At 37.2% G+C, this 72,089-nt stretch overlaps 1 protein-coding gene across 2 annotated transcripts; it reads left to right on the top strand.

Annotated features, from left to right (window-relative positions):
* The first annotated feature begins 37,628 nt into the window (after nt 1-37,628).
* Nucleotides 37,629-71,541, top strand: HSF2 (heat shock transcription factor 2). Of its 2 annotated transcripts, XM_058566371.1 has the most exons (13): nt 37,629-37,790; nt 51,213-51,321; nt 51,484-51,611; nt 52,463-52,587; nt 54,532-54,607; nt 57,757-57,818; nt 58,742-58,829; nt 60,603-60,751; nt 61,171-61,410; nt 62,065-62,170; nt 66,699-66,752; nt 70,005-70,089; nt 70,532-71,541. In XM_058566371.1, exons 1-13 carry the CDS (start codon nt 37,698-37,700, stop codon nt 70,822-70,824), a joined length of 1,608 nt encoding a protein of 535 aa, XP_058422354.1. In that variant the 5' UTR covers nt 37,629-37,697; the 3' UTR covers nt 70,825-71,541. The 2 variants fall into 2 exon arrangements, with proteins under 2 accessions (XP_058422354.1, XP_058422355.1); XM_058566372.1 differs by lacking the exon at nt 66,699-66,752.
* The last annotated feature ends 548 nt before the right edge of the window (nt 71,542-72,089 follow it).

Here is a 72,089-nt window from a genome sequence, read left to right as displayed (position 1 = left end):
CATAATTAGATTATTTCAGCTATTCTCCACCCGACTCTTATTAAGTCACGGTTTGTTATCTGAAAAATATTATTCTAACATGCATAGAGCTCAGATCTCCTCCACCCCCACCCTTGCAAAAGTCTGTGCAAGACCTATGCTGTCATTTGAAGTGCTAAGGACCAATGGGGAACTAAAACTAGATTTCAACCCAGCATTACATCAACCCATCTTTATTACTGGATATCCTGAGTGTCACCCCTGAATATTCAACTCAGAGAGAATCACTCATGCACCAGGACCCAGCTCGACCATAAAATCTGTATGCAGGGGGCCGGCCCGGTGGCACAAGCGGTTAAGTGCGCGCGCTCCGCTGCGGCGGCCCGGGGTTCGCTGGTTCGGATCCCAGGCGCGCACCGACGCACTGCTTGGTAAGCGATGCTGTGGCGGCGTCCCATATAAAGTGGAGGAAGATAGGCACCGATGTTAGCCCAGGGCCGTCTTCCTCAGCAAAAAAAAAAAAAAGAGGAGGATTGGCGGATGTTAGCTCAGGGCTGATCTCCTCACAAAAAAAAAAAAAAAAAAAAAAATCTGTATGCAAAGACAAGTAGATGTTCTAGGACAGTGCTTCCAAAGGAATCTCCTAGGGATCTTGTTACCATGGAGATTCTGACTCGGCAGGTCTAGAGTGGGGCCTGAGGATCTGCATTTCTAATAAGCTCCCAGGTGATGCCAATGCTGTTGGACCATGAACCATTTTGAATAACACATTTCCAGGGCTAGATAATGTTCAGAATTCTGCTGCTGTCCTTCCTCCCAACTTCTCCCATGATTTGTTCCCAACCTACTTATTCTCTTCTCCATGGCCCACTTTTCATGAGACCCCATGCCAACTCCCCTTCTCTTCACTATTGGTGCATCCATGAAGTTTGTAGCTTTGTCTCCCTCTCCAGCCTCCACGTTTCCCATCTCAGCTGAAGATTTTCTCTTCCAGTCTCCGGCCTCTGAAATCTCTTCCTTCATTTTGACATCACCTCTAAAACTCCTTGTAGGGTAACCAGTGTCTAGACAATAAGAGTAGGGGGAAAGGGTGAAAGAAGACCCTAAAGTACCAAAAGGAAGTATGAGATAGGAAAGGTGCCTTTGAGGAATCTGAATTCCATTTGAGTGATATCAGATGATTAAACCTAAAAATTTGCTATCAGTGCAAGATTAAATGTATGGTCCAAGTGATCAACCAGTGGTTAGGAGTTCAGAAAGGAGAGTAATTAATCACAGTAGACTAAACTAGGGAAGCTTTATGGGAAATAGGTGGGATAAACTCTACTTTAAAAGTGTGTAGGGCTTAGATAGGTACAGTGGTGTGGGAATGACATTCCAAGGAGAGAGAATAGTATGAGCAAATGTGCAAGGGTAGAAAAGTTTTAAGCAAAGGATGTGAGGGGATCAGTGAGTACACTCATCAGAGAGACACAAAGAGTAAATGTGAAGTTCCTGAACGCCAAGCTAAAAAAAATTATTTCTATTCACAGGTGGTAGAAGACACTGAGGTTATAGAAGGGAGTGACATGACTGGGATGATCCAACCTCCCGTTTTGCCTGGGACAGTTCCAGATTACACCACTGTCCAGGCATAATTATAATAATTATTAATATCTTCCCTTTCATCATTCAAAGTGATCCAGTTTGACCAATAAATTATATAGTCTCTCTAGACATAGACTATAGACTAGAATTAGTATTTCACTCAAGTGGATTGGAACAGTGGTATGCAGCCTGCAGCCCCAAAATGCCTGGTTCACAAATGGAGGATTGTACGGGCTGCTAAAACAGTATATTTGCCTGGTGTGGTTATGCTGATTATCACATGTGGGTCAAACTTTCTTTGTAGTTACACATTATATATATTGAATTTATATAATATAGATGAGTTAACTAAGTACCATGCCAGCTTATAAATGCAGTTTATTTTATGGTTAGAATTTTTCAAAACATAAAGTTCAGAGTGAGAAAATTCATAAAGGAATGTGTGGAAGTGACCACTGAATTACAATGTATTGAGAATAAGTTAAGAAGGCAATGGCAGCTTGGGCAGTGTGGGTAGGGAGATGATTAGGATGGCAACAGGCGTGAAAAAATAAGTTAGATGTTAGATGCTGAATCAACAGGGTTTAGAACCTGCCTGGCTACCCAAGACCAGAGAGAGGAAAATGTAAAGGATGATTTTTGAGTTTTAAGCTTGAATGCTTGAAAGAAATAAGAAATACAAAAGGGATTGCAGAGTAGGAGAGAAGAGAGTTCAGAAGATAAGCTGATTGCATGATTTTCAAGGGAACGTATCCAATGAGTATTTCAATTTATCTTTTTGCCTTGGAACTGGATACTTCTCTTTCATTTTTTATTTATAAAAGTCATATCTATAGTATGTGTAGTGTTTATTATCTCTTATATACCTTTACATCCAGAGAAAAGAAAATTTAATGAAAAGAATCTTGCCATTTTGTGGCTATGTCAGATTTCTAGTTTATATTCCCAGTTTCAGAGACATGGAGGTTCAAAACATGTATGTGATTAACTTGACTGTATTTTTTAAAAATTAAGTGATCATCACCAGAAAAATTATCTATTATCAGTATGGTTCACATTATGTGACCTTAGATATCAAGCCATGCCCAAATTCAATGACATATGAGAAAGAAATTTTTATTAAAAATTGTAAATGAAAGAGACAACTGGTTTGATTTACATATGTAAGGATTAGTCTGCCTTCTTTACCAAATTCAGTTTACATCAGCAATGTATTCCTGCTTTACTTTCTTGTCTTTCAATTCCTAAACCAGACATAATTGGGATTTGTTATTGCCTGAACAAGAAATGTATAAGGGATTGGAGGAGGCAAAGAAAACTATTAAAGTTTTCTTGGAGCTAGTGCTTTAAATCTATCCTCTTATTCACTTGCCCTACACATGGCTCTTGTCGGTCCCCTAAGCCCAGACTGCCCAGACTTTGAACCTTCTGGGCCTACCTTGTCCTTGGTCATATGTTCCCACCTGAGTCCTACGAGGGTATCTGACATCCGTACTCAAGTACACCCTGACTCTTGTTTTCCATCCCAGTTTCTAACAACATTTCAAACTAAACCTTTTCTACTCAGAGATACTTCTGGGCGTCTTACCACCAAGTAGTTTGATGATATTTGTATCCAACCCAAATCATATTTTTAGAGTGGGGAAAAATCTTGTGGAACACATAGTAATTTTATAGATGAGGAAACTGAGCCCAGATTAGTCAGAATCATATAGAAAATTTGTGCCAGATTAAGACTAGAAGCAAAATGTTATGTCTTATAGTTCAAGGCTTTGATTACCACAAAAGCTTCTTTATTCCTTGGCTGTGGTCCTAGCACTGAGACCAAATTTAATGATAAATGTATTTTGATCTTTAGCATATACATCATCCTATCACTTGTATCCTCTTACCAAGCATCCTGTCCTCTTACTAAGTTTCATTTACAAGATATAGGTAATTCATTTTCACTTGTAAAATTGAGATACTCCCAGGGTGAAATATAATAGCTACTGAAGCAATACACTAAAAACAAATTAAATTCAAGCAACAGAGAAATAACATTATCAATTTGAAAGGACATGGGGAATCTAAATGATGTTGAGCAACTATCAAAATGAAAATGTAGATACAGCTCAAATACACTGTCACCTTAGTAATGTTCTTGGAGAACTACTGCCATCAAGGAGAAGTTTCATGGGTTTTTATAATAAGTCAGAACTTTAAGATTTCCCAGGAGCACAGAACTAATTAGATTGTAAAAGTACTATTTCTAAAGAATAATTCCACATCCTAAATCACCAACACGATGATCTAACAAGCTGAAAACTCATTTTGTGTACAGACTTCAATTCTTTTTAAAGATAAATTAAACAAACAACGACACAAATGCATTATCCCAACCCTGATAGTTGCTACAAAAAAGCAAAAAAAAAAAAAGCATAAAAATCATAGTAGAATTCCAGAGTCTCAAATGCACATCTTGTTCCAGCAACAGACCACATGAATTTTGTCTTTCCTCATTGAAAACCAAAACACTAATTTAAGTGCTTCAAAGCTAGCATGGTTTTTGTGCAAAGCACTTATTGGATGCTTCACATGGAAATAAATCAAGAGATGATGAAAAAAATGTTTTTCACAAAAGAGTGAGGATTCAGAATCCAGGTCAACGTATTCTTTTCTTCTCCTTTTTCTACTTTCCATAGCAAGTCCCAGAGGAGAAGAATAGGCATAAAAAATGAGACACGAAGAATAAAAATGTAAACATCTAACCTGCCAAGTCCTCAAAAGAAATATATCAATAGAAAATAAAGATAAAAGGTGAGGTTTGTTTGATCTCCCAAGTATACTGAGTGGGTGCCCTTTTTTGCTTAAAACCCTTTTGTGTGTGCATCTTTAAATAAAGTAAATAGAGGTAAAAATAACAAGGTTTCTTATAAAATGCCTTTTTAAGAAAATTAACAAAATTAACTTCGATCAGAAGTCTTATTAGCTTTTTTTTTTTTTTTTGCTTTGAGGAAATAGATACAGACTTCTGAGCTAATGAAAAGTAAGAAGATATTTCACATTTGTGTCCAACATTAGAAAACACTATGTCTCTTGGGCCGGCCCCGTGGCTTAGCGGTTAAGTGTGCGTGCTCCGCTGCCAGCGGCCCGGGTTCGGATCCCGGGCGCGCACCGAGGCACCGCTTCTCCAGCCATGCTGAGGCCGCGTCCCACGTACAGCAACTAGAAGGATGTGAAGCTATGACATACAACTATCTACTGGGGCTTTGGGGGAAAAAAATAAATAAATAAAATTAAAAAAAAAAAGAAAACACTATGTCTCTATTGGATGATTTCGCCATCAGTAAGTGATAGTGGTATGGATGATCATTTTTCTTACAGTTTTAGTCTTTCAAATATTCATGGTATGGCAAAAACCCCAGGCATAGGTCAATCCCTCTTGCTACACTTTTGAAAAATATCTGGAGGAAAAGTAACCCAAGTCATTGAACAACTGCTGTGTTCCTAATTTGATGCTGAAGGCGTTAAATACAATATTTACAGCAACCTTAGGAAATAGATATTATTGACCTTCTATTAGTAAAAGGATTATATGGCTGAGATAGTGAGCAAATGGAGAAATGAGAATTCTAAGCTAAATTTTTCTGACTCTAAAACCCATTCTCTCTCTACAGCACTGTGCTGCCACTAGTAACTGCAGATGATCAACCAAACACGTGAATTAGACAATGATTTATTGCAGTTACGAAAAAGACCTCATAAACTCATTTAATTGCATTTACTGATAGCTAGAGAGAAAATATATAATTATTTTGACAGGCTATCCTGTGAAAACACCATGATTACTTTTCTATTAAAATATCACTGATGTATATGCAACTAATACACTCTTCTAAGTAATTTAGAAAAATCCCTAAACTATTCAGTGCATCAAATTTCTGAATATGTATTTAATTGCTCTCATTTTCACCCATATTTCCCTACTAGAAGAGATAGTTTGTGATAAGATGATTTCACATATGAAATTCCAAAGAACTGTCACAAGATGCAACTTCAATTGATTTCTAATAATAGATGTGTTTGCTGCAACCTTCCATTTTGAACAAGTACATAAGGAATGGCTAACCAGAGACTTGAATACAGCCTGTGGCCAAGGAAGAGTGTGTGTTTCTGTGTGACACTAACTAGTACATAGAGAAAGCTAAGTCATGTTGACCTCATTGAAATCAATCTGTCATCCAGTGAACTATTTGGCTTGAATAATCTATGGATTCTTGATGCCTCCTCCAAAAACCCAAGAGTTAGCTGTATGTATTGGTTCCAAATATAGTCATTTATTTAGTTACCAAAAACATCAGTCAAACATGAAAATGTTACAAAAATCCTTCAAGTCTTTCAGCCCAGAATCACTTTCTGATTTGTAGTAAGAGAATGGGAATGTTGGTTGCTCCTTTATCGTACTGAGACAGCAATAAGCCACATAACATTTAATGATCAGCAGCCTCTTAAAATGGGATATCCACTCCTTTAAGACTCTGAACTTTGCTTTACTTTGGAAAGGAGTGTTTGGCATTGGAGTCCTCTCCCTTAAAACCGCATTGCTGCTGGGTGGAATAACAGAACTAGATTATCGAAGCATGGCAGCCCGCTAAGCAGCACATTCCTGAGTGGTTACCATAGACCGTACCTCAGATGGCTGTTGTAAGGCCCCAGGCCAAAAGCAAAGCGATTCACAAGAACTACATAAGTCAACTAGAAATTATTGTGTTTGGCTTTCATATCACTATTGCGAAATGAAATTAATATAGACTAATAAAGAAAAATCGGCTACGTGCTAAACTCTTTCTTTGCCTTTTCCTCATGTTCACAGCAGCCTTTGGTTTGAAATGTACTGTGGGGGATCAGAATTTGCCACCCCAAAATGCATTTCTTTGGCTTGATTATTTTTAAGAACAAAAGACTCAGAAAATACTTTGACCTTCCCCCTAACTGCCTAAAAGAATTTAAGATAGAAGGCTTGTCCCAGGAAGGATGTATCACCTATAGATAACTCTGTGTGTGGTAGACGGGAAGGCACCTTGCAGGGTCACAGCCCAGCAAACATTTGTCCTAGCAAGGCCATGGCCCAGCAAGCATTTGTTTACCAAACATTTGTTTGTCCATCTCCTTGTGAATTGCCTTCCTCCCCTTTGAAGTCCCAAACCACTACCCCCAGCTTCCTCCTTTGTCTTTAGCTGAAGATGGTATTTAAGGTGGTGGCTTCAGCCATTTTGGTGAGTTACTCAGTTTTCCCATATATACAGTTTATTAAATTTGTCTGACTTTCTCCTGTTATTCTGTCTCATGTCAATTTAATTCTTAGACCAGTTAGAAGAATGTAAAAAGTAGAGGAATAGTTCTCCCTTCCCTACAGTACCATAGGATAGAAACTATGTATAAAATTTTCTGGCTTAAAACAGAAATTCTGTAGCTTGTACCTGGTTTCTGGCTACTCTACCAAGTAAATTATCTTATGGACACCAGGAACATTCTCAAAGTCAACCATGTGACAAAGGAGGCAAAAAGACCACGTATGCAGTGAGGTAAAGAAAGAGAAAGGTGTTTTTCATACATTCAGAAGAAAAATGTCAGCCTCAAAGAATTTGTAGAGAAGGCTAATCACCAGTTTTCAACAGGGAAAACTGAGTTATCTGCTTGGGTAGGTCAAGAGAGCTACTAATGAGCAGTATACAATTCACGTGTTGCCAGGGAAACTCAGACTTCTGCCCACCCTAATTGGAATTTAGTAAATTTCAAAAAATTGGAAAAGTTTAGTTATAGACCAAAAAGAATATAGTAATAATAATAATAGTTACCATTTCATGAGTAAGTATGATGTGCCAGGAACTTAGCATTCATTACGTCATTAAGTCACAACACTGCTATTTTAGGAAAACTCCATTTAAGAGATGAGGAAACCGGAGTTCAGAGATCAAGTAATGTCTTCATTCACTTGAATGTTACTTCCCTGAGGGAAGACTTGGTATAATTCACTAATGTACCCTCAGCTCCTAAAACAGTGCCGCATACACAGTAGATGTTCAATAAATAATCATTGGTGGATGGTCTGAACAATTCCAAAGTTGAAGGCACTTTTCCCTGTGCTGTGCTACTTCTCCAGAGATGTGGGAAGACAAGTTTAAAAAAGGAAAAAAGAAGAGGAAGGAAGGAAGGAAGGAAGGAAGGAAGGAAGGAAGGAAGGAAGGAAGGAAGGAAGAGAAAGAAAGAGAGAGAGAGAGAGAGAGAGAGAAAGAAGGAAGGAAGGAAGGAAGGAAGGAAGGAAGGAAGGAAAGGAAGGAAGGAAGGAAGGAAGGAAGGAAGGAAGGAAGGAAGGAAGGAAGAAGAAAGAAAGAAAGAAAGAAAGAAAGAAAGAAAGAAAGAAAGAAAGAAAGAAAGAAAGAAAGAAAGAAAGAAAGAAAGAAAGAAAGAAAGAAAGAAAGAGAGGGAAAGAAAGAAAGGGAAAGAAGGAAGGAAGGAAGAAAGAAAGAAAGAAAAGGAGGGAGGGAGGAAGGAAGAAAAAAAGAATATCATTTTCTTAGTGGGGAAAAAAATCTTCTATATTTTCAACTGTTTAAAACCAATGGGCAATTATTTTTATATGCCATCCCTGTCTTGCTAATGAACAACTATATGCCTGTAAATTCAACATGTTAGATGAAATGGATAAATTCCTCAAAAAATATAAACTACCAAATCTCACTCAAGAAGAATAGATAACCCGAATAGCTCTTTATCTATTAAAGAAATCAAAATTAACTTTCTCACGAAGAAAACTGGATCCCATTGTCACTATCTTCCTCCCTTCATACCTAATCAACAACCCACGCTTATTGATTTTTCTTTAAAATTTCACCTGTGTCAATCTCTATCTTCTACCATCACCTGGACAAATCCTTTTTCAACTTTTGCCTAAATTAGTATAATAGCTTCTAAGATGTTACTCTGCTTTCTTTCTTTCCTGGCAAAATCTCTATATTATTTACAGCACTTCTCTTATTCGCCTGCGAAAATTACTGAAGACAATTTTAGGATTCCCCTTTGTCTGCAGAAGCAGTCTCAACTCTATTGGGAGTCAATTTTCCACAAATCTATCACATTTTGCCCCTCTTGTGAAACAAAGCACTGACTGGCCTCTGTTTCAGATTATCTTTCCAAGGATCTTTGTATAGAAGATAGAATGTCTCTCCTTCTGGAGCACAGGGTAGGCGTGCTACTTTCCATATACAATATTCATGTCCCCTAAACTCATGGATCTTTGCCTGTAATGAAACCTACTATGTGTCTACATATGTCTACATGTCATCTGGCTACAAATGTCTGTCTACAACTACAAATGTCATCTGGCCTTCTTTGTATCACCACATGGGAATTAGAACTCAGCACAAAAAATTATGATACTCGGCCTACTGATATTTCTTTGAGTGATAAACAGTCTTTCATCTCTGACTAAGAAATCTCATGTCTTATACCAGCATCCTTGAAACTGTGGTTAGTAAATGGAATAAAATTTTATATCTTCTACAGTTCTTGAGAATAAGAATTACCTGGGGAGACATTTAAACACACCAATGTCCAGTCGTCATCATATCAATTAACTCAGAATCTCTATAAGTGAACCCCGGGCATTGGCTTTTTTAAAGCTCCCAGGTAATTCTAATACACAGCCACATTAGAGTGCACATTAGGCCCTCTAAAATCTGACTCAAATTTGCCTTTTCAAACTCATTTTCCAGGTAGAAAAATGGACACAAATAAAGGAAGAGACTAAGCTGAAGGAAGAGAGAGATCTTCACGAGAGAAAACTGAAACTGAGAAGGATAGACAGATACAATGGAGAAAATGAGATTCTGAAAGCCAGAATAGAAACATAACAAGAAGAAAGAGATGCATCCTGCCATTTGCAACAATATGGATAGACACTGAGGGTATTATGTTAAGCGAAATGTCAGATGGAGAAAGCCAAATACCATATGATTTCCCTCATATGTGGAAGATAAAACAACAACAAACAACCTCATAGATATTTGGTGGCTACCAGAGGGGAAAGGGAGTGGGGGAGGTGACAGAGGTAAAGGGGCACATTTATATGGTAACAGATGGAAACTAGACTTTTGGTGGTGAACATAATGTAGTCTATACTGAAGTCAAAATATAATGATGTACACCTGAAATTTATATAATGTTATAAACCAATCTTACCTCAATAAAAAAAGAGAAGACATTAGGAAAGGAAAAAATATCTAAAGGCTACTAGGACCCGACAAAATCTGAGAAAGGAAGAGAGAAGAAAAACCTCAGGAAACAGAAATGAACGATTCCTCCAAGGAAGCCAGGATCTTGGAAACTATGAATAGGTGGCTTCCTAAGATGCAAATACAGAATCCATTGTAAAAGTGGTTGGAGAACAACCCCTTAAGGATAGGATAGCAACACTAAGTTGTTAAAGAAAATAAAAATCTGCATAGAGTTGAGAGGACAAAGTCAGGATCACCACAGTAAAATATTTCAAAAATTATTAAGTGAATTTCAAAGTGATACACTGCCCTGAAGGTACATGCCAGAAATGCAGGTGAAATTAGGACTCTATAGGATGGCAAAGCAAATATGGGGCACATTAAAGTGGAGTCAGGCAGGACGGAAGCCGACGGAGTCTGAGTTAGATGTTGGTTTGTTGGGAGACTAGCTCCTGGGTGGGATTATCCAACTCAAAAAGCATACATTGAACTAGATATATTTGACAAATAAACGTTTGGCAGTCTCAGAATCCCACTAACTCACTATCAGCTTTTACACATAATCTGGAGGAATAGGGTAGAAACATAAAGAATAAACTAAAGGGAAAAACGCTATTAGATCAAGCAAACAATGCTAGAGAAGGAAAGGAAACAACTTAAGAAGCTGATTAAAAATTCAATTGAGCTTCTCTGAAGATGTAACAGAACAGTGAAGAAAAGAGAAACTAGAGACAAATACGCTACAGCTGCGGAAAAAGATGTGGGAGAAAATAACCTTACTCAAGACCTGGAACATTTAGAAACTAAGTACAACACCTTACAGAGCAGGCCCCCAGGGGCACAGGTTTCAAATTGTCAAAGGGAACTTCAGCCCAGAAATCTATTAGGAGTGATTCTCATGTAGGTACTAGGGAAAAACTTCCTTAGCAAGAGGTTTCTGAGATTCTGCAATTCATACTAATAGGAAAGAGCAGGTACAGGGCTGAAATTGCCTGCTCACAAGATATTCGGTGACTGTATCTCTAGAGGGAGTCTGCACTCATTAAGCTCTAAGAGCCAGAAGCACAAGATTCAAAGGGAAAAACAGACATTGAAAGGGTTTAGATATGCAGAAGGAAAAGAAAAACACCTCAATTGAGACTCATGGGCCAAAGTTGCCACCATCATAACTTCTAAGCTTGCGAAAAATGTACAGAGTACATGGGTAGATTCCCTCCCCAATTTTGGTCATGGGATAGCACCAAATTAACTCTTGCTGGGAGAGACCTCAGGCTTTCAATTTCCCTGGTCAGGGATTTGAAAGAACTGTAATCATGGACAGGAATCACAGCAACTCTGAACCAAGAAAAATATCTTCATCTAACTTCCTTCTCCTAAATACTACTGGGACTTTGGCACCGCGAAGTGCAGGGTCCTGGGAACAGGCTTTTGCTTGGGATCACTGCTCTAGAGGATTGGAATTGGCCCATTTTCTAAACTGGGTGAGTGTGGGGTTGTGCTCAGATAGTTTTTTGTTATATTAACTCTTTGGACACTTTTTTAAAGGCAAGAATATGAAAGATTTAACTGATACAACTAAAGGAACTACATATATTTCAGTGAAAAACCCTGGCCATGGATGCTTTGGGAAACCTGACTCTACCCAGACACTAGAGAGAGAATTAGAAATTGGGGAAGACTTGAAGTCCTGTGATTTTATTTTAACTTAAGCAATATAATTTGATTTGAAGCTTTAAATCTTTGGAATCTCCTAGGAAATTTTATAATTTGAAGGCATTTATATTCAAATCTGGGACATCTCTGTGTTGATGGCAGTTAATTACCAGAGTATCTTAATGTTTGCTTTCAATCTCGTTGCAAAACTCTGAAAAGCTATTTTCGACATTATGGTCAGCCTTGGTTACAAAATGTCAATTTAATTAGGACACTGTTCTGACATTTCACAGCCTTCTGGGTGCTAAATCTACACTGACAACGAATTGTGGTAGAAGCCTTAGTAATCGGGAGAAGAAGGGTGACCTCATGAAGAGGGAAGCTGTCTCAAGAAGTTCATCTCCTCCCCAAAAAGGGAGAGCCACACTCCTGATGGACCATAGGCTTAATGGTTAAACTCAATGGATTATAAACAGCAAAAACAGTAACTCCATGGAATGTGGCAAATACAAGATGGGAGAAATTCAGTGTATTCAACTGACAGATTTGGGAACAGGGACTAGGCAGGTAGAGCTGAAATCCTTCCTTTCCCCTCCTCCTTTTTGAGAACAATTTGCCTGCAGAGAGTACACGTTATCCTCGATCCTTGACTCAACAGAAATGTTAGAACTCTGCCCTGGGGGAGGAGGCCTGCCAGAGTCCAGACAGGCCTGTGGGTGGTAAAGTCTACCTATTTATGAGATTCAGTATTTATGGGGTTCAGTATCTTTGCCACATACCCAAGACGAGTGTACCAACAGCTCTGGCAATAATAAAACTAACATTTAGATCCTCCTTGGCTAGATTTCTTTGTCTATCTCAGTTGAATCAGAATTTAGAGGAAAGAGTCAGATGGATTTTATGTATCACTCCTCTCCAAACCCCAAATCTCTTTGGTTCTAAAAGCCCAACCAACAATCCATTGCCTCAAACCGACAGCTCTGTTACCCACCTGACCGCAAGTAGATATTTGAGTGTGACCCCTGGAACAGCATAATTATAGCAGGAGTTAAAAAAAAAGTTTATTGAATAAGCACGGATGGGATTTGGTGGTAGATTGGTACCAGATTGGTAAAAGGAAGGAAACTTCACAGATGATGCCAAACGTTTTATTTTGGGGGCAAGGCAAGAACCTGAAAAACAATGGTGCTGCTGTTAAAAGAAATGAGAAATCAGAGCTCAGCCTGATATCACTACTTTTTGGTTTTACAAACATTTACGTAGCACATACTTTGTGCCAGGCACTGTGTCACGAGTTGGTTGACCACAGATGAAAGGGTGTGGAGGAAGCTCTTTGCCAACTACCCCTGGTAGCACCAGCAGCAGCATCAGTAGCACACAACATACAGCAGAATGTAAGCTCTCTGACGCAATCCTTTACTTACATTCACCAAAGAACAGGAAAAAGAGATCTAAATGCATGGTAAACAACAATACAATAGAATCCCTTTCTTTCTCTCAATTCTCTTGCTCCCCCAAAATTTCCAGAAACTCAGTCCCCAAACTCCCAATTTCTTAACCCAGAGGTTTTCATGCTGCCTCCTCTTGCTCCTGGTTCTTCTCTCTCCATTTCCCTTTGCACCTGATGTCCCTGAACCTTCCCCACAGACTGCGACTTCCTGAGGGATGTCGTCTTGAATGTCCATGACTTTTCTCCCCAAGAATCAGCCCCCTGACTTTATCCTTTCCATAGCCGCACCTGTTCTCCTCACTTGGCATCACATACAACCTAAAATCCTTTCTGGAAATGTCAGAATCCCTTTGGAAGGTGAGTAAGGGAAAGACGCTAAGTGAGCACAGCCAGAATCCTCTTCAGGAGAAATTAGAGGGGTAGAACTGAAAACATTTATACAATTTCATCCAATAATAATCATAATAATGAAAATATTGAATGTTTGCCATATGCCAGCACCCATGCTGAGCACTCTTACATGGACTATTTCATTTCATGTACTGGTTTTTTGAGATACTTACTATTATTACTATTTCTGTTTTAGAGAGAAGGGTACTAAAACTTAGGAGTTAAACATTGCCCAAGGTCACAAACCTAGAAAGAGCTGGAATCCAGGTCTGTCTGAACTGGGAATCTTTAACCTTCTCATACCTTGTTTAGTCCACAACAACCATATCTTACCCTTTTCTTGCCATCACGCCCCCAAAAAATTCCAATTATTTTCAATACTATTTAGTGCAAAATACCAGGAATCTTAAAGTACATAGAGTATCATGGTGTATAAAAGTATGTACACAGAGCCAGCACATTGTCAGCACTCAAGTAATATTTGCTCATTTGACTTATAACGTCTAAAACAAAATCATACACCTCCACCCAGTCCTTAGTCTCCAAATTAGTTTCTCCAAGTTTTCCTTCATCTATAAAGTATACCATTTCCCACACTCCCCCACCCCCAGGTCACAACATGAGCCTAGAGTCCACTGTCTTTCACAGAATCTGTTCAGTCGGTATCTCCTGTTGAGGCTTCTTTAAAAATGTCCCTCTCATCAATCTTTTCAGGACTATTATCATGCCTAGCCTAGGCCTTCTTCGTTTTAGACCTTGAAGCACCACAGGCACACCTTAAGTGAATTCCTATTTCTAGTGGCCCAATTACAATAGATTTGGCACACTACACACTAACTTCACACAAACCCTTCAGTCGCTTACCATTGTCTTTAGATCAAATTCCGCATCCTTTTGTCACAATCTGATCCCCCCGTCTCTTATCCCCGGGGCCAAAGACTCAGCTCCAGATGAACTGCTGCTCATTGTTCCCTGAACATAGGTTTCAATTTCTTTCTCCTAAGTAAAGTACCAACGACCATAATATCTGAAACTGGGCACATTCTCACTCACAATTAAAGATACATTAATTACAACAATGCAATACAACATTTAATCCTGCAGATAAGCAAAGACAAAACCTAAAGGTTGATAGCACTCAATGTTCATAAGGATGTGGGAAGACAGGCATTGTAAGTCCTGGACAACAAAAATGAGTTTAGTGTTTGGAGGGCTATGTCTATCAAAAATTTAAAAGGCATCCCTTGTAAATCTAAGAACTTGTGCTAAAGATACTTTAAATAAGCAGACAAATATATATACATACAAATTTATTTACTAAACATTGTTGTGCTATTAAAATAATACTTAGGAAATAACCCAAATGTCAAATAAGAAATAAGTAACCAGTAAAATAAATCATTATTCCTCTATACAATGGCATACTGTGCTTTTGTGACTATATGTGTGTGTATATAAATATATATATATATGGTTGATCTGTATGTACCAACAAAGAAGCATACTTATATGTTGTTAAGTGCAAAGAATAAGTTGCTGCAATAATTTCAATGACTCTCAAGGGAATTGTGCTGAGTTTAAAAAAGACCACCTTAAAACATTACATACTGTAAAATTCCATTTATATAACATTATGAAATAACAAAATTATAGAGGAGAAGAACAGGTTAGTGATTGCCAGGAGTTAGGGATTGAAGGTGTAACTGTAAAGGGGTACATGAGCCGTGTGGTGATGGAACAATTCTGTACCTTAATTGTGGTGGTAACTACAGGAAGTACACAAGTGATAAAATTACATTGAAATATACACACACACAAACATAGACACACGCACATGCACAAATGGGTGCATATATAACTGTTAAAATCTGAATAAGCTCCGTGGATTGTACCAATGTCAATTTTCTGGTTTTGATACAGTGCTACAGATGTTAACCCTGGGGAAGAGTAGGGGAAGGGTGCATGGGACCTCCTGTACATAACTTTGCCACCTCCTGTGAATATATAATTATTTCAAAATAAAAATATTTTTAAAAATATATAGGCACTCTCTCTGCATTCACAGAAAATACAATATAATAGTGAGTGTAAAGATTGTGCAGTTCTTACTAGGATAGAAGGCTGAATATTGTTAGTACTTTGAGAGAGGTATAGATGTTGCATAAAGAGAATTGTTAAAACTTTCTGACATAATCCTGTAATCTCTTAATAAATCTTTTTGTACATAGCAAAAACATAGAAAGTTTCAGAATAGACATAGAGTTATATCTCATTGGTGTAAAATATATAAATGTTTACTGATTAAAATATTAGGAAATATCCACACCTGTTAATAATGGCTGCCTCTGAGGAATGTGTTAAAGAAAGCAGGACGAGGAAGGGAATTTTATTTTTTATGTCATACATTCCCATATTGTCTAAATTTCTTTTGTGTTGGCATATATTCCGTCTCTTTTCTTTAATTTTTTTATTGAGGTAACATTCATTTATCACATTATATAAATTTCAGGGGTACATCATTATATTTTGATTTCTGTGTAGACTACATTATGTTCACCACCCAAAGACTAATTACAATCCATCACCATGCACATTTGCCCTATTACCCCTTTCACCTTCCTCCCTCCCTTCTTCCCCTCTGGTAACCACTCATCTAATCTCTGCATCTATGCATTTGGTTGTTGTTGTTGTTGTTTTTATCTTCCACATATGAGTGAAATCACACAGACTTTCTCCCTCTGACTTATTTTGCTTAGCATAATACCCTCAATGTCCATCCTTGTTGTTGCAAATGGCAAGATTTCATCTTCTTATGGCTAAGTGGCATTCCATTGTGTATATATACCACATCTTCTTTATCCATTCGTCCCTGATGGGCACTTAGGTTGTTTCCAAGTCTTGGCTATTGTGAATAGTGCTGTAATGAACACAGGGGTGCAAATATCTTTTCAAATTAGTGTTTTCATGTTCTTTGGATAAATAGCTCAGAAGTGGAATAGCTGGCATGTATTTCTTTTATAGTTTAAAATTGATCAGGAGGATAATGAAAAGGAAGAAGCTGAAGGGGAAAAGAGAAGGAAAGAAGGAATTTCTTCCTCTGAGCCTTTGCTCATCCCATTTCTTTAAGGCCCATTTTAAGACTTTCTATCCTACACAAGGTCTCAACAGAACTCTGAACTCCAGAGACATTTTACTTATTGTCTACACTACATATTTGGGATTTAGAAAAGCCTTCTTTGAAATACTAGATCCTGGAATAGCAGGTTCTCATGAAACGTTTATCAGAAGGTAATACTAATACCTTACACTTGCTAAAAACGGATTGCTCACAGATTATCTACACCAAAGTATCTACCATTACAAAGAAGAGAATAAAGAATATGTTGATTTGAGAAACATAGACTTTAATGAAGTACCAAGAGTCTTAAACTTCTGGGTCAACTAGTCTTTCAGAAGAAAAAAAAATGCAATCTTAAAGAATTATTCAGATTTAATAAAGAAAGCCTTTATATTATTTGAACATAGCCACTCTTTTAGAAAAGCAACCTAAGTTTTAAAAATTATTAAAACTCATATTAACGCCTAAAAAGTGCTTCTGTCCAGCCATGCCAGTCCAGAGCTGATCAACCCACTGTACCATTTCCTGCAAAAAGCCTGCCCTGCACTCTTGTGGTGGTTTCTGTTGTATGCAACAAACATAAAGGAAAAATAATCCAAACCTAATGCAACAAACATAGAGGAAAGATAACCCAAACTGAAAGATATGCCACTTCATTCAGACCTCCCGTACATTTCACAGATGTTAGGGAAGAGAAGAATTGTTTAATGTATATGAAGTCATGGCAACAGTACACAGCTTCAAGAGCTGATCTGAAGTATTTGAGTGCAGACCTGTTTTCTATCCTACATTGATAGTTGTACACTGGATGATGATCTTGATATTTGTACATTTATCATTCACTTGAAATAACTGAAAGAAATGGCTATGATATATCAAAATTTTCTTCATTAAGGGCTAAAAATTAATTTTACAATAACACCAAGAAAAAATTATACCTGCATTTTACTCTTCTCCAAGCAATTATTGTATATATGCCAGTATCTCAAAAATATGACATAATGTTATCTCAATTATTAAATTACAGTACATAGATAAAAGAGATTTGGTTTTATTCAGATGCAGAATAAAGTATAAAAAGGCTTTAGGGATTTTCTATTGATTTTCCAAGATAATTGTGCCTTGTGCACCACCTAGAGGAAATATGTAAAATATATATTGAACATAAACACTTGTGTTGGCTATAGAGACAGATTGAACAATCTCATCATGAGAGTTATAAAATAGAAACGATTTTCACCTGCCTGAGATGATTTTCATGTAGTCCTGCTGGAATATGACTTCCAATCTATCTAGATGAAGTCAGATGCTGACTGGAATCTAACATGATTACTTAGAGTTGCAATTACCTAAAATTTTTTCTTGAACGTAATTTAAACTCGAATTTCCCTTAGTCGATTAAAGAGCCTACAGCTAGATTTTCTTCTAACATTAAACCAAAGTCTATTTATTTAAAATTAAATGTAACACTGTGTTACCAACAAATAGTTTAAATAACAAGGAAAAATTTCTCTCTCTTTTGTTCTCCATACCAAAAAAAAAAAAATCTGTATTATTGGCAGGAAAACTGAAATGTACATTATAAAAACTTCCAAATCTAAATGTTTTATTACCAAAAATCAGAAGAGACAAGAATTGAACTTCATCATCAAACGTTTTTATCAAATATCTTTCTGGGCCTCATAACAAGTATGTAGCAAAGTGAGTTAAATTAGTAGTTAACTACCTTCTATGAGTGAGCATTTTTAATATGCAACTCTGTCTATGGCAGATATTCTGCGTAGTTTCTAAAAATAATTGTTACTATTACATGTAAACACAGTTTTTTACAAATGAGAAGAGGCTCTTTGCTCTTACTATGCTATATTGAAAGCATTTAATCAGGACTAAAACTCCATGTCCCCATCTCTTCTCACTATATGCTCTCTCTTCCTAATTAGTCTCATTTGAAAATAGTCTTAGTTACTAACTGTATGCCATTGACTCCAAATTAATATCTGCAATACAGATCTTACGTCTATATATTCAAAAGGTGACTCAGCGTCTCTATTTGTATGCCTCGGGGACAATTCAATTCAACATGTTCAGAGCCATTATGTTCTTTCCCCTAAGACTTGCTTTTCCTGCAGCTCTCCTTTGTTTAGGTGATGGCACCATGGAACTTGAAAGTTATCCTTGACCACTGCCTCTCCTTCTCTTTCCAAATCAAATCCATTGTCCAAACCACTGATTTAGCTTTTAAATAACTCTCAAATCTCTTCACGACCGTCCATCTCCACTTCTGCAAGCCTAGTTCAAACAACATTTCTGACCTGGGCAATTGTTGTAACTTCAAACTCATCTCCCTTCGTCACTGATGCCCATGCTCAGTTCGCCACACAACAGCCAGACCATTCTCCTCGCATTGCTCCCACCCCCCAAACCGTCTTAGAATCCTTCAGTGGCTTCCCAATGATCCTACAGATCATGACTCCTGTCTTGAATCAACCTAGGAAGGCTCCATTTCACCAATCTCATCTGGACCCACTCATGTCACATTGCTCTTCTCTTTGTCCTTGGTGCTGTAGCCACCAGAATTCTTTTAGTTCCTCTAAGCACCATTTTCTTCTCCAAACCTGGACTTCGTAAATGCTGTTGCTTTTTTCTGAAACAATCTTCCTTACTCCGTTTTCATCTAATTACCTGGTTCTCAGTTATCCCTTAGATCTCAATTCAAATTCACTTTCTTAGGGAACATGCCCCCTGAGATTAGGCCAGAACTCTTCTCTTATCTGTACCCTTTGTTGTTCCCATGTGCATAGAAATACTCTCTGGTTTTGCTCATCATTATATTCTCAGTGCATGGCCTTGAGTTAGGAAGCACTTAAACATTTCTTGAATGAATGAATAAATACAATGAATGACAATGGTCACTTTTGTCCTCATTCCAAGAAAAAAATCAAGTGAAAGAAAGAGTACCTGTGTTTACCTCCTCTCTCTCCCAAGACTCAACGAAAACTATAGCAGAGGTAGACACAAAAATGGTATAAATCAGCAATGAGAAAGAGAACAGAAAGCAGGAGAATCCACAAATCATTTCAACAAATTTTGGGAAAACAGAAAGCAGAAGATGAACTAGTGACTGATAAAGTAAAGCAAAGGAAGATGCTGTAAAGTATACACATAGAGAGGGCTGTAGCAGAAAGTTGATCTGCCCAGTGGAACCCAGAGGACTGAGAACTTTGAAGTGCCAGCGACAGTGGAGGGTAGAAGTGAGGCATGGGCTAAAAATGGAGAGATTCATTGAAAGATTTCCAAGAAAACATGTTATCCCCACACACACACACACACACACACACACACACACACACACTCACCTCTCTCACCCAGCATCTTTCTCAGACAGTCCAACTGCCTAGCATTTACCCTCATCCCAACCCCGGGTGAAAGAAAGAGAGAAAAAGATAGAGAAAGAGGGAAAGAGGGAAGGAGGGAAGGACGGAAGGACGGGAGGGAGAGAGGGAGGAAGGAAGGAAGAGAAAAAGAGAGATAGTGGAGGAGGGCAGGAGAGAGGGAAGGAAGGAAAGAAGGAAGGAAAGAAGGAAGGAAGGAAGGAAGGAAGGAAGGAAGGAAGGAAGGAAGGAAGGAAGGAAGGGGGGAGGGAGGGAAGGAAGGGGGGAGGGAGGGAAGGAAGGAAGGAAGGATGGAAGGAATAAAAGCAGCCATTCCTCTCTATAAAAATCAAATACACTGCTTAGGAAGAAGTAGGGCAGCTTGTGTGGGAGTTGGAACTCTGACATTTCGGAGTCCCAAATTATAACGTTCAGCTCCCCACCCACACACCTTAAAACAAAGCTTGCCAGTGCGGTAACCGCCTTTGACAGAAACTCACTCAGCTTTTCTATTACTTCTTTCTTAAATATAAATGGACAAGTAAGAACCATCGAAAACCTGCAATATGAATGAGAAAGATCAAAACAAGCAAAAAATGACTCCAGGAAAAGCAGAGGTAATTCATCAACAAAGGGATCTTAAAAAATAAATACTTCTTACTGCATCCTCAGAGATATTCAAGAAGATACTATATCTGTTGCATGTATAAAACAAACAAAAAACAAGAACAGGATTCTATTAAAAATTGAAAGTCAGAAAGCAAGTGTGTTAAATTAAAATGTGTCAAATTAAAATGAGTACTAAATGTGTCAAATTAAAATATGAATACTAAAAATCTTCCAGAATAATAGAACTAAAGACAAGAAATAAAAAATATAAGAGAAAATAAGACATAGATGATTACTCCAAGATGTCTAACATTAGACAGAGAGATCAGAGATAATAGAAGGGAGGTGATAATACTAATAAATAATAATAATAGAAGAAATCTACAGCTGAATTACTTCACTGAACGTCTGCAGATTGAAAGAACTCGTGGTGTGTCTGGCTCAACGAATAAAAGAAAGACTTACACTGGGTCATATCGTTGTAAAACCTCAAAACAATAAATAAAGAGACTATATTTAAATTTTCCAGTGTAGAAATAATAACAGATTTTTTAAATAGTAACAAATCACACACTATCATCGGAATTATCAGTAGTACTAGAAGATAGAAAACAGTGGAAGAATTATGTCAAAATTCCTAGAGAAAATTATTTTCCACCTAGAAATCTGTATGCAGCAAAACAGTCCATCAAATGTGAGGGCAGAAAAAAAGATAGATTTTCAGACATGGAAGCAGTCAGAAAGTTTATCTACTATGGTGCTTTCTGATGAAATTCCTTTAGGATATACTCCAGCAAAAAGAAGGAGTAAGCCAAGAAAGAGGAAAATGCCAGGAAACAGTGGATCCTACTCAGAAGAACAGTGAAGGTGAGACCCAAGATGACAGCTGGGCACCAGAACAGCAGATCATACATGGTAGACCAGGAGGATGGAGGGCTCCAAGCAGGAGATCTTGGTGGAGAAAAGGTCCACAATATCATAGACCATACGATAGGAAGTTTGAACAAAATTTAAAATGTAATAGAGGCAAATGATGCAAGGAAAAAAAAAAAAACCAATTAGAAACTCTACAGGAAAGAAACAATTGTAAAAGAAAGGAAATATAAACATAATGCACTACTTAACTCTCCAGCGAACAGTATCTACATGATCATAATAATATTCGCAGTGTCTATTGAATTTCATATTTTAGAGTCAACTTACAGACAAAGTATGAAAGTATTGTGGTTATAGATTAGACTGCAAGTGGTGTGAACTTCGATAGAAGTGAAAGTGGAGGGGAAAGGAGAAGGGAAGGGACGACAGGGCTTCTGCCCACATTTTATAGAGTGGAGTCAAAAGATACTCTCCATAGTTGAAGAAACAAGAAATCGAGGTAGTATAAAATGTATACTACATACACTAAACTAAAGCTATAGCGTAGAAGATAAAATTTTTGATAAAAATATGTTGAGAAGCAGAAGAATACTGGAAAGCTTGGTAAAAATGAGCTAAATTCTCATCTATCATAGCAAGAAGTCAATAAAGAATATCTAAAACTGACAAATCTAGGAATAGATATGTAAGCACATTTTGGAGATATCTTAAAAATTTACTAAGTGTGTGATAACTAAGTTAACCCCACTATGCCTATTTTCTCATCTGTAAAATGAGAATAATAATAGTACATACTTCACGGTGTTTATTGTCAGAATTAAATAGTTAATATATGTAAATCTCCTATAATACCGCCTGGCACACTGTGAGTGCTACATACAACTAAATAAACATATATTTGATGCCTTTTGATGAGTAATACTGGTGGAGATGGGGAAGGCAGCCATAGGGCTCTTAATTTTCGTGATTTACTCTTATTATTTCAATTCTTTTAACAAGGATAGGTGTTACATTGATAACAAAAAAAAATTACTTGTTTAAGTTAACTTGAAAAATCATGTTTTACCATTGAGTAGGGTCAATTCCAAAGCCTAGAGATACAAAATTTAAATTTATTGGATGAAATTTTAAGTTCTGCTATAAAATTAGTAAAAATATATATAAAGTCAAATCTAATTAAAGGATTAATGTGAGTACAACTAAGCCAAATTCTCATCCTTCTATGGCAAAAATGTTTGGCTGCTCTGCTCTCCTTTGCTATGCACATGAACTGTTCCTTTCCTCTTCACTTTCTTTCGTTCTCCCTCTGTCTCTTTTCCTCTTGCATTGTCTTCTCTCTATATATACAGGTTGCCCAGCTAAGCTTTAGGATGTTAGTGGCCTGTCTTACAGGGCTTGCTTATCCCTGTTAGGGGTATTTAATACTCAATAGATTGGTGACCATAGAAATAGATATTTCAGAAGTTAAAATTTATTGATCTCTATAATGTAGTCATTGTTGTAATACATATCATAAATGCCATTTATTCAATGTTATAAATATATTATAATGCTGGAATGGTTTCCTAAGATCTCAGAAGTGACTACACTTTTTAAATTTAAGAAAATAACTTTAAAAAATACTTAAATAAATATGAGCCATACTTGAAGTGTAGTCCAAAATTCTCTTGTCCTGATGAATCATTGAAATAACTCAGAGAAATCATGTGCTTTTAGCATCATCTAGACAATTTTTTTAAACCATACCTGCCAATAGAACCACTTACTGTGCCTTCATGTCTTATCATTAAGTAAAAGAAAACCGATATCAACCAAGAGGAGAAAATCTGATCCTAGGGAATACAACTCTCTGAAGAATATTCAGTGATGTAGTTTTGCTAAGAATGAGAAATTCTAGTGTTGAGAGAGTGGAACTTAGGAAACTAATCATATTAAACACAATTTTGGGGCTTCTTAGAATGAGATTCAGGTTTCTTTAATAGGCATTTCTCTTATAAGTGATCTTTCTACTTATGCTGTAATTGTTTTTAACTCAGCGGCCAAAAATAGCGCCTTCATTAACAAGTCGCAGCAGTAACTCAGCGTGAACAGCAGGGGGAGCTGGAGGCGCAGGCCAGCCGGTGAATGTCAGCGAGGCTAGTGTTTCACTACAGCCTAACCACGCCTGAACTTGTCCGAGGCATGCATAGGCAAAACTGCACCGTGAGGATGTGCAAAGCATATTGATCGAAATAACTGGGAAGTTTCTTCATTCTCAAAAGTAGTATGAAAATGTCAAACTATTCTTAATGGAGCCCATTCTTGCCAAATATTATTTATTGGGCAAATATAATTAGGAAAAGATCTTAGTGTCAATTTATTTTTAAAATATTTCAGAAACACCGATTTCAAATTCTGTATCTCAGCAGCTCCGTGACTCCCGTTTTGAGTACCATCAATCAGTGCAAAGAGTCTGGGCTCCTTAGACAAAGACTTTCCAGCTCAGCGTGGGGAGTTTAGCCAAAACAAATCATCCCACCCATGACTTCTACTAAGAAGGACTTGTTAGGGTGGCCCAGTTACAGACTTCTTCCCATAAAGGAGGCATTTTTAAATTCCTATTCACTCTCTCTTCTCTGTTGTATCATGTTTTTCTCACTTCTTTTTTTATACATTTTCTTTCCTTTGTATTTTACTTTTTTTCATTTTTCCTTCATTTCCACAACTTCTCTTCTCCAAATGTCTCCTACTTGTTCTTTCCAATTTTTATTTTATCTTTTATTCCAAACACATCTTATTTCATCCCCTGCTTTTTACTGCTCTTTAATTTCTTCATTTTTTTCTCATTCCTCTTTTTTTCTTCCATCTATGTTTCCCTTCTTCTATAGTCTTAGTCATCATCTCAAGAAATTTTTCTTTCTCTTTTCACATTTATTTTTTTACAACTTATTCTCAAAGAGTTTATTTTCTTTGCATAAAAACAATGATTATAGAATGTATACACATATCTGATTTTTTTTTGCATACTTTTCTACAATAGTGAAAATGAGTTACTTAAGCTTAAAGGTCTACATTCCTATAATTCTAATAATTTTCCCTATCCTTTTTATTTTTTCTTAATTTTCTTTTTTTGAGGTAACATTGGTTTATAACATTATATAAATTTCGGGTATACATCATTATATTTAGATTTCTGTGTAGATTACATCATGTTCACCACCCAAAGACTAATTACAATCCATCACCATACACATGGCCTAATCACCCCTTTTGCCATCCTCTCTCCCCCCTTCCCCTCTGGTAACCACCAATCCAATCTCTGTCTCTATGTGTTTGTTTGTCTTAAAAGCTACCTCTTTTCCACCTTTGTGAAGTGGGAAGTGCAATATCTGTGGCTGTATTCGCTGATTTACTTATTTATCAATGCTTAATGCATGCCTACAGTCTGTAAGACATGTGCCAGGCACCAGGGTTGGAGGGAGCAATAAGGAATGAATGAGGAAGATAAAAATGAAAAAGACATGATTCCTCTGTTGTTCATAATATAATAAGAAACAGATGCAAATAAATATCTAGGCAATACAATACCAGCACCATCAGAAAAACAGAATATTTTTCTCTGAGGATATGAGATTCATAAACACTTTTTATAAGGAGACAGCTTCTGTGAGGAATCTTGAAGGATGGAAGGATATCAATGAGTGTAAACGGAGAGAAGATGAATAATAACATGAGGTGAGAGGGGAATAGTTTAATCGTGCTAAAGCCTGGGGTGCGTGGGGAAGAATAACTGGGAATTTGGGACATTATTTGTCAGACAATAAGGACAGTCCCTCTGCAGTATTCACAATAGATTCTGACTTTTGGTAAACCTCTTCCACCTTTCTGTGGACGCAGTGGGAAAGACAGAATATCACAATGACTAATCCTCGTCCTTTCTTTGCCTCTTTCCTCCGTTGTAAAATGGGATAAAAATAGTAATTAATTCATAGAGGTTTCGTGAGAATTAAATGAGTTAATAAATGTAAAGTACTTATAATTGTTCCTGGAACATATTGAGTGTGGTAAAGGTGTTTCTTATCGTCGGTGTTTTTTGTTATATTCAGGGTTGAGGCCAATTCAAATACCCTATACTCTTTCCATGAAGCTTTTGTTTTTGGTGAGGAAGATTAGCCCTGAGCTAACATCTGTCAGCTCCTCTTTTTGCGGAAGAAGGTTGGCCCTGGGCTAACATCTGGGCCCATCTTCCTCTACTTTATATGTGGGACGCCTGCCACAGTGTGGCTTGATAAGCTGTGCATAGGTCCATGCCCAGGATCCGAACCTGTGAACCCTGGGCCGCCGAAGCAGAGCGCACAAACTTAACCACTATGCCACCGGGCTGGCCCCTCTATGAAGCTTTTTTTAACCTCTCCAATTCACTCTGATCTTTTATTTCACTGTACACCCAGTTAGTGTTACCCACTTAATATTTAATTATTCTCTAAATATTTTGTGTATTTTCATTTTGCGTCTTCATTAGATCTTAAGTTCCTTTTGGAAGGAACTTCCAAAGTATTGTATTTGTTCCAAAAGGTTCCTTTTGGAAGGAACCACAAAGTATTGTATACTTGCTTGATTTGTCCCTGGAACCAATATGATTCAAGACAGCCAATAAGCACTCAAAGAAACATTAGCTGAACCCGTCAATGCATCCATATCTTAAAAGCAAGTAAGTGACGGGTATGAAATGTAAGCCTGCACATTGGTTAGTGGAAAGTGAAAATTATAGATAAGCTCAGAAATACCTGAGAAGAACTGCTTAAATAAATACAGTATTTTACTGTTTCAGGGTTGTTTGACAAGATCAGGGAGCATTTATTGCACAACTACTATTACCTACCTATTACATGAATTACAATGAATTCATTACTTAATTAAATTTTCACAACAACCTTAAGAGATTCTGTAAATGAGTGAGGCTCAGAGAGGTCACACTGTCATTAACAATGACAGAGCTAGGGTTCAAATCCATGTCTACCAAACTCCAAGTATGTGCTCTTTCTTTTATAACATCTTTCACTGACATAAGTAAGATAAATTGGAGATTTATCTCCAATTATTATCTCTAAATTTTTAGACTAAACAGGTATATTATATAGGCAGAACAATCATAGAAATACAAATAAAGTGAGAATAAAAAGTAATAATGTGTATTTCTAGAGTTACCCAAGGAAAGCAAGCAGGAACTATCAAATGTCAAAAAATAACTGATTTAAAAAGTTAGAATTCTGCCAATCTATTGTAAAGTCCCAAAACGTATTAATATTGAAATTTTTCAAAAGTGGAACAAATGCTTCTTTTTTACAGGTGGTATGGAAAATCTTGGACAAGTGTTTATTGAGGGAACAAAGTTCATAATAACAATAAAGTGCTTTGATTTTTAGTCCATGCTTTTAAGGATCAGCCTAAATTGTTTCCTAACTCCATGAGTGGGCTATTTCTTTGCTAACTTGGAGTAGAGTTGATGCATGGCTAAACAGAGCCTGCCAAGGCCTTTAGCCAGCTCTGGTTGTTAACTTAGTTGATAGAGTGTTACCTAAAAATCTGCTCCTCTCATTCATTCATTTATTCATTTTTCAACAAATATTTATGAAGCACCTGCAATGTGCCAGGCATTCTTCTAAAACCCTAGGATACATCAGTGAAAAAACAAAGATCCCAGCCCTTACTGAAAAAAAAAATGGATTAGAGATGTATGGAGGGGTGGTGGTGAGAACTGCAATTTTAAATTGGTTGGTCAGGGTAGGCCTCATAGAAAATATGGCATTTGAGCAAAGCCTTAGGGGAGAGGAGGGAGGTAGCTCTGAAGATATCTAGGGAAGCTGCATTCCAAGCAGAGGAAGCTGTCAGATCAAAGGCAGTTAGGCAAAGTGTTCCTGACATGTTTGAGGAACAATAAGGAATCCAGTAGGTCTGGGAAGAAATGGGAGTAGTAAAAGATGAGCTCAGAGATGAGTGCTTATTGGCTTTTACTTGGAGGGAAATGGGGACACTGCAGAGTTTTGAGCATAGGAGTGACACGTTTTGATGTATATTTGCCGTTAAAAATAAATAGCCTAAAGCCGTGTAATGACTTGGTAAAGGATAATTTAAAAGTAGGAGGCCACCAAAGGGAAAAAATGATTTGACTACAGCTAAAATATCAAGTCAATTGTTTTCCTTCTTATGTATCAAGGATTGCATATTCGTTAAAGCTCTTCTAGTTAACGACAAATATCACAGAGTAAACTTTAATTTTAATGTAGAGAAATAATTCTCTATTCATCTAGGCTTAGAATAATACCTTAATAGCTCATTACTAACTTTCGATTATTAAGATAAAAATATTAATAGCCATTAAAATGCGTTTGTCAGTTTATATGGTCATTACAAATCAACTAGGTTAGTAAATGTTTTGATTAAAGTTGTTTTAATATGCAGAGTGGTTTGCCTTTTTGGATCTCGTGAAGTTTTGGTGCAGTTGGTGTCACAGACCTCCTGCAGAGAGGACATGAGTAGTCTCAGCTGCAGGGCTTCCAGCAACGCCAGTGTGCAAGGGAGGAAGGGTGAACAGGTAGGACCAGGGTAGAAGGAGCCTGGCTACTGGCCAGATGGGATTGGATGGCCAGCAGATCTGATCACAATATTCAATGGCTATGGTAAACTTCTTCCTCACCTGGGCCAGTACTGATACCCAAGAAAGGGAAGCCAAGGAGTAGTGGGGCTACTGCAATGATCACCTAGGGAGTCAGTTTGCTAAGGCTGCCATAACAAAATATCACAGACGAGGTGTCTTAAACAAGAGAAATTTATGTTCTCACAGGGCTGGAATCTAGAAGTTCAAGATCAATGTATCAGCAGGTCTAGCTTCTTCTGAGGCCTCTCTCCTTGGGTTGCAGATGGCTGCCTTCTTACTATGTCCTCACATGCGCATCCCTCCATCTGCGTGTTGTCTGTGTCCTAATCTCCTCTTCTTATAAGGACACCAGTCATATTGGGTTAGGGCCCGTCCATCTGGCCTCATTAATTACCTCTTTAAGGGCCCTATCTCCAGTCACATTCTGAGGTCCTGGGAGTTAGAATTTCAACGCTTGAATTTTGAGGGGACACAATCCAGTCCATAACGCCTAGCATCAAGATCTCAGTAACCTATCTGATTGAAGCAAGACATAGACTGGAGACATAGACTGACATAGACCCACTCACCTAACTAAGCACTAGGCAAAGGAGGAGAACCAAAGATCTTTTTGTTTGGTTGGTTGGGGTTTTTTTGTTTGTTTATTGCAGATTTTGATATTTTCAAAAAGCAGCAAAGCAATCATCATGGAAAAAGCAGAACTTGATTGCACTTTCTTATACTTTTTATAATAATCTTGTTAAGTGGCCTTTAAAGGTCTTAGCTGGCCTGTGGCCCACTGTGGATAAGAGCTGAGCAAGGGGCCCAGCTAAGTGGGTGAGTATTCAAGGCAGGGCTCTGGACCTAGCATGGGAATTAGAATGCAAATCAGAAGACTGCGACAGAATCCCAGTTACAGGGACCAGAGGAGTAAAGAGAGTCAAAAGGGAAGGCTGCCACTGTGGATGGGGCATGCCACATACTCATTCCAGGCACATCTGATAAGAGACTTGGGTACCACGTTTGGTTCGGATCCCTTTGAAGTCCTCAGAGAGTAAATCCTAAACAAAGTGGTGGAAAGACATCGGCCTTAAAGTGAAAAATTTTTGAATCAAAACACTAAATATGTATCATCTTGGTTGTGAATCTATGAGAACATAATCAAACCTCTCTAGGTCTAAATTTCAATAAATATCTCTGTAAACTCTAGTTCCTTTTCTTTACTCTTTTTGCACAGCGGAGTAGGGCTGGAGGAGATAATTATTGACAATTGTAAATTTAATCCAGTGAAAAGTAAATCAGAATTAAATAAGGCCAGAAGCAACATGGAATATATCCTCAGCCACCAGTGCCCGCAGTGTCATGTAATAAAATCTACAGTTTCCTGGCTTTGCATTAATATGTTATGGAAATGTCGAAGAATAAAGAAAAATTTCAATCTAATAGTCAAAACTCTCCTGAACACCAAATATTAGATTCTTCTCTATCAAGCTTAAACATTTGCTATTGCCATAGAAGCATCATGTTGACAATTCTGGTTGCTAGGAGCGTCACAGGGTTGGATACATATACAATAGCATTCTGTCAGCTCAAATGTGGGGCTTTTCAATCAGTAAGACTTGCTTTTCATATACCAGCACAATAATAGGAAGTATAGATTTACCATGCAAATTATACATGAAAATGTGAATTCACTACTCTGGAAACATAAAAGTACCAGTATTTAAGGACTTATGTTTAAGGATTTAAGCATCTTTCAGAGCGACAAAAATAAATAAATAAAAGCCTTGAAACAAAGTGGATGCTAACCAGTAAGTAGAAGAATGTCTGAATATATTGTGCTGCACACACACCATAAAATACCAAGGAGTCATTAAAAGAAGTAAATTAGGGGCCGGCCTGGTGGCGCAAGCGGTTAAGTGCGCGCGCTCCACTGCGGCGGCCTGGGGTTCGCTGGTTCGGATCCCGGGCGCGCACCGACGCACTGCTTGGTAAGCCATGCTGTGGCGGCATCCCATATAAAGTGGAGGAAGATGGGCACAGATGATAGCCCAGGGCCGTCTTCCTCAGCAAAAAAAGAGGAGGATTGGCGGATGTTAGCTCAGGGCTGATCTCCTCACAAAAAAAAAAAAAAAAAAAAAGAAGTAAATTATAGCTATGCCAGCTGACTTGAAAGAATTTCCACCATGCAATGTCAAGCGAGAATAGCAAAATGCATAAAATTATGTATATACGGCAACGTTCATAGCAGCATTATTCACCATAGCCAAGAGGTGTAAGTATTTAAAATTTGAAATATGTTAATTATCATTTATATTTAATTTTGAATTTTACTACATATTTCTTAATGTTTCATAATTTAAAATATATTAAAACTAATTTTTCAATTTTTTGATTTATTTTAAATAACATTTTATAAAATATATTCAAATTTGGATTTTAAATACAATTATGCTTTGAATACAATTACATTTCTAATACTTTGATCGTTACCATCATAAAACACAGATTATGTGAAAACCTGATGACAACCTAACAAATGATTTTGCTGAAATGAAGGCAAGAAAAAACAATTTTATAGAATAAACTATATGATGATTTATGTATTATATATGTCTTTATTTTATTAGCCGTCTAAAACATCACTTCCCAATCAACAGAACACCAGAAAATAATTAAATTTGGTCTTCTTGGATATTTTGCAGCTTAGTGTCTAATAAAAACTATAGCTTTACACATATCTTTCACATTTGTTATTATGAAGATATACATGTCAAGGCAGGAAAATAGAACATACTTTATTAAACAGTTTGTTAACTTGATTTGTGATCTTTAAACATTCTGAAATATGTATGTGGGCCTCCACTTTTACTTTTGACCCAGGCTACCCAAATCTCCTGGTCTGGCCTGGAAAGTGCTTTGAATACAGGATTCATGAGAATCCTGAGGTTAGGACACCTACAGAACAGCATAGGCTACTAGTTCAAGATATCTTAATGCCCAGTTTAGTCAAGAGTGGAGAAAGCCAATACACTGTTTCTAGTCAATACACATATCCTGAACTTCATTCATTTCACTAAGAAAACATCATTTCCTCTTTTATTATTCTAATTAACAAAACTTCTGGTGTTGATTTAAAAAATTAAGATAAAGCCTTCAAAGAGTAGGCTTTTGATTAGTCTTTCAAATGCTAACTAACCACTCCTAGAGTACGCATTCCTAATTAGGGTATTTCATATGTTAACTAACTGCCCCTAGGGTGTAAATTACAAGGAACTATCACACTATATACCACTGTTTAAATAGCAGTATTTTAAAGTAAATTACAGCAAATGTAACAATCACCATATATATAAGGGCTTTAGAAATCAAGAGTTGTGCCATTAATTAGCAGTTCTTTAAAGCGTTCTTGCAAGTCTTTGATTTAAACAATGCCAGACTTTTCGCTGAAGGGTCAGAAGTCATCAATTCTATCCTAAGATGCCTCTATTTGATCTCTGCTGTAGGAACCACACCGTGAGCACCTAGACTGGAAAGGACATCTCCCCTTCCAGCCAGTCCTTGCAGCTGCTCATAGTACTTGGCCAAACTTTACAGAGGTTAGAAGTGTTCCAGTCATTGCCACCTCTCCCTACACACCTCTCAGATCATGGCACACGTCTGTGACAGTAACTACCTCCTCACCGAAGCCGATTTCTCCAGTGTAATCTGGTATTGAAGGTATGGGTAGATTTCTGTGCTCATGCCATACAACCCAACTCATTTAATCTTTGAGGGGGCTCAGATCTCTACCCTCAAATGATTTGAATAAAATGATCATTTATATCCCAGTATCTAGAAAGATGAAGTCCAAACGCCTTCTGTCTTGATAGGCCACCACCTCCACCTGGAGCAAGACCAGTTCCAGGAGAATAGACACTGAAGCCCTAGCATGATGCTATTCTAGTGTAAATAATGAAAGGCTTATATCATGGGCCATGTTGCTAACCTACTACATTTTTCTAACGCTTCTAGTCCTTTTAAATTTTCTGGACTTGAGTTTTCTCTCTTATCAACATCTCTCTGCATGGGCCTGGGCCTCCCCCAGGATACTGATGTGTGGGGTATATAGATTCCTTCTATTTATCAGTTTAGCTGTTGGGGTACCTGTAAAAGAGTACCTCCATCCTGCTTACAGAAAGGCTAAGAACTGCATTAAAGATTTAGATCCCTCATCTGCACTAGCTGCTATACAAATTACCCGGCTTATCTTGGTGAGGTCCTGCTTCCTGTCTAACATCTACAACTGGAAGAGACTGGAGTTAAGGTGACCAACCTCCTGATTTGCCTGGGGCTGGGGTAGTATCTGAGGCATAGGACTTTCAGTACCAAAACGGGAAAGTCCTGCACAAGCCTGGACCTGTTACCCTTGTTGGGTGACTGGTTGCATTCTAGCAAATTTGACATACAATGGAAGCTTCATGTAGAGCAGTCCCAGCCTAAGTCTGGTACAAGTGGTTCTAATAGATTTCCTACTTAAAAATCTCCCCCAGCCAGTGCCTTTTGCACACAAGTTGTTGCCTTAGAAAAAAGGAAAGTTCTTCTTTGACCTTGAAAATTTTAAGAAATTAACTTTCATATTCTTCTAGCTCTCGACTTATTCAAAAGCCTACTATAGGGTCTTTAAGCATTTTATCATTGTCACCAAAGGGTCGTTTGTTTCAAAGATAAATGACCTCAAGCCTGGAACTCTATGATGTTCCATTACTGTCTGGCATTTCCAAGATTCTAATATTTGCTCTACCAATAGCCCCTGAATCACGTGTCTCTCATTTGAGCTATCCTTAAGCTCTCCTTCTCTTCATTTTCTTCTCTTATAAACTAAAAAGTTTATATGAACTGAGATTTAGTAAGTTGTAAGGAGTGTCCTTATTATTAGGTAGAGTACATTTTATCCAAAGGGTTTCAAAAACAAACATTATCCATTCAACGAATTTTTATTGAGTAGTTCCTCTATTATTAGCACTGCATTTACTGCTAAGGATACAAGAGTGAACAATGCAAGCACAATCTGCCAGGCTAATAAGGGTTGCTGAGAAGTAAGTGAGAAACAGCAGTGTGGTAAACACCACAAGAGTCAAGTTCCACATGCTGTGGGAGCACGTGGAAGGAACAACTAACTCAAATTTGGAGGTCGTGGAAGACTAAACGGATGGTTAGCACTCATCCGTTCATATATGTGTTGATTAATTTAACAAATATTTATTGAGAATCTAATGTGTACCAGGCACTGTGATGGCTGTTGTGGATCAGAATGAATGTAAATATGACACAGTCTTTATGTTGAAGGAGTTTCACAGTCTAGTATGAAAAAAATACATGTAAATAAATAATTACAATAGGATGTAAAAAGTGCTATAATAAAGATCTCCAGGGAAGGTTTCACAAAAGAGGTGACTTCTGTATGGAATTGTACTTAAACTTGAAGGTTAAGGAGGAACTTGCTGGATAATGGGGAAGAAGAAGGGCCCTCCACGCAGAGGTAACAGCTCGTGAATGCCCAGTCAGGTAACCACAAGCAATTGAGTATGGCTAAGGGTAAAGTTTTTGTGAAGAGTGGTAGACAATGACTGGAATGGAGGTGGAATTAGATCACAGAAGGTATTTTATGCCATCGTAAAGGATTTGGTTTATGCTGAAAATTATGGGAAGTCGTTGAATGGTTTCCAGTCAGAAAGTGACTTGTGCAGATTTGTATTGTAGAAAGATATCTGTAAAGATCATGAGGGTGGACTGGAGGAAGAAGCAATTTATCTGATCCTCAAAACCACTTTGTGAAGTGAGTATAACAGGTATTTTCACTCCCATTTATATATAAGGATCTAGGACTTGGAGGTGTCAAGTGGTTTGCCTAAGGCCCCCTAGTTCATTCCAAAATTGAAGAAAATCAACACTTTGTCCAGATAGGAATGTAGATGGAAACCTCTACGCAGTTCACCTTCGGCTTCAGTCATGCTATCCCTGAAAATAATCTTTAAAACCTAGTTCTGGCTGCACTGTTGATTCAAACTAGTTTTGCATAATTGATTAGATAGAATTTGTACAGTCTGAATCAGATGCTTTGAAGCATCAAAGTGCCCCACAATATGGTTTTCTATTTCCTAGGCAAAAGCCTAGGTCACTCATATTTTCTAATGTTATTCTAAATCTTTTAAATCTTATCCTCCAGGCTGCAAATGAGCCATGGAACGATTCCAACTTTTTTTATTTGGAGCCAACAAAAGGCAATTCACTTTAAGAAACTGACGTTTTTATCCTCTAATATTGTGAACATTTCAAAATTGTTGACACTGGCTCAAATCTGTTTCTTCTGATATTTATGGGATATTGTAGGTGGCAAATAATTGTGAATTAGCTTGATTTGGTTTTCTTCCCTTCTCAGTTTTATAAATAAGTGCAAATGAGCCAATAATGATTTTCTCTTCCCCAAAAACATCTCTAATTGGTACTTAAAGTTTTCAAAAAGTTTATTAATTACAATAAATATTAAGGATTAAGTTCACAGAAAAAGAAAACACAGTAGTTTAAATTATTCCTGGAACATCTGGATTGTGTTAAGAGGTGAAGGGTGAGTAATTACAACTCTGTACATGTTATTGACTAATTTTTCCTCTATAACAATGGTTCTCAAAGTGTGGTCCCAGGGCCAGCAGCATCTGCACCACCTGGAAACTTGTTTGAAAAACAAATTTTTAACCTGAACCCCAGATCTACTGAGTGGAGTTGGGGGAGAAGCAGCAATCTGTTTTTTCAGAAGCCCTCCAGGTGATTCGGATGTAGGCTAAAGTTTGAGGCCCATTGGTATAACAGAAAAAAGCATGTGTTTCAGACTATGAAAGACATGGTTTCAATTCCAACCCCAGCCATGTGATTTTAGACACACCATGTATTTCCTGGTGCCATCACCAGATTATTTGGTTAATAACTTAGCCCCTTTGCTGGCCTCATGAGTATTATAAATACTACCTGGTAAGTGATACTTGTTCATTTGTTATATTGGCAGTATCTCCCTTCCAAGTGATTTGGATGCATGCTTAGGTTTGAAAACCACTGGTCTATAAGGTGCAATATATTGGAAGCTGACCAGCTACATAATTTGAAGGGCCCGATGCAAAATGAAATGCTGGGTCCCTTGTTCAAAAATTAAGAATTTCAAGATGGTGACAACAGAGCATTAAACCAAGTATGGGGCACAACTGAGCACAGGCCTACCACTGGACAGGTTGAAGGCCCAAAGAGGAGTTTCTGCCTGTATCAAATCACATCTTTTTTTTCAGATGAAAATGATACAATGCCATGAAAGTAGGCCACATTTCCCCCTCTTACTTCCTGAGCTGTCCATCTCCAGAGACAGACCGTGCTCATTAGCCTCCCCATCTTTGCTCATTGTTGTCTTCCTTTTAGCTATCCAAATGCATTTGTACTTCAAGACCCAACTTAAGGTCCCCATCCTCCATAAAGTCTTCCCTTACTACCTTAACTCACTTAACTGTCCTTTTAAACTTTTCTAGTACTTGCTTTATGCCATAAATTTAACTCTTTTTTTTTTTTTTAGTTTACTTTTTTTGGTTATTGTTTTCGTTTTTTGGAAGAGTGGCCTTGAGCTAGCATCTGTTGTCAATCTTCCTCTTTTTTTTTTCCCCTCCCCAAACCCCCAGTGCATAGTTGTATATCCTAGTTGTAGGTCCTTCTAGTTCTTCTACGTGGGACGCCGCCTAAGCACAGCTTGATGAGCGGTGAGTATGTCCGTGCCCAGGATCTGAACCAGGGAACCCCGGGCTGCAGAAGCAGAACACAGGAACTTAACCGTTAAGCCACCGGGCTGGCCCCTAGCTCTTACTTTTTTAATATCAATGATTGCTGATCATTGTGTTCATCTTGTTTCTTAAGTTAGAATATAAGCAGCTTAAGCATTGAGGTGGTGCCATCATCATACAATGGAAAGAGCACAGGCTTTTAAGCTCAATCAAGCCCGGGTGCAAATACCCTCTCTCATTTACTAGCTGTGATGTAGGTAAATTAATCCACTTTTCAGTCTCAGAATCTTCATTGGAAAAATGGGGTAATAAGATGTACTTCATAGGGGTGTTGTGAAGATTAAATGAGATAATATATGCAAAGCCCTTGGCATATATAAATGCTCATCAAATATTAGTTCCTCTACCAGATGTATCCCATCATACATCTGATTTTGTTTCAGAAGACCAGTGCTGAACACAAAGTCAGTATTCAATAAATATTTGCTCTTTGGAAATTGAATTTTATTTATTTTTTTGTGAGGAATATCAGCCCTGAGCTAACATCCGATGCCAATCATCCTCTTTTTGCCAAGGAAGATTGGCCCTGGGCTAACATCTGTGCCCATCTTCCTCTACTTTATATGGGATGCCTCCACAGCATGGCTTGACAAGCGCTGCTTCAATGAGCGCCCAGGGATCTGCCGGGGCTGAGGCAGCTGAGTGCACGCACTTAACCCCTACGCCACTGGGCAGCCTCTGTATTTTATTCTTTAAGGTATTATTTTACACGTGCCCAGGAAGTAAACCAATCCTATGTTGAATTTTGCATAAAGCGTTAATTATCTCTGACTTGTGAGTAAATTCTTATATTCACATGCTGACTTTTGCAAAAAAATTTTAATTTTGTACAATTGTTTATATTTTTAAAGCATTTTCACACCTCTTATGTTATTAATATTATCTTACATGGGGGAATAGAGAGATATTCTTATTCCCAATGAGGATACGGGGAAGGCTGGCACCAACAGATCAAGGGATTGTTCTAAGTTACACAGTACCAGTGTAATTTAATATCCACTAAAGCGTCCTCAAAGCTTGGTCTAAACTCAGATACGCTGACTCCTTGTTGAATTTTTTTTTTCCACTATACCAAACTATCTCTGGCACACAAGAATATACCTGCAAAGTACATGCAGGAACAATTATTTTAATTGATTAAAACAGCATAAGTGAGGCTATTTCTTTTTATACTGGACATATAGACGGCATTCAATGGTAGTTGAATTAAAAACAGCATGTACGGTGCCTATTACACTTTATGGTTCACAGTAGTATGTGCTTTTGTAAAGAGTGAGCTATTATTTAAATTTCTCTTTTTTGCTAAACGTATTTTAAAGGGACCATTTTCTCCTAATGAAAATTTAAGGACAAGGTTCATTATTCTTAAGGCAGTTTCAATTTGGGGCCTAGCACATCATGCTTGAAAGCTGCTTTTTTCCCCCCATGTGAATTATTATACTCCTTCCTCCTGACGGCGCAAGCCACACTTTCCTGCCAAACTTATGACTCAAAGGCCCCTGAGGACTTTCTGTAGCCTCTCCGCCACAGCCCGGGAACCCAAAGCTGCTTCCACGTGAAACAACCAAACACGGTCCCCTAAGCCCAAGGTCCGCTACAGTCAGGGCCTGGATAAAAGGCGAATCAGAAGGCAGCACACCCCTCTGCTCCCACCCCCTCCAGTCTGCACCATCCAATCCGTTTTCTCTGTCGCGCGGTCGGCGCCTGGGATTGGCCGGGATCGGGACAGGCGCGCGACCAGTGCGCACGGGCCGAGCGCGGCGACTTGTCCGTCACGTGCGGCCGCCCGGCCTCCCCGCCTGGCGGGGCTGGGGGGCGGGGCCCTGGAGCTGCTGCGCCTGCGTTGTGGGCGTTCTCGGGGAGCAGCTGCCGCCGCCGCCGCCGCCGCCGCCGCGTTCGGGCGTAGAATTTGGAGTCCCCGCGCCTCGTTAACAATGAAGCAGAGTTCGAACGTGCCGGCTTTCCTCAGCAAGCTGTGGACGCTGGTGGAGGAAACCCACACCAACGAGTTCATCACCTGGAGCCAGGTACGCGGGAGGGCGCGGCGGCCTCCGAACCCTCCTGAGTACCCGCCGCCTCCCTCCCGCTCTCCCGCGGGCTTGTCTCCCGCGGCCTGCGGCTCGACGCCGGCTGCGAGGCCCGCGGCGCGGCCCCGGCGGGGGCCCCGGGGTGGTGGGCGCGGGAGCCGGGGGGGCGGCCGGCGCGCTGGCTCAGGCCGCGGTGGGGGAGGGGCGGCCGCGCGGGGCCCGCGGCCGGGAGGCCCCGTAACGGTCCGGCCCGGGCGCCCTTCGGCACCGGCCCGGCGGCGCGAGGGCGGCCCGCTAGCCGGGGGCGCGGGCGCCGCGTTCCTGCACACTCATCCCCCGTCCTCCCGCCCAGCTCGCGGGCTCCGGGTCGCCGGGGGCACGGGCAGCCCCGGGCCGGCTCTCCAGCGCGGGGCGTTATCTGAGGAAATCTTGACCCCGGCGACCCGCGTCTGTCGCGGAGACGGCCACGCGCCGCCTTACACCTGGGGTCCTTGTGGGGAGGGCTTCGGGGGAGTGGGCACACGGTCACACACAGGTGACGGCTGATCGGTGGGTCTTAAGATATTACACAGACAATGGTACATTTCTCCTCGGAGGTTCTGAGCCGTTGCTGTAAACGGGTTTTTATGATGATTTTCATCCAGGTGCTGAGACTGGTGTCCACTAACTTAGTGAGGAACTGAAATGAATCACTAAACAGTTGCCAGCAGAGTGGTGTGTGGATGCCGTGATTGTTGTTTGATCCCAACTCTGCCACGAAACGGAGATGACCTTAGCCAAGCGCCTTGTGTGGCCTGAGTTTCATCGTCCATGAGATGACTGGGTTGCCCGGGTGATCCGAGACTCCTCCTAGTTCCAAATAGTAAAATTCTAAGCAGAATGATTATTCCATAAACGGCGTTTGCGTTGGAATACGCTCTTAAGCTGTTGGAATCATTTTGTGAAGGGGGCTGGATTTCTCTTATTGTAGATGATCGTGTGTTTGGGATATTTTCTTGTTTAGAGGTCTGGAGACGAGGTCATGAAAACTACCTGCACAGGGCCTGGCACCTGTTCAGTGCCGAGTAATTGTTATCTCCCCTTTTTCTCCCTTTCTTTTCTGTTCTTTTCCTATTATAGGAACTCTCAGTTTTATTATTACATTTAACAGGGAGCACTAGATTGAGTACATGAAGTTTTGACTACTATAACACCATATTCTGGTTTATGTTACTGTCATTCGTTGATTTTTTTGTTTCCCTTCTAGGACTTAATTTTCTTGAAGGTTAGTATCATCAGCTGGATGGTGTGTATTAAGCATTTGCTGAATTCTGTACAGTTGTACTAAGAAAGGTGAAAATAAGGAAGCCAGCCGCGAGTGTGCACTTAAAAATAAACAGATGTCTCATGCTTTTCATCAGTCAGAAGGATTAAAAGTTGACGAGGATGGATCAGCACACCCTGCTGTTACTCAGCCTTTTATTCGTGTTAGAGATTGGACTGAGAGTCTCCTCTCCAACCCAAGCTGACTTTATCATACCTTTTTGCGTGGGTAGGCCTTGTTTTTATTGCCTAGAAATGGTACCTAAATATATTGGTAATTGGTTTTAATTAAGGGGTATTATATCAGTGGCAGGTCTGAAAATTCTCATTAGCCAAGATATTTTAATAACATTCTTATTTTATGGGAAGTATCAAATGTGGGGAGTTTCAAACTAATACATAAATGCATCATTTTATGAATTCTAAGCCAAATACAGAAGCCGCTTAAAAATGATTCTTATTTATCCCATTATTAAGTCTAAGCTTATGTTTTAACTACTCATTTTCTGATCATAACGAGACAAATGAAATATAAAATCAGTGAGAGCAGGGACACTCTCTGTGCCAGGGACATCCAGTAGGGACTTAATAAATGTTTGATGAATCAATGAAATCCTTGGAATATGTAATGGAAGTGGTAGGAATGTTGAAGATAGAATTATGCCTGAAAAGAATCTTAGAGATCATTTATTTGAGCCTCATCATCGTGTAGATGAGGATTTGAGGCTTAGACAGGTTAGATTACTTACCCATAATTACAAAGCTAGCCTTTATTGGAGGTGGGACTATGACATAGATTTGTGACCTCCCAGATCAATCTTCTGTCCATAGCATTACCTTTAATACATATTGGCACAATATTTAGTTTTATGTCAAAACGTTAGCCCTCCGCAAGTCAGTGGACAATTCTAGATTAATGTTGTCTAGGGCTAAGCTTAGTTGCTTAGGGCTGTCTCGCTTATTTTACCAGATTTTTCCAAATCAGTGTTAACAATGAAAAGTAAAACTTCAATTAAACAATGATGTTAGATGGAAAAACCAAAATAAGTTACTCTCGTCTTTTAAAAGTTGCTATTTATGGTTGTTTCTGGTTTCCTTCAGCCTTGTTTTGCTGAACTTCTATTGAGGTAATTTAGCATTTATACTATCTGAGTGAATATTAAGACCTTTTAGAAGCAACAGATGTTTTGGAAACCAGGCAATCTTTTATGCATTTTTTTTTTTTACTTGTGGAAAATAATTTATTCTTCTAGCTTGAGTGTTAGGCAAGGAGAGAAAGCTCTTACCAACTGCAGTTGGAAAAGCTTGGCTTAATATTCCTGAAGTTCATATAACTTTAATTTTCCTTGAAACTTGTAATATGACAAAAATGAAAAATGAAATAATATCCCCATTCTAATCATTAATTATAGAAATATAATATTTTGAGCAATCAAATTATACTAAATGTGTTATTGATTCAAATAATAGAAATGTCTTTAGATCCAGTGTGTCTTTAAAACGTATTGTACATGTTTTTTCCCAGATTCTCCCCTTGGAGTTTTCTTTTTCCTTCCTTTTTTTATTTTTATGTTCCTATGACTTCAAAATTTTATATAGCTATTTTGGCTCTGGTAGGCATTCTATTGCAAGAATCAAGGACAAAGATAGTACTGTTGGACAACCTAAAGCTGTTTTAAATGTAACGGAGTCCTAAACAGAGGGCACAGGTTTAACTTGGAAGCAACTGGGGAAACTTGATATTCAGGGACAAGAGGCTGTGGAAGTTGAGTGGAAGTTCTTGCCGTTGTTGATAATGAGGGACAGCCTTTACTGTTACTGAAATTTGATACTCAGTGTATGTTGAAGTGAAGCAGTATAAAAGAAGGAAAGAACTGGAAAGTCATTGTTTTGCCAGTGTTATTACCTTTGTCTGAGTTCTTCAGATTGCTTGAGAAGACCAAGAAGTGATTTCCACTAAAGACCTCATACTCATCTGTTCCATCTTTTTTTGCCCTGTGTCATTCTCCACTTCCCTAACCCTCTCCAATCAGCAGAGACAAATTATGAATTAGGAGGGAAAGGGAGAAAAACCAGAATTTGTTCAGTGTTTTTTAGCTGTTTTGGATGAATTTGAGCAGTAGGCCCTTAGACTTCATAGTGTTATGGTATTTTAAACTTCCCAGCAACCATTGCATAATTACAGTATTCCCAAGTGAAAACAAGAAAGGCCCCAAGTGTGGCAGAATAAGGGGTAAAATACACCTTAGGTGGGCCTACAGAAAAGTTGGAAGATTCATTGACAAGTATTTTTTATTTGTATGCATAAGAAAGAATGAGCTAGAGACTCAGAAGGAATGGTTGGTGAACATTAAGAAGTTATAGACTGATTGTTTAAAAAGTGTTACAAGTTGCTATTCTGAAAAGTGTTTTAAAGCAATGTGGTTGAAATATTAGGTTATTAGGTAAGAATATTTTGGATGTTTTTAACTAGAGTACCAATTTGAGCAGTAGCAACTGTTACCACTCTTTGGAAGCGTGCCAACATTATGGGTAGAGACTGAAAAGAAGCTACCCATCTCTCCTACCCCAGTTGGTAATGGCTTTCTGCCCCTTGTAAAATGTGCAGGGAGAGTTCTGTGTTGTACTGCTTGGGCTTCGCAGGTTTAAACAGCAGTAAGGTGTAATTTTTGCACTGAGAGGTTATTTACAACTTTTTAGAGTGGTGACTGATAAGCAGAGACACAGAATGATATGAGTGAATGAGGGTTGTATGTGTGTGTGTGAGAGAGAGCAGATATAAGCAAGAGGCATTCATCTCTTTATTTGATACAATGCAAGAGTTGAAATTCTAAAAATATAATTTGGCCCACTGTGACCAACAATTCATTTATTCAGTCACTCACAAATATATGTTGTGAATCTGTTATGACCAGACAGTGTTCTGGGTACCAGGAATTAGTTCAGTAGTTAACAAAGTGGTTGCCTTCATAGAGCTTACATTCTACTGAAGGATATTGATAATTAAAAAGTAAGCAAACACAAATAATATACTTTTAGCTAGTGATAAGTACCATAAGGAAAATAAAACAGAGTAAAGAGAGAGTGTATCAGTTAGGGTCTAGTTAGGAAACAGAAGTCTCCTACACAGTAGGAAACAAAACACACAGTATTTTGAACCGGGAAAGTTTAATAGAATTACTAACTATATTAGGGGCATTGGGGTGAAGAAGACTCTAGAGAATATAGGAATAGCAGTTATAAGAAGCAGCCATCATTGCTAAGGCTAAGATAGAGTTCCCAAGTAAGAGCTCTTTTCCCCTGAGTCTAAGATTGACCTTGTTAAAGTATGACCGTGTTTCACTGAATGGCAGAGAAGTCACTGGTGCCACACTGGTGGAACTTACTGGAAATCCATCCTTTAGAACTTTCCAGAAAATATGCCATCTAGGACAGGGGTTGGCAAACTATGGCCCTTGGGCAAGCCATCTGTTTTGTAAATAAAGTTTAATTGGAACATAGCCATGCTCAGTTTCTTTACATATTGTCTGTAGCTGCTTTCTTGCTACAAGGGCAGTGTTATGACTTTATGATCTGCAGGCCAAAAATATTTACTATCTGTATCTATAAAGAAGCCCTTCCTCTAGAGTACCCTAGAAAGCTGTTCATGGGGAGATGTCTTGCCAGATATACTCTGATTTGAAAATTCCAAAAGGGAGAAGGAGTGCCAGGGGAAGCTGCTGGCCTTGGGCTGCTGCTGACCTCCATGCACTGCAAGAGCTAGGTGCTGGAGAACCTGGATAACTGCAGGAGCCCACCAAGGACGCACTGGAACCAGGAAGGAGAACCCCTTCTTCTGACAAAGCTTAACACCATGCCAGCTAGAAAAAGAGACATTTAAGGGACCCAGAGCAGAGCAGACAGTGAAGAATGAATTTGGAGCAATGCATTGGTCACTAGCATGTAAAATGACTAGGATTTGTGGGTATTTTAGGTAGAGTGATGAGGAAAGCTTCTCTGAGAAGATGACCTTTGAACAGAGACCTGAAGGATTAGAAAGGATGGGCCAGACAAAGGGGAATGGCACATGTAAAGGCCTTGACCATAGTATGTTCATGTTATTGGAGAAGACCCATGTAGTTAGAGTATCTTGAGAGAACATGCGAGTGAGGTCAGAGAAGTAGCCAGGAGCAGCTGGTATGGGGCCTTAAGGCTGTGGTAAGGAGATTGGAAATGAGGGAACTAGTTAGAAGACTCACAGTTTTCTACTGTGGTATTGAGAATAGTGTGGCTGAGACTAGGGTGTTGACAGTGGAGATGGTGAGTTGTTAAATTTGATATCTACTTTGAAATCAACTGAAAGCAGTTGATAAATTGGCTGGTGTTGGAGGAGGGGACAGAAAAGAATTAGAGAATGACTCATAGATTTGGCCTGAGCAACGGGGAAAATGATGCTACCATTTGTTGAGATGGAGGAAGATTCAGAGAAATGCAGGTGGGGATTCTGTTGGGTCATATTAACTTTGAGATTATAAAAGGATCACTAGTATTATTTGAAAATCGTTTCATTTTGCTTACATTTCATTGACCACACTTAGTCATATGGCCACACATAATTTCAAAGGAGGTGGGGAAGTGCAGTGCTAGGGAAGTTGAACAGGAATGTTTCTAAACAGCCTGAATGACTTCTGCACTCCAAAATGTTCAAATGGAAATGTTGAATAAGAGATTTGGATATAAGACTCTGGTGTTCAGGGTGGAGTTTGGAGTTTGTGAGTGGTAAAACCATGGGATTGAATGAGGTCATCCAGGGAGACAAATGAGGATAGAAGGGACTGAAAGATAGGGTATGCCAGCGTTCAGAGGGTATGAAGACAAGAAAATGCCAGCAAAGGAGATTGAGAAGGAAGAGTGAGAAAGGAAAAATAAAGGAATGAGGTCATAGAAGTTAATGGAAGAAAATGGTTCAAGAAAGAGAAGATGATCAACTGTGTGAAATGCTGTTATGAATATTCTTATACACCTCTCCTGGTGTATATAAGCAAAAATGTTTATAAGGTGTCACTATATATATACACACACCTGTGTTGAAGAGTCTAATTGCTGGAAAATAGAGTATGAAATGTTCAATCTCAAGATAGTTCAAATTGTTTTCCAAAGAGATCAAACCAGCTTGTACTCCTATTAGCCACATATGAGACTTTGCATTAATCCACATCTTCAAACTTGAATACTATTATTTTTAATTTTTACCAATCTAGTAGATGTAAAATGTTATCTCAGTGAGGTCTTAATTTATATTTCCCTGATTACTAGTGAGTTCCAACACCTTTTCATATTTATTGGCCATTTGTGTTTCCTATTCTATGAAATGTTTGGCCATTTTTCTATTAGGTGGTTTATCTTTTATTATTTGTAGGAATTCCTTGTATATAGTTTATATTCGTTTTTTGGATATGTGGTTGCCTATATCTTCTCCCAGTTTGTGGCTTATCTTTTTGCTTCTGATGAGTAGAAGTTCTTAATTTTAGTATAATTTAATATATCAATCTTTTTTATGGTTCATGCTTTTTGTTTCTTTAGGATATTTTCCTTTACTTACCCCAGGGAGAGAAAAATACTTTTTCTTCTCTCTTCTTTTCTTCTGAAAGTTTTAAAGGTTTGCATTTCATATCTAATTCACCTGGAATTGATTTTTTGTGTAGTATGAGAGATCCAATTTCATTGTTTTCCATAGTTGTTACTAGCCCCTTATTAAATAGTTCCTTCTTTCCCCAGTGTTATGTATTGCTACCTCTGTCTAATGGCAAAATTATGTATAGATATTGCGGTTTTGTTTCTGGGTCCTCTGTTCTTTCCCATTGGACAGTTTATCCTTGTGCCCATATCACATGTCTTAGTTACTGTAGCTTTATAAAAAGTCTTGCATTTGGGAGGGCAACTCATTCTTCCATATATGTTTTAAAATCAAGTTCCATTAAAAAAAAATAGCCTATTGGGATTTTTATTGGGATTGTGTTGAAACTATAAATCAGATTAGGGAAATGGATATCTTTACAATATTGAGTATTTCCATGAACAAGGCATATTTCTAAATTCATTTTGTTGTTTAATAAAGTGTTATAGTTTTTTGCAACTAGGTCTAGCACATCTTTGTTAGATTTCTTCCTAGATATCTTATAGATGTTGAAAGTGGTGTCCTTTAGTTAAAAATACATTTCTGGCTGTTGCTGGTAATTAGGAATACAAGTAACATTTGTATATTGATAATAAACCAGTGAGCTAATCATTTTACTGATTTGGGTTCTCTAAGTGTACATCCATAGCATCTGTGAATGATGGTTTTGTTCTTCCTTTCAGAACCTTATACCTTCAACTTGCTTTCTTTTTTGCAATGGCTAAGACCTTAGGGTGTCAAATAAAAGTAGTGATCATGGGATTCCTTTTTTTTGTTTTTAAAGGGGATGTTTTTAATATTTCCCCCTTAAGTTACTAGCTGTTAAAATTGAGAGTTTTTAATTTATCTTTTTGTTGTTGATGTCAAACTTAATTGGGTAACTTAAAGGGGAGAGAGGCATGCCAGGATGGAGGATACAGGAAAAAGTTGACTTTGGGGGAGTAGGAAAATGGGTTTGAAATAGACAATAGGTTGAGAACATAGTGAGTTAAAGAACATTGTGTAAACGTGTTGGCAATTGAAAATTCAAGTGTGAAATTTGAGAGGGTCAGAGGCAGAGGTAGATGTGATAATCATCATATATAATATAGTCAGTAATTAGACACTGTAGTGTGGATGAGATTGCCTAAGAAAAGAGTGTAAAAGGTGTCATAATCAAGCCTAGAAACGTAAAAAACACACTGCCTTTTGATAAGCGGAAGACAATTGAAAGGAAATATGAGAGATAGGAGACCCAATAGTGTATAGTTTCAAAGCCAAAAGAGTAGAAGATTTAAGGAGGGGATTGTCAGTAGTGCCAAATGAAATGCCGTGGAGAGGTGTAGGATGATCAGGACTGAAAAGAAGGCATTGAATTTGGCATTTGACATTGTAGGAAAAAGGGCTACAGTAGAGTGAGGGAAACCAAAACCAGTTTTTAGCAAGAGTAAGTAGATGGTCCTGAATTGGAGAAGGGGGCTTTGAAATATTTGTTTAAGTTTTGCAGTGAAGAAAAAGACAAATGGAGTGGATAGATTGAGAGGGAAGTAAGGTAGAGGGAAAGTGCTTTTAAGATAGGAAAAGATGTATGCATTTTTAATTTTAATAGTTATTATCTAATAACTAACACTGATTATTGTCAACCTTTTTAAATTTTGCCAGTCTAATAAGTTAAAAATCATTATTTGTTTTGCTGTACATTCAATTATGAATGACACCATGCCTCTTCTAAATTTTACATTGGATTTTTCATCTTACTGATTTGTTAGAAATTTTTAATTAAGGCAGTTAACCCTTTGTCATAAATCTTTAAAGTGTTTTTTTTATGTTAATTTTTTAAGTTTATTGAGTTTATTTTATAACTCTTATCAGTTGGGGTTAGGTTCAGATAAAAGTAACAGAGATCCAAACAACAGTGGCTTAAACAAAATAGAGATGTATTTTTCTTTTAGGTCTGAAGATACTCAGTCATCTGCTGGTCTTTTCAGCCATACTTATTTCCTGTACCTTAATGGTTGCTGGAGAGCTAGCCATTACTCCAAGTTCCAAGCAGGGATATGGGATGTAGGAGTTTGACACTTTGAATCTTTCCTCTTTTAGAATCTTTTCTGGAAGCCCCACTCAATCCATTCTACTTACATCTTATTTGCCAGGTGTGTTATTTGGCCACCTCTATTTGTAAGGGGGACTGAGAAATGTAGTTGCAGCATCAAACAAAATTGTGATTCTGTTAGTAAGAAAGTAAAGGATCATCCATGCTGTTGCAAATGGCAGGATCTTTCTTTTTTAAGGCTGAATAATGTTCAGTTTTTTGTGTGTGTATACAATTTTTTATCTGTTCTTCCATTGATGGACACTGAGGTTGTTTTCATGTTTTGGCTATTGTTAATAATGCTGCAGTGAACGTTGGAGTGCAGATATCTCTTTGAGATACTGATTTCATTTTCTTTGGGTATATACCCAGAAGAATGGTAGCTATATTGCATGGTAGTTCTATTTTTAATTTTTTGAGAAACTCTCATACTGTTTTCCATAATGGCTGTACCAGTTTACATTCCCACCAGCAGTGTACAAGGGTTCCCTTTTCTCCACATCCTCACCAACACTTGTTCCCTTTTTCTTTTTTTTTTTTTTCCTTATAATAGCCATCCTAACAGGTATGAGGTGATAGCTCATTGTGGTTTTGATTTGCATTTTCCTGATGATTAGTGCTGTTGAGCTCCTATTCATATCATATACCTGTTGGCCATTTGTATGTCTTCTTTGGAAAAATATCTGTTTTGGTCCTTTGCTCATTTTTTAATTGGGTTGCGTTTCTTTTTTTTTTTTTTTTTTTGCTGTTGAGTTGTATGAGTTCTTTACATGTTTTGGATATTAATCCCTTATCAGATATATTGTTTGCAAATATTTTCTCTCATTCCATTAGGTTGTCTTTTTATTTTGTTGATTATTTCCTTTGCTGTGCAGAAGCTTTTTACTTTGATGTAGACAATATGTTAATAAGCTTGACTGTAGTAGTCATTTCTCTGTGTGTATATATCAAATCATGATGTTGTACACCTTAAATATGTACAATTTTAGTTTAGTTTTTTTTTTTTTATGAGGAAGATCAGCCCTCAGCTAACATCTGATGCCAATCCTCCTCTTTTTTTTTTGATGAGGAAGATTGGCCCTGGGCTAACATCCAGGAACATCCGATCTTCCTCTACTTTGTATGGGGTGCCACCACAGCATGGCTTGACAAGCGGTCCGTCGGTGCGCGCCCAGGGTCCGAACCTGTGAATGCGGAGCACGTGCTCTTAACCCCTGCGCCACTGGGCCCGCCCACAATTTTAGTTTTAAAAAATAAAAATACAAATAAAAAAGAAAGTAGAGGAATTTGGAGATAGGGCAGGCAGCTAGCAAGTCTCCATGAATAAATTTATTAATTTTTGCTGCTATGACTTCTGAGTTTATGATGTCGTTGTAAAGAGTGAGATAGCAGTGAGTTAGAACTGAGCTTTTGTTTTTTCCTTCCAAATGGAAAATTTATTAACTAATCTTTTTCTTTCCTGATTTCCCCCCTGATTTGAATACTATCCTTACTTATTAGCTATTAAATTCTTAAATAGATTTGCTTCTTCTTCTGTCCCCTCTAGTCTGTCCATTCATCTATTGACTATCCCTTCTTTAGTACTGAACTCTTGTAGACACTGTAATTCTGACATCTTTGGAAGAGTTAACACATCTCTCCCCATTGTTTTCAGTATTTTCTTGCCTATTGTTAAACGTAATTATTTTTACAAATGAACTTTAGTACCTGTTATTTGGTTGTGTTAGCATCTCTTTACCTCGTCTCCAAATATCTTTTTTCTTTTTCAGTTGAGAGAGAATTTAATATGTTAGTTAATTTAGGGGGAATTGACAGCTTTACAACACTGTATTTGTCCCTCTGTAGCTTTTTTCTTGAAGGTCTTGTGTATTTTTAAAATTTATTTTTAGATTCTTGATGTTTTTCTATTAGAATCTTTTATTCCGTTTTAGTTTTAAATTTTTGTTGTGGTGGTGGTAAAATATACATAACCTGAAATTAACCATTTTAACCATTTTTAAGTATAAGTATGTAGTTCAGTGGCATTAGGTACATTCACATTGTTATGCACCTATCACTACCATCCATCTCCAGAATGTTTTTCATTTTCCCAAACTGAAACTTCATACTCGTTAGATAATAACTTCCACTCCCCTCCTTCTCCTAGCCCCTGGTTACTGTTCTACTTTCTGTCTTTATGAATTTGATTATTCTAGATATCTCATATAAGTAGAATCATACACTATTTTTCCTTTTTTGACTAGTTTGTTTCACTTAGCATAATGTCTTCAAGGGTCATCCACGTTCTAGCATGTGTCAGAATTTTCTTCCTTTTTAAGGCTGAATAATATTCCATTGTATGCATATACCACATTTTGTTTATCCATTCGTCTGTCAGTGGACATTTGGGTTGCTTCCACCTTTTGGCTATTGTGAATAATGCTACTATGAACATGGGTGTACAAATAACTTTTTGGGTCCCTGCTTTCAATTCTTTTGAGTATATACACAGAAGTAGAATTGCAGGATCATATAGTAATTCTGTATTTAACTTTCTGAGGAACCGCCATACAGTTTTCCACAGCAGCTGCATTATTTTACATTCCCACCAGCAGTGCACAAGTGTTCCAATTTCTCCACATCCTTGCCAACAACTTATTTTCTGTTTTTTTTGTTTTCTTAATAATTGCCATCCCAGTGGGTGTGAAGTGGTATCTCATTGTAGTTTTGGTTTTCATTTCCCTAATGATTAGTGATGTTAGGCATCTTTACATGTGTTTGTTGGCCATTTGTATATTTTCTTTGAGAAAATGTCTGTTCAAGGTCTTTGTCCATTTCTTATGGGGTTGTTTGTTGTTGAGTTGTTGGAGTTCTTTATATATTATGGATATTAACCCCTTATCACATACACAATTTGAAAATATTTTCTCCGATTTCATGGGTTGCCTTTTCACTCTATTGATAGTATTGTTTGCACAGAAGTTTTAAAGTTTGAGGTAGCCCCATTTGTCCGTTTTTGCTTTTGTTGCCTGTGCTTTTTGTGTTATCCAGGAAATCATTGCCAAATCCAGTGTCATGACACTTTTCCTCCTCATGTTTTCTTCTAAAGTTTTTATAGTTTTAGCTCTTATGTTTTGGTCTTTGGTCCATTTTGAGTTAATTTTTGTATATGGTGTAAGTTAAGGGTTCAGCTTCATCCTTTTGCATGTGAGTATTCAGCTTTCCCAGCATCATTTGTTGAAAAGACTGTCCTTGTCCCACTGAATGGTTCTGGCAATGCTTGTCAAAAATCTTTGCATCGTATATGTGAGGGTTCATTTCTAGGCTCTATTCTATTCCACTGAGCTATCTGTCTTTATCTCAGTACCATGCTGTTTTGCTTACAGTTGGTCCCTGACTTATGGTGATTCGAATTTTTGACTTTACAGTGGTGTGAAAGCAATACTCATTCAATAGAAACTGTAATTCGATGTTTGAATTTTGATCTTTTCCCGGAATACTGATATGCAGTACGATACTCTCTTGTGATGCTGGGTGGTGACAGTGAGCAAAACTCCCTGTCAGCCATGTGATCATGAGGGTAAACAACTGATACACTTATAACCATTCTGTACCCATGTAACCATTCTGTTTTTCACTTTCAGTACAATCTTCAATAAATTACATGTAATATTCAACACTTTATTATAAATTAGGCTTTGTGTTAGATATCTTGCCCACTGTAGGCTAATGTTAAGTGTTCTGAGCACATTTAAGGTAGGCTAGGCTGAGCTGTTATGTTCGGTAGATCAGGCATATTAAATGCATTTTCAACTTAACAGTATTTTCAGCTTATGATGGGTTTATCAGAGCATAACTCAGTTGTAAGTCAAGGAAGATCTCTACTGTATTTTTGTTGTAAGTTTCAAATTGTTTATTTTTTGTATGAAAGAACACTAATGACTTTAAATATTAATAAGTAACCAGATATCTTACTGAATTATAATTTTCAATTGATTGTACAAAGATATCATTATTTGCAATAGACGTAATTATAAAATACTGCTTCCTCTCAAATTTTATTTCTAATTGCATTGGCTTTAAAACAATGTTAAATAATTGTGCTGGCTACATACTGTATTTCTTTTCTTGTTTTTGATTTAATGGTAATTCTTCTAATATTTCCCCATAGAGCATGATGCAGCTTTTGGTTTAAGACATAATTCTAAACTTTTGAGATTGACATCAGAAAGCTTAATTGCAGTTTGGTGTTTAATTGCAGTTCGTCACTTAATTGCACTTTGTTTCTTGTTGCCATCAATAGGGATAAAATGTTGGTCTGAAGGTATCATGGAAGGACTGCACAGTTTTGGGGTCATATGTATCACCTAGTATCAGAGGACCTTACCTAATTGACTTTTTCTCTTTTTTTCAGAATGGCCAAAGTTTTCTGGTTTTGGATGAACAAAGATTTGCAAAAGAAATTCTTCCCAAGTACTTCAAGCACAATAACATGGCAAGCTTTGTGAGGCAACTGAATATGTGTGAGTATAGATGGCACTTTATTTGGAGTAGCTGTCATCAGCCACTGATTAAAACTATTTTTCTTATTAGTTTGTTAAAGGCAAATATGATATTCCATAGAAGCACCATTGATTTTTGACTTTTGTCTATTTTAGTCATCTGAATTTTGAATCTTTTTTCAGATGGTTTCCGTAAAGTGGTGCATATTGACTCTGGAATTGTAAAGCAGGAACGAGATGGTCCTGTTGAATTTCAGCATCCTTACTTCAAACAAGGCCAGGATGACTTGTTGGAGAACATTAAAAGGAAGGTGGGTTATTGTCGACATGATTTAATTAGGACATTACCGTATAGCAGACTTGGCCACGAATTATATTTCAGCACACAGGTTATATTCAGCACGAGGTTGTTCCTTGTTGGCATGACGTAGACTAATAAAGCTTTAATTATTTCCCTCTATTTTATGTTCCTTTTTTCCCTGCACTCAACTGTACCTAGGACTCAGTCTTCAAACACTTTCTAGAGGGAAGGAAGATGTTTACATTCTGACTGAGGGTGAGGAGTCATCCATATTGGGATGGCTCACTCCTTCTAATTTAGCTTAAAAAATTTAAGCTCCTGCTAGTATGTCAGGGCTTTTTCTGTAGTTCTCTGCTGAATATCCAGTGCCTAGAATAAATCTCTTGCATATAGTAGGCATTTAATAATACATTTTTGAATGAACGATATCTTGCTGAAATAAGATATTTTTACTTTTGTCTATAAAAGTGGGGGACAAAAAGGGTAGTGGACCATGAAAGAAAGTGGTCCAGTGTGCAGCTGTTACTGCATAAGTTTAATTAAACATGGAAGGTGATAATAAAGAGGCTTGGGGAAATTATAGGGAGTTTGGTGGAAGGAAATGAAAAAAAAAAAAATCCCATAAGATGTTCCTGCTCTTGGAAACTTCTCCACATTAAAAAAACAAAAAATAGACTGTTTATTTCTTATTCTCTCTTTTTGGTCTGTGCAGTTTATTCTTTTCCTAAATCCTATCCTGGGCTTTTCAGAAGTAGATCTCATTTCCTGAATGGGCTACAAAAACTACTTATAATTGGAAGCTTTGGGTTACAATTATGGTGTTTAGTATTTGTTTAATCCCCTAAATTTGCTTTTTGAAAGGTTTCATCTTCAAAACCAGAAGAAAATAAAATTCGTCAGGAAGATTTAACAAAAATTATAAGTAGTGCTCAGAAGGTTCAAATAAAACAAGAAACTATTGAGTCTAGGCTTTCTGAATTAAAAAGGTAAAGTATTATTTCCAAATATAATCCTGATATGGAGGTTGGTGTGTGTGTATATTTGGGGTGGGAGGTTGGTGCTTTAAGTACTTAGATCATGTTGTTGAAGCCAAGATCAGAGGTCGTTTTTATGTAAGTCTTGGTTCGCTTTATTTTTGATTTGTAGCCATAGGCTTTGCCCCAAAATTATATTTTCTTGATGGTGATTGAAAGAATACATAAACCTGGGCAATCAAAACAATTTGATGCACAAGTCTTACTGATGAAACAGTAGATCTTTCAGTTGGTGTAGGAAATACGATTCTACTTAGGTTAGCTTTTATATGACGTTCACACACATGAGGGCACACAAGCCATAAAAAATACTATAGATGTTACCCATCCTTTCTTTCATGGTGTTTTCTTGAGACTTTTCTGTGTGGCCTATCTCTTAGGAAAAAGTAGGTTATAAAAATAGGGAAAAAAGGACACAAGAGACTTGCCCTAGTTGATACATAGACTTGAGAAAGTGTTATTCAAACCTTTTATGTACAGAAAGATGCTTTATTTTGTTTAAAATTCTTGGCCCTATTCTAACTTGCCACAGTACCTGCTTGTGTATTGAGTAGATACGTACTTCTCTTCTTAGTAAGTAGCTGGGATTTTCTCTTATCCTAATAGGTGCCAGGGTTTTGAGAGTAGTTATGTATTCTCTCTCCTGTTTCAAATGTGGGACATTAGTTTAGCTATCTTAACTCAAGTATCTTCATTAAAAGAGTAACCTTGGACTTGGATTCTCTTTGTGAATAAGCCTTAATTTTAAGCTTTCTCATTCTGCATATTTTATTTAACCACTTACGCTGGTTTACTTTGTGTATCTTGTGTCTACAGAGGTGCCCTTGACCCAATTCCTTTAATCTCAGGTTTATCCTTTAAGGAATGGGATCCCAAATTCATTCTATAAGTCTTAGAGGTAACCATTCTCCTGTGTATCTTTAGTAGGCAGATGCCAGTATCGTTAAATTTCTGAGTCAGAAAAAGTACAGTAGTTATTCAGTAAGTATTAAAGAAAGCCTCATTTTCCGTACTCTCTATACGTAAATCCAGTCTCTTTTGTAATAGTTTGAATTGAGGGAGATGGCTTTTGTGGAAATTAACAAAAGAGCAAAAGTTAAAGCTTTTAGTAGGTGGAGTATCTTTCATGCCTTCTCAGCATTATTATTGCTGCTAACATTTAATAACAGTGCAATTTCAGTAAATAATGGTGAATGAAGGAAAAAAAACTAATAGTACTGGGCAAGTTATTGGTTTGTCATATTTGGATATGCTTTAAAGAAGAACAGACTTTTTTACTGTTTTCATATGCTTGTGTATGAGACAGACCTTAGATAGTTTTAAAGTCTGACAGACTTGAGTTCAACTTCAGCACTTATAAGTTACCTGTGTGATCCTGGGCAAATCCTCTGAATTTTCTGAGTGTCAGTGTCTTCATCTATAAAAGAGATGATAATTCCTTTCTTGACATATTTTAGAGAAGTTTAAATAAGTAATACACATAAAATGCTTAGCATAGTGCCTGGAGCATAGCAAGTGCTGCGTAAAAGTCACTTCCCAGTAAGAATTGTTTCCTGAGCACAGTCCTGAATTCACTCGGTAGCCACAGTGGAAAGGTTAGGTTGGTAATGAGCCAGATTGTCAGAGGAGTAAATTGCCTACTACTATATAGATACAGGCATGAGTCCTAAGTTTTTGTATATATACTGCCATCAGTAGGAGATACTACAATTATGAAGGAATGATTCTGGAGTTATGTCAGGATAGCTATCATTCTATATAATTGAACCAAAGTTTTCCTAGACCTATAAAAGTATATAGTAAAAACTAGTTAAGTTCTCTGGTGTTCTTAATTAAAGTTAATGAGGCCTGGCTTTCTGACTGAATTTTCTTGTTTTTTAATAAATGATAACATAGTGAGAATGAGTCCCTTTGGAAGGAGGTGTCAGAGTTACGAGCAAAACACGCACAACAGCAACAAGTTATTCGAAAGGTAAGTATTTTTTTCCCATGACCGTAATCTACATTTGTTTAATGAGTACCATTTGTGACCCAAAAAAGTCTCTATTGAAAAGTCAGTGATTGATCTTAGTTTCTTATATATTGGGTACACAGATAGAAGTAAAACTGTGAAATCCGACAAATTAAGCCAAGTGTTATATATCCTTTTTAATAAAAAACATTTCTCTTTAGCAAATAAATATGATCATTCCATACTCCCAGCCAATGTCTCATTAGCTTTTAGTAAATGACCTTTTGCCTAATATAACAGCTTTAAAGATACTTTATTCTTAGGAGCATAATTAACACACTACCAATTCTTAACATTTTTTACAATAAAAGACATAGCCTCACTGTGTGGGGTTTTCTTGTTGTTGTTTTTACTACTTTTTACTCTAAAAGGCGTAGATAACAGTCTTGGAAGATAAATGACTAAAACTTTCAAATCAATTGACCAAATTATGAGTTCAAAAAAAAATGAGTTACCAATATATTCCATTATTAGTCTGTGCAGAGAAACAGTTAATATAATGTTGTAAAATAAATCCTGGATTTTAGTATCTGAGCTGAAAATTACTGGCGGAACTGAAAATCTCTCTGTTGCATTGTGTGCTTGTGATTTAATCTTTTCATATCAGATTTCATATGTTAATAAGAGGTGAAACATAAAAGTAATTAAGGCAGCTATTTTTTGCTCATGAGTAAACTGGACTCTAAGTTTAAGCAACAGGTTTTTAGGGGGGAGGGAGGGTGGGAGAGCTTCAGCTTGTTCATGCTTAGAGGCCTTTAGCTAAAAATAGGGTTATGACTGATAGGATCTGGGTCTAGTGGAGTAAGCTTAGAACAAAGATGAATGGTTGTTGTAACCTTTGACCTATAGTCAAACTAGATATACTATTTTTTAAAAATGAGTATGCAAGTCGAGGTTGAATGTAGAATTCAATTCTCAATGTTTAGTCCAAGTACATATATTTTCAAAACTTCCATAACTGATTCCAGTGTGCAGCCCTGTTAAGAATACCTGATTTAAAATGACAGATGTACCTTAACCTGTACTTTAAAAAATGTGTTAATCTTTTTCAGAAAATAATATTTTAGTTAAATATTAACTTACAATACTCCATAATTTCTTGTTTTTTTTTCCCTAAAAGCGAGGATAGTTGGTAAAATGCTTATAAATCGTTCCAGTTTTTCATGAAAGCCAGCATTCTATCTGCTCACATTTGAGTTTGAATCTGTATTTTGGTGGGGTTAGAGAGTTTACATAATGCATGATGACAGCCGATAATTTTTCTCTATTCCTGGAATTGGTTCCGACTCTGCCATGTGCTCTTTGTTCTTGGATGAATTGGAATAATATATGTGAGGTGCCTGTTATAGGACTTGTTCAAGTACATAAGTTAGATGCTGTAAATGTTAGATGCCTTAACTTCTCCTTCAGGAAATAGACTGTACAACATGATACAGAAGTATCAAAAGAGAACTGAGATGTGGAACAAATTTCAGGAGAAATTTAGCCAGTGATTCATGTTTTTATAAATTCCACCACTAATGTTTTTAGAATTTTTCCATAACACTTTTTTATAAATTAACAAAAATAACTGAAGTTGAATTATTTTATAGCTATCTTTAAGCTTAAATGTTGTCTTTTCATCAGCTGTCAGCATTTTCTTTTGAATAAGCAATTTAGCGGCTAACCTCCTTTTGATAGACTCTGATGCTATCTTATTGTTCAATTAAAATGTCTGTATTTTTCTCCATGAAACAGTTCATATTGATTGTAAGGCAAACCATTTAGTAGCCTCTTTTGGGAGAAAACACATAATATTAAAGCTATACAGTATGTATTTTTAATTGACATTTCTCTATTTTAATCACGTAATTACATTTCACAAAGCTTACAAGGAACTCTTCTTCAAAGAATCTAAATAGTCCTCCTATCACTTTTGGCCTTTTTTCATAGCCTCTCAGTGATCTACTGCTTTTCGTAGTTCACCATGTGATCCTCGCATTTTTATCTCCTTTAGGAAGTTGACAGTAAATTTCAAGGCATACGCTAAGTCAGTATTCTTACATTCGCATCAGTACCACCTCAGAGGGCTTGTTAAACACACACATTGCTGGACCTCATCTTCAGAATTTCAGATTCGACGATTCTGGAGTGGGGTTGAGAATTTGCATGTCTAACAAGTTCCTGGGCCAATGCTGCTGGTCTGTGGACTGCACTTTAAGAAACATCGTCATTAAATATGAAGGATTGTTTGCATGTCTTGAGCTGTTTAATAGTTTTTCTTCTAAATTTAATCAGACTTTGAAGATTAAACCACCTTCTCTTGATTGTCAGTATGTGTATCTCAAATGTTTAAGAGGAAAACCATCTGAGAGAAAAAGGTTTAATTGTTTATTAGAAAAAAGCATAGATAGTCCAACTTTAAAACTGTGAATTTATTTTTGCAGAACCTCTAATTAAGTGTATTTTTGAGTTTATTTCTGTTGCTGTATAATTAGGTATGCTGTATAATTAGGTATTTTATGGCAATATTTTTTATTAAACAATTTTTATATTATATTAAAACAATTATATTTAAACAATTTTTCCAGAATCAGCCGATAAACTTTTTGTAACTTGAAAATTTTATGATCTGTTCTGAGAGAGCTGGTGATTTCTTTTGCCTCTAATTGTATTACGTGGTATAAAAAAATGTTGCCTGTCAAACACGTTTTTGTTTTTGCATCATAATCTTCTTGAAGGAATTTTAAATAAAAAGTTGGGATCTATATCCAGGCATGCTTGGTACTTACACCAAAAGAAACAACTGAACTGAATATTGGATAGGTAGGTAGATGGATGAGTGGGGATGGATGGATGGATGGATGGATGGATGGATGGATGATGTTTTAGGCATCTCTGTATCCTAGGTGGCAGCAGCTTTGTTACAGGTTATTCTTCTGCCTGGAAGCTGGTATATTTCTTTAGATATCAATTGTAAGGTGCATTCAGATTTCAAGTATGTTAATATGTGAGAAATTATGTGACTTAGAGAACATACAGTATCCAAATTAATTTTATATGACTTGTAATGTGGACTAAAGAATTTGGAATTTGTGATGGAAAATTTATTATGTATATTTTCCTTTTAGATTGTCCAGTTTATTGTTACATTGGTTCAGAATAACCAGCTTGTGAGTTTAAAACGTAAAAGGTAAGTGTTTATGATAAAACCGTTTGATCTACACATAGACCACCGAACATTTTAGTGTTTAACCATGAATGGCCTACGTTTGCTGAGTGTATGCCTGTTGTTCCAGATGAACAGTCCTTCCTTGTTAAATTATACTCTCAGCATTTCAAGAGTAGTATTATTTCCTACTGTTGTCATCCTGTTAATATTTTTGAGGGATAAGGGTAGCCTAAATGGTCACTTGACAGATACACACACAGTTAATAAAGAATTCATTTTCATTCACGTTAGCAATTTAATATAACATTAGAAGGCCTGAGTGAGAGAAACTCCTAAAAAGAAGCCATATGTTGAAAAAACATTAAAATTTTTTTACTTGACCTCTCTTATGTTTAAACCACCCATAAGGGTCTTTAAAAACCTGTATATTGACCAATGGTTGTGATACCTATAAATGTCAGTAACTGCCATTTTCACTACTAAAACAAGCATCGTGGACAAAGGAATAGTTGTAAGCAGAAAAAGATTATCTTTTAAGGCTAAGATTTTAGCAAAGCTTGGTTATGCTCACAGCTTATGCTGTGGCCTTAACTCTAATTCCACTAACTAGTTCTTATGATGTTACCTATTTATTTTTTACTATGTAAGTACAGTTTATAACGAGTTAATAGTTCAGTCATCAATGAAGTATTTCTGGAGAGAGTAGTTTATTATATTTATTAGACAAAAATAGTACGGAACAATGGAGAAATAAAAGTCCTAGACATAGTTTCTATTCTAAGATATAATTATTTTTAAGAGTTCCTTGTGTATCCTTACTGAAATTTTTTATTCATTATTTAAAGTTGTGTGTGTGTGTGTGGTGGGGGGTAAATTATTAGAAGCAGTTTAAATTCCTTGTATGTTTGTTCCACTGAACTTCATGAATATCTTCTGATTTTCAGGCCTCTACTTCTAAACTCTAATGGAGCCCAAAAGAAGAATCTGTTTCAGCACATAGTCAAAGAACCAGCTGATAATCACCATCATAAAGTAATTTTTTAGTTGAATTCTATTTTATATCTATTATCTCAAACTAAATTTTATTACAGCAGTATTTCATGCATTCCAAGTTTAGTAAATAATAATCCAAGTGCTCTTTCTCCAGTCTTATTAAATCATGACATTATTATTTGCTTTAGATTATGTTAAGAAATAAACCGTTACAAATATAGTTGTCTTAGTTGCCTTTTCCTAAGTGTTTTTCTCCCCGCCTTCAGTCTCCTCTCGTACCTAGAGATAATCACTATTATTAATTAGTATTTATCATTCCCATGGCCATTTTATATGTGTGAATACCTGAAGAGTGTTTGGTATTATTTTGCATATAAATGATACCATTTTGTACATTTCATTTTGCGTTGTGGCTTTTTTCACTTGGTCTTGCTTTTGAGACTTACTAAACAGAGATTTAGTTCATCTCAATGACTATATGATGTTAATTTAATATTATGGTGATATAATTGTGCATTCATCCATTGGTTATTTTAAATTGTTTCCAACATTTATTATAAATGTGCACAGCCTAGACTGTTTTTCACTGTAGCAATTTCAAAACATAGTTTTGTTTACCTTCATTTTTGTCACAGGCTCGCTGGATAATTTGTCAAACTTAGACTCAGTGGCAAATTAGTCCAGTCCACAGTCCAGACTTATTTGAATATGTGATTATCATTGTTACTTTCAAATCTTAAATTCTAAATACTTGATACATTGCTCAATGATGGGGATATGTTCTGAGAAATGCGTCATGAGGCTATTTTGTCTTTGTGCAAACATCACAGAGTGTACTTACACAAACTAGGTGGTATAGCCTACTACACACCTAGGCTATATAATACTAATCTCACGGGACCACTCTTCTGTATGTGGTCCATCATTGACCAAAACATCATTATGTGGCACATGACTGTACTGCTTTAGATTTATTATTAGAGTATTGAGAGTTTGTTCTCAGGCAAATCAGAGTTAACCTAACATCTGGTTCCTCTTCCTACCTACCACTGTTTCTAAATAACCAAGCATACCTAACTATTTTTAGGATTAAAGACTCAATGTAAATGGATGAAGATTTTTTAATTTAACTGCATTTATGTATTTTTAAACACTGTACATCTTTTGCCTCCGTATTATCTAGTGTTGAAATTTATAGATTTTTGCATTATAATAATGACTGTAGTTTGCTTTAGAGAATTGAATGCTTTTTTATTAATGTACCTATGGTCTGAATATATCTGTAGCTGAATAAAAAAAATTGCTAAAAAGCCAGGCTGACATTTAACTGTGGAATAGTTGAAATGTTTTTTTTCCTATTAATAACACCACTTAATGAGTAAGAAGAAAACATATGTCAAACAGAGTAGCTTGAGATTGAAATAACCCCCATCCTCACATTGGCCATCTTGTTATGCTTGAAATTTCTGGGGAAGTTCTAGTTTTTTTACCCTTTGGGTAAAAAAAAATACTTTAAAATTTGAAGATCTTTTCATAGAAACATTCTGAGGCATGTTATCTTCAAGGTCCCTTACGGTAAAAGAAATAAGTAGAATGCAGATAATACATTTCATCTCTCTGTGAGTTGGTGGTACTAATACCAATTAGTGTGTAAGTCCTGTAAGGGCAGAGAACATACCTGTTTTGCTTACCATTGTATTCCCAATATTTAGTAAATAGTAGGTGCCCAATTAGCATTTTTTTTAAATGGTATGTTGTTTGGTAATCAATATAATTTCAATTTTTTGATATATTTTCTCCCTGATTTTTTAGGTTCCACACAGTAGGACTGAAGGTTTAAAGCCAAGGGAGCGAATTTCAGATGACATCATTATTTATGACGTTACTGATGATAATGCAGATGAAGAAAATATCCCAGTTATTCCAGAAACTAATGAGGATGTTATAGCTGATCCCTCCAAGTAAGGAGATCATGAAATAAAATTTATGAAAATATTGGTTACTTTTATTATTAAAGAGCTAAATTCAAAACCACTTTATTCTTTGATAAACTAGTATCTGACTCATTTTTGGATTATTAAACTGAAAAAATAAGCCAAATTATTCAACCGAATACCTCCCTCCCCCTAGCAAAAAGGCACCCAACAAAAAAAGTAATGAGAATCCTGAGTTTTTAATTTTGGAGTGAAACACCTTTAATTGATTCTTTGTGGTCTTGTATGAAGTATCAGTATTTGTGATTAAGCTACTCACCCAAGAAATTTAAGCCTTTTGGCAAGTGGTTTGGGGGGAGAGTTTCCATGGAGAATGAATGGATAGAATGAATTTATTGAATTGATCTGAAAAATGTAATTGATTCTTTCTCATATTGCTGGTCTAGCTGTAGCCAGTACCCTGATATTGTCATTGTTGAAGATGACAATGAAGATGAGTATGCACCTGTCATTCAGAGTGGAGATCAGAGTGAACCAGCCAGAGAATCCCTAAGTTCAGGCAGTGATGGCACCAGCCCTCTCATGTCTAGTGCCGTCCAGCTAAATGGCTCATCTAGTCTGACCACAGAAGATCCCGTGACCATGATGGATTCCATTTTAAATGATAACATCAATCTTTTGGGAAAGTGAGTGCTCATCTAGATGTTGTCTAAATTTATTTGCTTTCTTTGTTTACTTCACATATTCTGTTTCTCTTTGAGTGATCTTCATTTCAGATTATGAACCCATGTAGTCTACCTTTCTCTGTTTTGGTCAGGGGTCAGCTCTGCAAATGGTATTTTGAGAAGGATTTAATCATCCCAAGAGCAGTCTTGGGATTTTCTTGGCAATTCTTTAGATTTCTTTAGTGAAATACTTGTTTTGGATGTCCATAAAGTGTGTGTGATTGTGTGTAGGTGTGTTTTTATCAGGACTACAGAAAACATAATCTCTATTAAGGGACTTATTTCATAGCATAAGAAAACCAGAAACTAGTAGCAATAACTAATAATCAGACGTTAAACATTTTATAATTTATAGTATAGAGGAAAAAGACAAATCAGATTGTGTTGTTGCAGAACCTTTTTTCTGTGAATACTAAAGGTTTGTATAAAGGCTGTGAGTTCTCCATTAAAAATTTTCAGGAATCTCAAATATTAAATAGGATTCTTAAGGTTAAGGATTGGTAAGGAATCAGCAGTTGCTAGGAGTATTTTATCTAGCTAGATTGCACTGTGATTTTAAACATAAAAACAAGGAAACCTAATATTTGATTTTTTTTTTATATCTTTTTTCCTTAGGGTGGAGCTGTTGGATTATCTTGACAGTATTGATTGCAGTTTAGAGGACTTCCAAGCCATGCTGTCAGGAAGACAGTTTAGCATAGACCCAGATCTCCTGGTTGATGTAGGTACTTTGAATAATCTTTGCTGTACTGGCAGTTTGTGTATTTACATATAATATTTATAAGTCAATACATCATTTTCTTGTATTCTAAACTGTTTTTGCATTTTCTTTTTTTAAATGAATGGTTTTGTTTATCAGAAAGAATGAGCAGATGGGTTCAGGACAGTGAAGAAGGGTGATCACTACCCCATCTCTGTGTAGCAGTTCAGTTAATCTCCCTGTAACAACATACCAACTCTGTTCAACAGTACTGTTAAATACAGGTCTTGTCTGGACTTGTTGCTGTGTTATGTTTTGCTCTGGAATAAATTATCACTGAATACAAGTCTGTGGGAATTAGTAATAGAGATACTTAGCCAGGAAATAGCATAGAGACACTTCTTAATACTTTGAGAATTAATGTTTTCCACTCAGATGTGTTATATTTCATTATATTTGCTATACTTTTTAAATTTTTGTGTTCTGAGACCTAAGGTTCCCCTGCTCCAACCCCCACCACCTCCTGAATGAACTTGACTCCAATATTGTCTGGACTGTGAATCCTTATCTACCATTTCTGGCACTAACCACTTTTCTCACTCTCTTTCCTCTTGTTCCTTCCACTCTTCCCTCCCTTACCTGAAGCTTCCTACATGGCCTGATCCCATCCACATGAATCTTGTTTTCTCCCCTATTCCCATTTTCTGTTGTGAATATGTTTCTCTCTTTATCCTGAGAAATTTTGTTGCTCCTTTTTTTGTGTTTCTTGCCTTAAAATGCAACTTCTCTCACATCAAAATATTCTAGTCTTGCTCTTTTAAGAGCTTCTTATTGAGGCTAAAAGGAATTAGTCCTTTCTTACTCTTCAATCTTATTAATTTAACACCTTACCCCTCTGCTTCTCATCATTCTTTGTCAATGTCACATGAATTTATCATCTTTTCCTTTTGCCAAATCATCAGTGCCTCACAGGATAGATTTCACCTTCTTTGAAGATTTTCTTTCTGGCTGATCTGTGTTACCATCTTAAGTGAATTCGACATCTATGTTAATGACCTACTTCAACTTATTAACAGTAACTTGACAGTCCTTCTTGATTCTTTCAGTCTTTGTCCCCACTCTGAATCCAGGGACTTTTTAGGATATCTGTCCCTTAGATCACTGAGAAGGAAATAAAAATCTCAATTCTGACCCTCTGCAAATCCTTGCAGTCCTCAACTAGATCATTTTAATTCAACTTGGAAACATTTATCACCCTCAATTGTCCTTAGGACCTCATCTAGCCAACTCTTCCCTGTTCACAAAGGATAATTCTCCATGCCCTGGTCTTCTCATAAGCTGTGGAATCTCATATTCTTTCTTCTTAGAGGTAGTACTTACTTTCTTTTCAAATCCAATTTGTAAACCTGCCCTCTGCCTCTCTGTTTTTTCTATCTCTGTCCTTGATCTTTCCCGTCTGCCTTTAATAGGTACAAATGTTCCCTATCTTAAAAAACATTTTGACATGTTGTACTGCTCATTTAACATTCTGGTTCTCTAATCCTTTCACTATAAAATTTTAGAAATGAATGGCTATATTTGTTACTTCTTTTTTTTTCTATACTTCTTTTGAAACCCTGTACTGTCTTGCTTGTTTACTCTAAGCCTGTGCTGCCTATGTTGTCTTGATTTACCCATCCATAGTAAGTAGGCTGCGTGGTTTTTCCCCAAATAAGGCCACTGGGCTAGTGGAAGAAGGTTTGTTTTGAATCAGACAAATTTGGGTTCCATTTTTGACTCATGTTGCTTAATAGCTGTTACTAACTTTGGGGAAGTTAACGTCTCTTGCCCAGTTTCCCTATCTATTAAATGTGGCTAATGCTTAATGTGAGGGGTTGTTGTGAGGATTATAAATTATGAACACTATCATTATTAATACTATTGATTTTCCACAATAGAACTTTTTTTGTGGAAGTTAGAGGCACTGGGCCTCTTTGTTCTCTTTCTGCCTCCCTAATCGTTCTTTGCTTTCTCCAAGAGCTTTTCTTTTTCCTGCTGTGTTCTACTTGGGGGTATTTCCCAGGGTACCCAGTCTTTTATCCTCTTTCATTTTTTCTACTTCTCTTATTTTTCTTTTCTTTCTCTGTGAAGGGATTTTGGATTGCTCTCAAATGTGTATCTTCAGCTCTTAATATTTTTTAAAGTAAACTTTGGTGGAATTCTAATTCCATGCTTTTGGGGTCATCAGTTAGATCTTGCCTTAGATTATTGTGTTTAACACCTAACTTTTCTTAATTCTGTAAACTAGCTACGCTTTTCAGCTTTCTTATGTTCTTTCTTTTTTTTTTTTTTTTGTGAGGAAGATTAGCCCTGAGCTAACATCTGTTGCCAATTCTCCCCTTTTTGCTTAGGAAGATTGGCCCTGGGCTAACATCCATGCCCATCTTCCTCTACTTTATATGTGGGACATATATCAAAAGCATGGCTTGATGAGTGGCGTGTAGGTCCATGGCCAGGATATGAACCCGCAAACCCCAGGCCGCCAAACCAGAATACGTGAACTTAACTACTACACCACCGGGCCGGCCTTCAGCTTTCTTATTTTCTATAGTGGTATCAGACTTCTCTTTACTCACCCAGGATAGTAATCACAGATTCATATTGGTTTTCTTATTTTTGTCTCATCATTCACCAAGTCCTGTATATTTTCCAAAATGGCATTCATAAGCCATCCCTACTCTCTATTTCCACTGTTGTCTCTCTCATCCAAGACCTTCATTATTTCATCCTTCAGTTATGCTGTATTGTTGTATGTGAAAAATCCACCCATAGGCTGCCTTGTTCTCTGAGATGGCAAAAATGGTAAGGACATGAATAAGTATGCTGAGGAGTTCATGGGTTACCTCTGCAGAGTTCAGTACTGAGGGACGTAGTGTAGAGTCAGCTGGAGGGGCCTGGCCTTAAAATTCAACCAACTGTGTCAGCTCCTCATATGTGATATGCTTTTTTCTACTTCACACCATGAGTCTTCTGGGAATACAAGAAGGTATCCCTGAGTCAGTGGGTAGGGGGAGTGGGGCATAGAAAGAGTGCAGAGTTTACACTGCTGGACCTCCTCAGATGCCACTCTCAGTAGGGCCAGAATCTGGTCAGGCCTCTGAGGCTGTGACAAGGTGAACTGGCAGAGATTGGCAGTCATGTGTAGCTATCTACTCTAAGGAACTGAGTCTCTTCCACTTCATGGATCAGTAAGTGGTATGAAAAGGGGAAAAGTTAATGAAAGAAAGGGAAGAGCGGGGGGTATTTACAGGGCTACTATGAATGTGGAATCTAGCTGTGACCTCTCTGCATTTCATTTTATCCTGTGAACCATTTGGTGTGCTCATTTTCCTAAAATGCTTTAATTGCTATATTTCATTGCTCAGGCCACTCCCTAAGGCTCCTGTTGCTGACAGAATGTGGTCTTGTCCACTGACTGGGCTTGCTCTACTTTTTGAACCTTACATATACTACTTACTGTTCAACTCAGAACTTTTACGTTATTTGGACTGGTTGTCTTATCTGTTTCTAGAATTTACCCCACAACCCTTCCTGCTTCTCTCTTGTTGATAATGCTATGACATTGTACTCTTCCCTCCATCCTCTCCTTTCCAAGTCCTAACCATTCTGCAGGGACTGATGCATTTTGCATAACTTCGTCAAGACGAAGTTTCATCCTTTGTGTGTGTGTGTCTTTCTGTCTGTGTCTGTGTTTCCCTTCTTTTTCCTTTCTCTTTACTCCTTAGTGCCTTCAATCCTCCCTATCCATTATTGTAATATTGGATTGTATCTGATCATATGTTGCTATTTGATGTTGTTCTTATCTTGTCTTTTAGATTGTAAGCTCCTGGAGAGCAGGAATAGTGTCTTCATCTTGTAGTCTTCATGATGTCAGTTATTTCTTAGATGCTCAGTAAATCGCTGTGGAATGCATGACTTTGAAGCTTATGACTTAAACAAAAGTTATGTCTGTAAACTGAGTGGACTTAGGAGTGCAGTAAGCAGTGGTCTTAGCATTTACACCTCTTGGTAGGTGAGATGAAAAGAACTAACAAGGAGGTATGCCATTTGTTCAGAGGGTTCCACTTGAGGTGTAATTTAGGAGCCACTGTCATAGAGCAGATTCTGTACATTTATCATGTAATTATCAGGCAGTCAGTGAAGGCTTAGTGTCAGGGCACGGAACTGAGCTCTGGGTGCCACTTAAGGTGAAAAGCAGTTAGGGAGAGAAAAATAAATGAAATGAAGGAGAGGGGAGGTGGGGAAAACCACCACTTGTCTCAAGTGATTTATCCCAGTGTTTTATAGAGAAATTCTTACGTCTGATGCGTGGGCTAGTTTGCTCTGCTTTTGTTTGTTTTTCTTTCTGCTTTCCTGCTTTTCTCCTCCAAACTTATTTTACTGTCTGGAAACTTCCTAGAGTAGGAGCTACATCTCTTCGCCCAACATGGCTGTATAAAAATTTTGAACACACAGTTAATTATTTTTTAATATTTTTTAAACTTATTATTTTTCTTGTTTGGTCTTTCAGCTTTTCACTAGTTCTGTGCAGATGAATCCCACAGATTACATCAATAATACAAAAGTAAGTTTTAATTCATGTTGCTCAGGACCCATAGCTGTAAGAATCTGAAAAAAGCCCTAGTAAGTAGAAAGCAATATCACTCCCAGTTAGAAAAAGCATTTTATATTCTTACTTAGTATGTGTGATCAACATAGTACAATTCTAGATGAAAAATTAGCTTTTGGTTATGGGGTAAATCATTGCCCAATTCTACTGGCACTTGTGCAGTTAACTACCATTATCAAATCAGCCCTCAAAGTGCTGGGAGATAACCTGACTAAACTTGGCATGTTCAGGTATATCAGTGGAATGAATTATTAAATTATGATTTCTTCATGTTTTATGTGCTTCATTTTACATTCTTATTTCTTCTATAAACAACTTCTCGGGGCTGGCCTGGTGGCGTCGCAGTTAAGCACATGCACTCCGCTTCGGTGGCTCGGGGTTGCAGGTTTGGATCCCAGGCACATACCCGATGCACCGCTTGTCAAGCCATGCTGTGGCAGCATATAAAATAGAGGAAGATGGGCACAGATGTTAGCCCAGGGCCAATCTTCCTCAGCAAAAAGAGGAAGATTGGCATCAGATGTTTAGCTCAGGGTTAATCTTCCTTACAAAAAAAGAAAGAAAGAAAAAAACAATTCTCAGCATTTTTTATTGAAAATTTGCTGGTACCCTTATTCTTAAATAAGTTCCTTCCTTTTATTAGCATACAGTAAAAGCTTAGGGATTTGTACTAATTGTAGGTAAGGCAAATTGAAACAATGAAGTATGGATTTTGGACTTGTCTTTAAGTAATGGTTTTTGTTATTTTCTTAAACATATAGGGAAGTCCAGTTGAGATTAGCAAGTGTTGACAAATTCTTTAGAACTAGTTGTTAATGAGTAATAAGGACAATTTGAAGTTGTTAGAGCAGATGTTTAGAAATCATTCTGTTACTTTGTACAGCTTATTGTCTTGAATGGGTATATACTCCTGTTTATCTTATATTTAAATCAAATTGTTTAGTAATCCCTGTTTTTCATCGAATACAAAGGTAAATCAAGTCCTCTGAAATTTGTATAAATTCTAGATTAGTGGAATCAAAATTTTATTTTGATTGTTCTTTGTAGTCTAAAAATGAACACATATCAAATAAATATGAGTGATTAGAGTGAGGAGGTAGAATTTTTCTGACTATTGTCATGTGTGAGGATAGCCTGATGATATTTTCTACATTTTCCAAGTTACAGCCTGGGTAACTTAGAGTTGAAGGAATTTGTGAATTTTTGAACCAGCAAGTTGATTATACATTCAGTATTTGGATGATTTATAGCAGTTTTGGCATATTGTAAAGGCGACTTAGTAAATATTTTTGGTTTTGCGGGCCATATGTTCTCTGTCACAACTACGCAGCTCTGCAGTTGTAGTGCAAAAGCAGCCATAGACATTACAGGAAAGAATGAGTGTAGCTGTGCTCTAATAAAACTTGATTTATAAAAACAAGCAGCATGCTGAATTAGGCATGTGGATCGTAGTTTGCCTAGATTTATATTATAAGATTCTATGGACCACCTCAACACTGTATTTCAGTAAGTATGATATTACTGAATGTTAGACCTTAAGTTGAATGAACCTATATCATGCATTCATGTAGTGAATGTGCTGTATTGTTTGTTTATTGCTAGACATTTAGTCATTCTTGATTCTTGGATCATCCTTCTTATTCCAAAAGCTAATAGCTTAAATACAGTTTTCAGAAATAGTAGTTAAATAGCAAATTGCATATTGCTCTACAATATAATAGAAAAATTAGTGACTTTTCATTAGAGTTCCAGAATCTAGATTAATGTTTTCAAATAATTGGCACATCAGCTTTCATTCCCTTGCTCATGACGGGTATTATATGACATGGATTACAACACTCTTTTCTAATAGATCGGGATGTCTTATACTCCTCAGTACAGCAATCTAAGTAACCACTACTCATGATTAAGAATTTGCATGGGGGTGGGGACAGCCCCGTGGCGTAGCGGTTAAGTCCGTGCGCTCCGCTGCTGGAGGCCTGGGTTCAGATCCCAGGTGCGCACCGATGTACAGCTTGTCGGGCCATGCTGTGGCAGCGTCCCATATAAAGTGGAGGAAGATGGGCACAGGTGTTAGCCCAGGGCCAGTCTTCCTCGGCAAAAACAGGATTGGCAAGGATGTTAGCTCAGGGCTGATCGTCCTCACACACACACACAAAAAAGAATTTGCATGGGAGATGAAACCCATTTGTCATCCTGGTTCTTATGTTTTAGAATAACAACAATAGCATTCGAAAATACCTATTTTAGGAAGTATAAAAATGGTGATGATATTATTGCATTAATGTTTATTGTGAATGCTAAATGAGAAATTTTTTATGTAAATTTTTGGAAAGGTTTAAGTAGTTTTTATTATATTTGGGGCTGTTCTTTGAATCCTGGAAACTTGTACTGCTTGATTTTAAGATGAATATCAGGGGAATTATAGGAGTTAGTATGCTTGTTACACCACATATATACTTAATCAGCATGCAGATATCTGCGACTTACAGCTACTCAGGAAAAATTGTGAACCTCCTCACCTTAGTTTGAACATCGTTGAAAAGAACACTGAAGAACTTAACAGCATTAATGATTTAATCCCCTTACAATCAGATATAAGGAGAGAAGACAGTGGTTGAAAGAAGCAATTTAGATGACAGAAAAGAACTGAAAGAGCCACAAAAAGAAAATGAAGAAACACCACTTCCACTTTGAGGCTTCCAAATAAAGAGATAACTAGGTTTAAGGATGTCACCATGTCACCCTGAGCTGCTCTAAATATGTTCACTGTGCTAAATATTCTGTTTGTGAGTGAAGAGAAATGTGTAATACATTTTTAACCAAAACTGTTTAAAATGAGTTTGTTTAAAAGAAGTCTCTCTTAATTAGCAGTTTGAAACCAGCCATCTTTGATTCATTTCCATCTTTTACCCTTGACAAATTCTGTCTATTCTACTGTTGAATTGCCACCTCTTTTTCATACTTAATTGTCATCCTAGTTCAGGTTCTTTGTTTCATCCTTGGTGACAGCAATACTTTTCTTAACCAGTCTTGTTACCTCTACTCAAATCTCTTTCTGTCTCTAATCCATCTTTCCTGATGCTCTCCCTTCCCATATATTTCAGATAATATACCAGTATTCACATGCTGTACCAGTTTATTTTTTTCTATTTGTCAGGAACATATAAAATATGAAACATATTTTTAATATTTTTTCTCTTTTAGTCTGAGAATAAAGGATTAGAAACTACCAAGAACAATGTAGTTCAGCCAGTTTCAGAAGAGGGAAGAAAATCTAAACCCAAAACAGGTCAGTATAAATGTAGTGTTAGTTTCTATAGATTTTTTAAATTAAGAGTCCTACTTAGAAACTAATGAGAGCCAAAGAAAGTCTTGCCATACTTAACAGTGAACACAGAATGTACTGATCTCAGTTCTCTGCATAATGTATCAAGGTTCCAGCATATAGAGAAAATTGAATTGCTGAGGTAATAGTTCTTAAAGTTTGTCATGTTTTTGGGGTTTTTTTTTTCCTATTTAACTTGAGGAAAACTGAAAGAACCCTCATTTCTTAATTGTTAAAGACTTCTGACTTACACATTTTTAAATTTATTGACACAAAGTATCATATTTCTTATTTGGCTATATAGGGGATAGTGTTTGCATGCACATCTCTGTTTCCATTTTTTCCACCTTTGGCTTGAACTCTGTATAAGCTGGTGATAAAAGCATTTTTCTAATCTTTATTGTAGATAAGCAGCTTATCCAGTACACCGCCTTTCCACTTCTTGCATTCCTCGATGGGAACTCTGCTTCTACTGTTGAACAGGGAAGTACAGCATCATCAGAAGTTATGTCCTCTGTAGATAAACCCATAGAAGTTGATGAGCTTCTGGATAGCAGCCTGGACCCAGAACCAACTCAAAGTAAGCTTGTTCGCCTGGAGCCATTGACTGAAGCCGAAGCTAGTGAAGCCACACTGTTTTATTTATGTGAACTTGCTCCTGCACCTCTGGATAGTGATATGCCACTTTTAGATAGCTAAATCCCCAAGAAGTGGACTCCACATGTATATATTCATCAAAATGATGAACTATTTATTTTAAAGTATCATTTGGTACTTTTTTTGTAAATTGCTTTGTTTTGTTTAATCAGATAACTGTGGAATCAGAAGCACCTTTTGCTTTTCTCACTAACCACACACTCTTGCAAAGCTTTCAGATGTTACTCAGCTACATAGGTACACAGGATTTAATGCACATTATTGGCAAATCTCTAAGTTGGATTCAAATGGCCATTTTTCTCCAATTGTAGTAAATTGGATTTCTTTTTTACATATATGCCCATTAACCCCAGTTACACTTTTGTTTGTTTGTTTTACTTGTTTGATGCTGTCTGTTTGCATTGAGTGTAAGTCACTAGAACTAATGGTAGACCTCCTAAAACTTTCTCTGTTCCGGTTACTTTTATTAAATATTTTTCACTTGGCTTATTTTTAAAACTGAGAACATAAAGTGCCTGTATCTTGTAAAACTTCATTTGTCCCTCTTGGTTCAGAGAAGTTCATTCATGTTCAACAGGAAAGGCAAAGTTTACTTGAGTGCTTACTGTCTGATGTGGCTCCAGCTCCACATACACAGAAAGAAGGGGGTAGGATATCGTCAACTCCATCCCCCTCGTTGGACTAGTTTTAAGTAAAAGTTTTCTGGTTTGTGTTTTTTGAACCATACTGTTTAGTAAAATAAATATAATGAATGTTGCATACTAGTGTCTGTTATGTGTTTTCTTTGGAGGTGACAGTCCTGTGTAACAATTTTTCCTTTTCATGGAAAGTAGATAGACTTAAACTGTAAACTGTGTCTGTTGTCCATTATCCTTAATATGAGTCACACCAAGATCTTTGTGCATCACCTCAAAAGATAGACTGTGTATTGCAACAGGGAAGAAATATAATTTATCTGAATTTAATGTGTTTTAAAGTTCTTCTTTGTTTAAAAGTTATACTAGCTTGCTTTCTATGTTTCTAATAAAGAACTGAGAGAAGTATGCTTCTCATTGTCCCAGTTGAGGTAAGAACATTATCACTGCATGCCACTGAGGGTCTACAATTTTTGCCCTGAGAGAAGATAAGAGAAACAGTCAAATCACTTCCTCCCTTTGAAACATTTGCTCAGGAGGGTTATAGAAACTTCATGCAAGGCCAGGGCACCTTTTTATCAACTCGAAGGCAGAAGGCTGGAAGCAATGCAGTTAATATCTGAATATTTTATAGTGCTGTTTGATGAGGAATTACAAAGATGGCCTTCCTGT

This window comes from Diceros bicornis, chromosome 23, assembly GCF_020826845.1.
Source record: "Diceros bicornis minor isolate mBicDic1 chromosome 23, mDicBic1.mat.cur, whole genome shotgun sequence".
Classification (NCBI taxonomy): Eukaryota; Metazoa; Chordata; class Mammalia; order Perissodactyla; family Rhinocerotidae; genus Diceros; species Diceros bicornis.
The sequence above is the reverse complement of the archived record's forward strand: the minus strand, read 5'-3'. Positions and strand labels throughout refer to the sequence as shown.

Excerpts from the sequence above, each read along its gene's own strand:
- HSF2 (XM_058566371.1), top strand. The coding sequence starts at position 37,698 with ATGAAGCAGAGTTCGAACGTGCCGGCTTTCCTCAGCAAGCTGTGGACG. Across the intron at positions 54,608-57,756 it reads AGCAACAAGTTATTCGAAAG|ATTGTCCAGTTTATTGTTAC; the intron begins GTAAGTATTTTT and ends TTTTCCTTTTAG. Across the intron at positions 57,819-58,741 it reads GTGAGTTTAAAACGTAAAAG|GCCTCTACTTCTAAACTCTA; the intron begins GTAAGTGTTTAT and ends TCTGATTTTCAG.